Genomic DNA, 72089 nt, shown 5'->3' with positions numbered 1-72089 from the left:
TCATGAAAGAAATTGAGGAAGACACAAAGAAATGGAAAAAAGTTCCATGCTCATGGATTGGAAGAACAAATATTGTGAAGATGTCAATGCTACCTAGAGCAATCTACACATTCAATGCAATCCCCATCAAAATGCCATCCACTTTTTTCAAAGAAATGGAAAAAATAATCCTGAAATTTGTATGGAACCAGGAAAGACCCCACATAGCCAGAGGAATGTTGAAAAAAAAAAAGCAAAGCCGACGGCATTACAATTCCAGACTTCAAGCTCTATTACAAAGCTGTCATCATCAAGACAGCATGGTACTGGCACAAAAACTGACACATAGATCAATGGAACAGAATAAAGAGCCCAGAAATGGACCCTCAACTCTATGGTCAACTAATCTTCGACAAAGCAGGAAAGAATGTCCAATGGAACAAAGACAGTCTCTTCAACAAATGGTGTTGGGAAAATTGGATAGCCATATGCAGAAGAATGAAACTGGACCATTTCCTTACACCACACACAAAAATAGACTCCAAATGGTTGAAAGACCTCAATGTGAGACAGGAGTCCCTCAAAATCCTAGAGGAGAACACAGGCAGCAACCTCTTCGACCTCAGCCACAGCAACTTCTTCCTAGAAACATCGCCAAAGGCAAGGGAAGCAAGGGCAAAAATGAACTATTGGGACTTCATCAAGATAAAAAGCTTTTGCACAGCAAAGGAAACAGTCAACAAAACCAAAAGACAACCGACAGAATGGGAGAAGATATTTGCAAATGACATATCAGATAAAGGGCTAGTATCCAAAATCTATAAAGAACTCATCAAACTCAACACCCAAAGAACAAAGAATCCAATCAAGAAATGGGCAGAAGACATGAACAGACATTTTTCCAAAGAAGACATCCAAATGGCCAACAGACACATGAAAAAGTGCTCAACATCGCTCAGATCAGGGAAATCCAAATTAAAACCTCAATGAGATACCACCTCACACCAGTCAGAATGGCTAAAATTAACAAGTCAGGAAACGACAGATGTTGGCGGGGATGCGGAGAAAGGGGAACCCTCCTACACTGTTGGTGGGAATGCAAGCTGGTGCAGCCACTCTGGAAAACTGTATGGAGTTTCCTCAAAAAGTTGAAAATAGAGCTACCCTATGATCCAGCAATTGCACTACTGGGTATTTACCCCAAAGATACAAAAGTAGGGATCCGAAGGGGTACGTGCACCCCAATGTTTATAGCAGCAATGTCCACAATAGCCAAACTGTGGAAAGAGCCAAGATGTCCATCGACAGATGAATGGATAAAGAAGAAGTGGTATATATATACAATGGAATATTATGTAGCCATCAAAAGGAATGAGATCTTGCCATTTGCAACGACGTGGATGGAACTGGAGGGTATTATGTTGAGTGAAATAAGTCAAACAGAGAAAGACATGTATCATATGATCTCACTGATATGAGGAATTCTTAATCGCAGGAAACAAACTGAGTGTTGTTGGAGTGGGGGGTGGGGTGGGAGGGATGGGATGACTGGGTGATAGACACTGGGGAGGGTATGTGCTCTGGTAAGTGCTGTGAATTGTGCAAGACTGTTGAATCTCACATCTGTACCTCTGAAACAAATAATGCAATATATGTTAAGAAAAAAAAAAGAAGGTAGCGGGAGGGGAAGAATGAAGCAGGGGAAATCGGAGGGGTGGACGAACCATGAGAGATGATGGACTCTGAAAAACAAATTGAGGGTTCTAGAGGGGACGGGGGTGGGAGGATGGGTTAGCCGGGTGGTGGGTATTGAGGAGGGCACATTCTGCATGGAGCACTGGGTGTTATGCACAAACAATGAATCATGGAACACTTCATCTAGAACTAATGATGTAATGTATGGGGATTAACATAAGAATAAAAAAAAAAAAAGAAAAACTTCAAACCAACAGCTATAGATGGTTAAAATTTTCCACCTCCTCCCCAAGCCTACTCTTCACAGGAAATCACTGTTAATATTTTGATGTCCATACCCCCAGACTGTCTATAACATATAAATTCTCTCTGCCTTCCTCCTTCCCTCCCTTCTTCTCTCCCTCCATTTCATCCCTCCCCTCGCTTTCTATCTCCTCCCCCCTCCATCCCTCTTCTTTTTCTTCTTCCTCCCTCCCTCTCTCCTTCCCTCTCCTTGTTAAAGCCAAGAACCCACACAATCCAAATTCAAGGAAGAGACTCCGAAAGGAACAAATTTCAGTAACAAAAACCTAATATCACATTCTTTTATTTCTCAAATATAGTGAACAGGACATATGCTTCATAGCAATATTTCTTAAAATTCCCCCCTTTATTTAAAAGATTTATTTATTTGAGAGACAGAGAGTGGGGGCAGGATCAGAGGGAGAGAATCTGCAAGCAGACTCCCCACTGAGCATGGAGCCAGACACTGGGCTCAATCTCAGCATCCGTGTGATCAAGACCTAAGCCAAAACCAAGAGTCTGCCAAGGAACCAACTGAGCCACTCAGGCGCCCCCAAAATCCCCTTCTTCCATCAATTTCCAGTACAAATGAAGGGGCTTCATCCAACTTCTGGGAAAAATCCTCTGAAATATCTCTTCCCTCATTCCCAGATTACACTCTTTTTCTATTTTACCTCATTCCTTCTCCCACTTCTACATCACTAACACAACAAGTACTGACAGCTTAAACCGCTGTTGGAGCACTAGAGAGAAGAAAAAATGTGAGAAAGCAGAAGCCACCAAAAGGTGGGGAGGACGCTGAGAACAATATTTGCCATAATAAAATTATATGCATATGTGTACACAGATACAAATTATAATCCTATTTTACAAACATCCTGCATTATGATTTTCAGTTTACTCAACTATAAATTCAAAGTACTTAACTGTACCCTAGACAGATAGATACTTTATTTCAAGTCACTGGACAGGTCAAAAGACTCAGAGGTGTGAATTGGATAAAATAGCTAGGTATGTTATTGAGAATAGTAACTAGATTGCTGATTAATGACTATCAATCCAGAGAGTGTTCTCTAGTGACTTGTTGTAAAATTCTATTCTTGTCTCTGCCCTGTTCAACATTTTTATTGATAATTTAGATAATGACATAACAATCATGCTTCTGAAAATTGTTTGACACAAGTATAAGGAATTGCTAATGCAATGAGTGACATAATCAGGATTCAAACTATTCTTCATAAGTTTAATTAAAAACCAACAAGAAAAAATGTAAAAGTAAAATATAAAGTTTGAAACAGAATAAAACCTAATAACTTAAGTGTAAGATGAAAAAGACTAACAGCAATTCCAATAAAATGACCAAAAAAGTACATGCCCAAAAGTACAACATTAAGTAGTAATAACTCATGAAATCTAAAATAGCTAACAGACTTCTTCATTTGCATTAACAGGAAGTTAACATCCAGATCAAAGGTGGTCACCATACTCAATACCCACTGTAACCTGACAATGGTCAGCAACATTAATTGATTTAATTCTGGGCACCATACCTTAAGAAGGACATTGACAACAATGTACTGAAAGGACAACAAAAACAATGAGGTATACAAAGTCTACTTTACAAGGGGTGTAAGTTCATGTGAATTAAATAACTAAGAGTGATTTATCTATAGAGGCCATAATTAATCGTATAAAGGGCTGGCATGAGTAAGAGAGGACAAATAAAATATGTATCATCCAAAAGGAAAGAGTAGGATCAATATATTGAAATTAGTGAAAAGCTGTGCTTATTAGAAATAGCCATACACAAATTTTAACTGTATCAGCTTGTATATAAAGAGAGAATAGAGAAAAATGTATATTAATTTTATGGATAGCACATCTTTTATTTAATGTGTCTTTTTTGCTTTGTTATCTGAAAAGCAAAAGAAACATTTTATATCTTAATGTGTTATTGCCAAGATGTCTATTTTTGCAAACTCTGGTTGTTTAGAAACCCCCTGTCCAACACAAAGTCCAACAAGTCTAATGTGAGTAAGGTTAATGACATAGAAGAATTGTATCATTTAAACTAGTGGTTTTGAGCCAGGAGTGGTGGTACCATACCACATTTGGAAGAATATGAAGATGTTTTGGTTGTCACAATAATTAAGGATGCTATTGTTATTTAGAGGGTGGGACTATGAATGATAAACATCCTGGAAAGCATGTGAGGCTATCCTTGCAAATAAAAAAAAATTACTGCCCGAACTCCCAATAGTTGCCATGTTGAGAAACACATGTTTAGACCATTGTGTTCATGACATACTTTGAATACTAGAATTTTGGGCTGCATATTTAAAGGATTGCAATTTTATCCACATATTACAGTATTCTCCTGGATGACCTTCAGCACTATCTTAATGTTTGAATTGATGTGTTTACTGCCTTGATTTCCATCCCATAAACTCACCAGGCCAAAGGCTAATTTGTTCCAGTAAACATGAACTTTTCCTTGGTGCCAACTTAGTGATATATGCTACCTCTTATATGTTCCTTGTGCCTCACTCCTCACATCTTATAACGCTTACAGTTATAGGCTCAGTCTGTCAGACATTGCTAAAATAGTTTCTATTCTCTGTAATAGCCAGGACCCAATGAGCAAACTCCCCAGACCACATGTTGGGGGGATTTATAGCATGCATGCCACAGGAAACCAGTTGAGAAAAATCAAGGATATACAGACTATCAAATTTTAATTTTACAAATTTGCAAGTAACTTCCCCAAGTTCTTTCTTTTCATATGCTATGCCTTCCTTTCATATTTTTCACCAAAATGAATATAAAAGCTCATAAGAATGATAATTTATCAAGAGTCTTCAAATTAACACTTTGTTATTTACATCCTTTTTCAAATGAGGTATGCTCTGCTGTCAATAGTGATAGCCATCAACAGTTAGCTAGGCCTTCTATTTCCTCTTTATCCTGGTCCACCCAGAGCTAAAACAGCTTCTTTGCCCTAGGGTGCTAATCAAACTCTTTTTTAATAACAGATGGTTCAAAAGCTGTTAACATTTGAGAAATCCTTTTGTTCTTATCCCAGAAAATTTTGTGTATTCTCATTAAATGCAAAGGGAAGAAATGGAAGAAAACACAAGAGAGAGAATGTGGACAAAACTATTCTTCAGAGAACTTTCTAGCTTAACCTATGAGCCATGAAATTAGTGATGTGCTAAATAAGCTGGAAATTTGACAATTTAAAGATCCTCACAATATAGGGTGGGCTGCTTCCTTGCCCATGTATATAAAGAAATAAATAAATTATGGACATAAACTGCAATTTATGTAAACACACAAATAGAATCCCTAAGACAGGGGTTGGTAAACAGGCCCACAGGCCAAATCCAGCCTGCCACCCATTTTTGTATGGCCCAGGAATTAAGAATAGTTTTTACATTTTTGAATGTTGAATGACTGAATAAAAACAAAAGAGGAATGATATTTTATGGTATGTAAAAGTTAATTGAAATTTAAGTTTCATTGTCGATAATTATTTATTAGAACATCACCACCCCATTCATTTATGAACTGCATATACCTGCTTTCACACGGCAATGGCAGAGTTGAGTAATTGCAACAGAGACCATATGGCCCACAAAGCCTAAAATATTTACTATATGGCCATGGCCTTTTAGAGAAAAAGTAAAGGATGAAGAGCGTCAGAAAAAGTTTAACCATGCAAAGGGATGCTCAGTAAATACTTTTGAAAGCAGTGGTGGTGGAAAAGAAGCATTGGAGCTGCACCCCACTTCTCGTTCAATGGCCAATAACTCAATCTTTTAAGTTTAGATAGCTCAATCACGAAATGGAAATGAGAATATTTAACTCACCTTTTTAAAAATAAACTAGGTAATTGAAGTATAAAACACATAATATACAAACTACAAGAGTCAGCTCAATGAACAATCACAAAGTAAACACACATTTACAACCTCTATGAATATCAAAACATAGACTATCACAGGACCCTCAAAATCCCCCCTTCTAAAGTACAATGCTCCTCTTCCCAAAAAGAAACCACTATTGCTGATTTCTAACACTATGAATTTGTTTTGCCTATTTCTTATCTTTATTTAAAGTAGATCAGACAGTGTATATCCTTTTGTGTCCAGCTTCTCCTGCTCAGTGTTGCATCTGTGAGTTTTATCCACATCACTATAGGTAGCAGTACTGCCTTCATTGCATGTCTATATTGTAAGTCATTGTATGAAAATACTATATTCATTCTACTGTTGATAAGCCCTTGATTGTTTCCATGTTTTGGCCATTGCAAATAATGCTGCTATGAACATTGAGGGGGAGGGGAGAAAGAGAGGGAGAGAGAGATTCTTAAGCAGGCTCCACGCTCAGCACAGCGCCCATAACAGGACTCCGTCTCAAGACCCATGAGATCATGACATGAGCCGAAATCAAGAGTCGGATGCTTAACTGACTGAGCTACCCAGGCGCCCCCGCTATGACCATTTTTATGTCTTTTGTGCACATATGTATGGATTTTTGTGTGGTATATACACAAGTTTCTATGATATATTTACTTATACCCCAAACTGGTCCAAAAAGTACTAAAGACAGCCTTAATAATTGCTATAGTCAGGTTGGAAGTATTATTAGTAGCTAGAGCTTAAACCCCACTTAAGGAAGAATTGTCTGCTAGAAATGAAAGGTAATAAGACTCTGGAAGTATAAGTTGGAGAGAAACAATGAGACCAAAAAAACCACTCTGCATTTTTTTAAATGAAGAAATGCATAGGTAAGAAAAAGTATAAGAGAAGAGGAAATAATTTATGGAAATAAAGGGATAAGACAACATGGCAGAAGGCCGCAGTCTATAGATATAACTGGTGTATGAGAAGTCACCAAAGAACTTTGAAGAAGAGGAATTTTAAAGATTTAATATTAAGCTGCATGAACCGTACTGTGTAAACCATCTCCATTTACTCCCACCTGAAAACTCTGCCGCTCATGCAAATGCCTTTATGAGTAAATTGGTCAAATTGTTTTTCCATGAACAGCAAAGAAAGAGGGAGTTACTACACATCTAGAGTAATACAGCACAGCAAATTTAAGAACATAGCTAGAATATAGCATAGCAAAATTAAGAAATAAGCAAATGTGTTGGGTGTCTGAAATGATTACTGTGTCTTATTTGTTATGGACTATGGAAGCAAACAAAGATAAATAAGATACGTCCCACCTTGAAGTCCTACATAATTGGCAATCTATAAAAATTAAGCAAATTATTTTTTATAAATTATATGGCTTTATTATTTTATTAAATAAAATAAATAGATTTTATTTATTTATTTGACAGAGAGAGAGAGCACAAGCAGGGGGAGCAGTGGGCAGAGGGACAGGGAGAAGCAGACCCCCAGCTGAGCAGAGAGCCCTGGGGATTCAACCCCAGGACCCAGGGATCTTGACCAGAACTGAAGACGCTTAACCAACTGAGCCACTCAGGCTCCCCTATATGGCTTTCTTTTTTTTTTTTTTTTTTTTTAAATCTGTTATCTTTTTTGTTTTGTTTTGTTTTTTTAAGATTTTTATTATTTATTTGACAGAGCACAAGCAGAGGGAGAGAGCGAGAGAGAAGCAGGCTCCCTGCTGAGCAAGGAGCCCGATGCGGGACTCGATCCCAGGACCCTGGGATCATGACCCAGGCGGAAGGCAGCCGCGTAACCAACTGAGCCACCCAGGTGTCCCCTATATGGCTTTCTTTAAACATATATATAAAAAAAAACCTCTCCTTTTCTAAGCAAAACATTTATAACTGTGTTACCTAGAGCATGAAGAGTCCCTCTTCCACATTCATAGAAAACCTATCTTAAATATTAATTCAGGGCGTTCGAAATTTTAACACAAAGATTAGGATAATCATTACAAAACTGCTAAACATTAGACCAATTTTTAACTTTTCATTTTGAAATAATTGTAAACTCACAATAAATTGTAAAAACAAAAGGTAGAGGGAAGTAGATGAAGGTACCCTTCATCTAGTTTCCCCCAATGATAACATCTTTCATATTTATAGCACAATACCAAAGCCAGGAAAACCACATTGGCACAATCTACAGAACTTATTCAGATTTCACTGGTTTTTTATGTACTCATAGCTGTGTGCAGTTCTATGCTATTTTATCACCTGTGTAGATTTCTGTGACCACCACCACCATCAAGACACAGAACTGTTGCATCACCGCAAGGCTTCCCCCCCACCTCTTTATAACAACTCCCCCTCTGCTCCCACCTCCCATCCCTAAGCCCTGGCAACCACCAATCTATTTTATGTCTCCATAATCTTATTTCATTCACCTCCCCAAAGAAAGTCTGTCTAAGCACATTTCTGAATTCAGAAAGTGGAATTAAAACAAGGATATTTAGATGTCACAATAAAGGATATTCTTAGTTTGTCCGTATGGCCTAACTGACACATTTTTAACTTTAATTTTTTTATCTAAATATAAAGTTTTGAGGATCTTCAGTCTCCTCCCAAAACAAGAACCTTAACATGTTTCAACTACCCTTTGAATACTACTCCTCTCTCATACCCTCATTATTTACTAGGGTTTTGTCTTTTCTTAAAAAATATACCCTAAAAACCAAGTTCTTTTTTACAATCAGTAATTGGTTAAATTTATCAGAATATTTGCCACTTCCTGAATTTATCACTGTTTCTTCCATTCCACTTCTTCCCCACCCCCCACCCCACTCAGCCGTAACACATGCTTTGATAGCTTTCTCAATGAACATCTAAGTCCTCTTATTATTTCTATGTTTGCAAATGTCAATATAATTCTACCCTCATTCCTGTAACAAGTTTGCTAGACATAAAATTCTAGATGACAGTTATTTCACCCCAGCATTTTGAGGATAATTAGTATATTTGCCTTCTGTTATATGCTTCTACTGGTGGGAAATTTGCTGTCTAATGTCAATCCTCTTAGGTAATTTTTTTTTTCCTTTCTGGAAGCTTTTAAAATTTTTCTTTTTATTCTTGATGTTCCCAATTTCACAAATCTGTGACTAGGTGTGAAGTTACTTTTAATTATTCTACTTGCTCTTTGCAATACGCTTTCAATCTCAGGAATTTTGAAAATTCCTCAGATTTTGAAAATCCCTCAGTCATTTGAATATTGAATATTGCCTCTTATTTCCTCTATTCACTTCTTTTTGAATTACTGTTAGATTTAAGTGCAAATGTTGGAGGCTCTCTAGCTATCCTCGTTTCTTTTAATCAATCAAAGTCATTTTGTCTATCTGGGCTGCATTCTGAGCAAATTCCTGAGTATTATCTTGCAATTTGCTAATTCTCTCTTTGATTTTGACCTGTCTAGGAGGAAGTCATCTTCCATCTACAGCTTTTGTTGGATGTGTTTCCAAAAATGAATTTTCCACATTTTGGAATTTGGAGTTTTGGGGGTTTTTTTCTATTTGAAAGTACTTGAGGGCACCTGGGTGGCTCAGTCAGTTAAGTGTCTGCCTTTGGCTCAGGTCATGATCCCAGGGTCCTGGAATCGAGCCCTGCTTGGGCTCCCTGCTCAGTGGGGATCCTGCTTCTCCCTCTCCCCCTACTCGTGTTCTTGCTCGTTCTGCTCTCTCTCTCTCTCAAGTAAATAAATTAATTAAAAAAAAATAAAGTACTTGATAACTCTCTCTTTCCTCTGCTCCCCTCTCTTTAGCCCAATATTTTGACAGTCCAGAACCAAATCTCCTATTAGCAGCTCCAAGTTCCTCCCTGCCAGTAAAACTGAGCATACTGCAAATCAATTTGCTACACCAGAAGGAAGCATGGCTCAAGAGTGGTCCAAACACTATATCCAGAAACCTCCATAGACTCAAGCTTTGCATAAGCCACAGCCCCAGGCAGTCACTGGTAGTAAGCCTCCAGTCTCCCCAGCTAAATAGAGAAGTCCTGTTGTTGCCCCTGGATTCAAACCAAATCTGACTTCATTGTTTTTGTTTTGTTTTGTTTTTTGCCCTTACCCCTTTACCTCATGGGATCCAAACACCCAGCAGATCCTTGGCTTCAACTTTTACCACTTTATACTGCTATATCATTTCTGAATTACAGAAATTCTAATTTTAATTTTCTTCTCTTATATTGTATCCAGCATTAATAATAGCTTGGATGCAGAGATTAGAGTGCGGTCATGAAATACTCAAAAGAGGGAATTTATAATCCCTATTCTTTCTATTTTATATTTATTAAATAATATTTCTTATAGAATAAGGGAACTATTTTCATTACTATATGAGACAAAATCCAACTTCATTAATTTAATTGATACTTAAAGAAATAAAACTATGTACATAATACTTCAAAAGCAAAAACATTATGCTTGAGAGACATAAAATCAAAAACATGTAAATGATCACTTAACTCTTGTTATCTAGTGGTTAAAAAAACTCCTAAAACACAACAGCTTAGTTAAAATAAAAATGATAACCAAACATAACAAAGATTCAGAAAGAATCTTCGGACAGACTTGATGGTCTGTAGCAGGAAAAAAAGGTAGGAGTGAAAGGAAATCTAATTAAAGGTACATTTGTATTTCAACATTTACCATTAAATACTCCAAATTTTAAATAGGTGAGTGAGTGAGTTTGTGTGTCTATCTGTATGTCTGTATGGAGAGGAAACAGGTCTACAGGGAATGGAAATGTAGCTGGAATTTCAAATCTTTTGGTCTAAGCCATTATTAAATGTGAGTAAAACAAAAAATGCAAAATTAGAGCAAAATATTTTTATCTGTTTTGTTCAAAGATGCATCCTAAATTCCTAGTTCCTGGCACAAAGAGATACTCAAAACTAATTGTTGATCAATCAATAGTATGTGGTTGACATAGTGTATCTTGATTTCATCAACCTAAGTAACAAGGCTCTTGTTACTTAGGGAACAATTAAAGAAATAAGACTGATTAACATAACATAATAAAATAAAATTAAAAAAAATAATACTGAATAACAAGTACAATTAGGTAAACTAATCATTATTTCATGATCTTTCTCAATGTTCATTTATTAGTGAATTGAAGTGATATGAATTGAAATGAAAATAAAATAACAGCTTCAGACAATCTAATTCCAGGACAGACAGGAAGAATGCCAACTATAGTCATCCATGTGGAAAAGCTGATATGATCCATCTAGAGGCACCTTCTCTAACAGGGGGTCATTAGCTACATGAGTTGCCTTCTATTTTAACAGGCGGCTCCTTACATAATCCAGGGAAACCAGTCAAAATTCTATTTTCCCTTTCCCTTTTACTTCACCTGGAGACCTCCTCTGGGTTGTCTGGCAACCCAAATGGATTTCACTGATGTGAACCCAGAGCTCAATGCCTCCAAAAGCAATGTGTACATAGTAAGCTATACTCAGGTAGCAGGCAGAGGAGGTGAAATGTCATCTTTGTCTCCATCTTTCCTAGCTCTCCCCATAAACCACGAAGTCATTCTAGCTAACTTTCTCCCCAGTATCAATCATGCTAGGTCAAAGTACATAATCTGATCAAAAGAACAAAGACTGGTAAGAATTACAATTTGGACAAGCTAGAAATATTTTCATTTTATTTTACTATTTATTCAATTACTAAGCAAAGGAGATCAAGCACATTTAGAGATGCAGGTGAATTCTGCTTTCATGCTTCTCACAAAGTCAAGACCAGATTTAGTGAAGGATCCATATCCATATACCCAAGGATGCCAGAACTACTAACTTTCTGGTTTCATTCTCTTTTAGACAGGAAACATCAGTCCACCACACTAGTTTTTGGAAGCAGGGCGGGAGAGGACTGCATCGGAAAGCAATCTTTTCTCTTTGGGAGTCCTTGAGGAATCTCTTACCTATGGTTCATCTGATATAAGTGATGATTCCCCCGTGTTACTTAGTCATAACTGACTCCTGCCTCGGCCACTGATTCCCCATGTTTCACTCTCCTCCGGGGTCCCCTCACTCCAGGAGGGTCTTTGGAAGAAGCCCCACTCAAGGAGGACCAATCCAGCTTCCTTTCAGTTAGTGTACATCTAGCCCATAAGAAATAACACAAGAACTAATGGCCAGGTTTAGGATTGATAACTTCATTTTGTAAGTTTCCTTTTAAAAGTTGTTTTATTTTTATTAAAATAGCATGTGCACATATTTTACAAATCAAGTAGTGCTAAAAAGCTTAAAACAAAAACGGCAGTTCCCTTATGCCCTCTACCCTTTATCTACTACTCACTCTCACTCCTCAGAGACATCCACTTTCAAATCTCTTAACTTGTAATGTGGGCACTGAGCATGTTTCCAGCTAATAGATGCACAAATTTTTACAGGATTAGGTTGTTATCATTGGGTTGGTTGGTTGTTTCAGTCTGAAGAAGCCAAAGTTGGCAGTAAGATAAAGCGATTAGCTATTTTTTAGGGGTTCCCTGGGATTTGCTTGTACTTTCAGTTAACTCTCCAACAGTTTCTCATAAGATGACAGGTTATCTCACAAAGAGATCAAATTACAAACCTATTAAGAAAAAACTGAAAAACAAGAGTACGTTCTGGCAAAAAGCTCAATGTTTGACTGTGGCAAGTGCTACTATTAGGTTTTCAAATAAACGCATTCCGTGATTATTCTGGGTACCAAGAAAATTAATGTTGTTCCCATGCATATATTTGCAAATGTATTTCAAAATAACTTTCAAAAACTAATGTAGTCATGCTTACAATACTTAAGAGAAACATACATAACAGTACGGTTAAACCAGGGTGTTTTACTGGTGAGCAAATCTTACACTTCACCAAATTAAATAAATATTTTATTTTAAAAGGTCAGTGTATCCTCTGGTACGAAGACATACACATTAAAGATTGTAAAAGTCAAAGAAGCAAAAAAAAAATACATGAAAATCGTAATCAAAACAATCATTCTTACCCACCATGCAAATGTAAAAGTATGTGCCCCACATGGTCATTTGTTCTGCTGATTACATATGCAATGCCCTTTGTGGATCCTGGAATGAAATGATGTGGTTCTCAATATTACTGGTATACATATATTCCAGAGATTACACTTCAGAGACAGCTCTAGGCCTGAAAAAAATTATGTTATTAGGTCCCATTCTAGTTACAGTATATCAATTAAACATTTTCAAGAAGACAGTTACTTCATGCATATTTTCAGCTACTTCTCTCAGTACAGAAAGAAGATGAAATTTGATAGGTGATAAGGAATATTCACTCAACAACTTTAGATAATTTTTTTAGAGTGATTCTTCTTTTTGTTATTTTATAGCCTTTTTTCTGAAATAGAGACTAATTCCTGAAGCAGGGTCCTGGAGAAGACTGAAGAGGACAAATTCAGGGAGTAAACAGAAGAATCTGCCTCAGTCTCTCAGAGGTGACAAACACCTCATTCTCTGGAAATGTGTGAAAATAGAATTCGTGGGATATGGGTCAATTGGAGCATAGTCTGTAAGGGTAGGAGAGCTGGGAGGTGAGACATCTTGCCTGGTTTCTCAGTAAGGATGAGGGTGGGACCCACGCATGAGGAGGGTGAGGGAGGTTTGGAACCGTCACTGAGGGAAAGAGGAAGGATGCTCATCAAGGACAAGGGAGGAAAAGTCAGCCAGCCCATGAAATTTTTATTACTGAGGCCTAGAAGTAGCAGCTTTAAGTGCAAGGCTTGCTTCCTGGCCAGAAAGAAGAGAATGGATTTTGGTGGACTACCGTATCCGTCTCGGCAGCACTGAGACTACCTGAGGTATCCTCTACAAGCTGCATGGCTTTGCCCACACCCCCTCACTCATTCCTCTTCTATCTGACACACATCCAAACTCAATTTTAAAAGTTCCTCTTTTTATGAAGACATTATAGACTTACTGAAGCTGACAGGAATCCTAGAAATTCTCTCAGCCAATTTCCTCATTTTGTGGATGAGAAAATGGTAAATCACATAGATAAACGATTTTCTGGTGTTGTGGCATAGCCTATAAACGGTGGAGTTGGACTGACCCAGGTCACTGCTGCTTCCACACAAATCCCATGTAACCATGATTAAAAGGAAAAGGATACTATGTTTGTGATCATTACAAATAGTTATAGCAAAATTAAAGAAAAGACTTGTGCTTTGGAAATTAAACATTATATCTAGTAAAGAAAAAAGTATTCTTGTTGAAGATAATAGTATGGTACAAATATATATTGTAATTAATTTTATATGAAATGCATAAAATAAATGAGGACAGGGGAATAATTTGAATTGATGCATATTTCTAGTATCAGGAGCTTCTCTGAGTCCTAAAATGTGCGCCACATTCAAGAACTGCAAAACACTCAAGGCTATGCCATGCTTTTGGAAGATGTACAGTGCCCTCTGCAGCTTCAGCAGAAATAAACACAGTTTGGGCGGGGGGCGGGGGGAGGAACAGTAATTTAAACATCAACATGGAAGTGTGTGCAATTAACACGCCTCAAAAATTCACCTTACCTTCCAAAACTGAATGAAAATATATATGTAAAGATCACATTTTTAGCAAAGGGCACCACAGCATGTACAGCAGGTATTTTTGTAAAAAGATACGCAATATACGAAAAGAAATATATGTGCACATCTATAGATTAATTTGAGGATAACACTCTAGGAAATGGCAAAATTGCCTTTGGGATGACAATGGCACCCTGGGGATCAGATGTGCCAAGAAGGTTTATTTTTCACTGTGATTCTTCATGTACTACTTAAATGTTTTCATCATGTGCATGTATTAAACTTCCAGGTAAGAAAAAAATTAATCAATAAATGTTCTAAGTACCTTTTAGAAAGGATATGCATCCAAATCTTAAGCCACTCTCTCCAGAAGTTCTATAACTTCACACAAGTTGTTCAATCTGTTAAAAAACAAATAAACAAACAAAAAGATCCAAAATAAAGTTATTTATGCCAAGCCTCACATCACCAAACTGAGACTTAATTACTGTTTCAGCTCTCCCAGAAATGGACTCCGTCAATCAGGAATCACCCAATCTGCACGAGTTCGGTAATATACTTGATAAACCCCTCCTATCCCTAAAGGAAAGAAACTTTTTAATAACTGACCTGCTTTTTTTTTGCCTAGTATGACTTTCTTATTCTCACTCCTTTCTGCCTATAAAAGTCTCATTTTGTACACCTCCTTGGGGCTCCTTTCTGTTACATTGGATGCTGCCCAATTCGAATCAATTTTTGCTCAAATAAACTTAAAATTTTTAATATGCCTCAGTTTATCTTTTAACAAATCTCTTTGCCTTCCCTGAACACTCAAATTAAAACATAGCTTCCTTCACTGTTTTATCTTGTTAGATACAGCCTAGCATCTTCACAATTTAAAGTAGTCTATACTAGTTAACCAAAACCAATCCTGGAGTTTGTATCTATTAATTAATTAATTTCTTAAAGTTGAGAGAAACAATATTCATTAATTAACATATTAATGATTATGAAATAGTATACAATGAAAGGTAGGTCTATTTTCTAACACACTCCTCCCCTCCAAGATTAGTTGTCCTCTGTGCAGCTTTCCAGAAATTATGTTAATAAGTACTTATGAAGTGATTGAATAAGCAATTTTTATTTTATTTTATTATGTTAATCACCATACATTACATCATTAGTTTTTGATGTAGTGATCCATGATTCATTGTTTGCGTATAACACCCAGTGCTCCATTCAGTACGTGCCCTCTTTAATACCCATCACCAGGCTAACCCATCCCCCTACCCCCATCCCCTCTAGAACCCTCAGTTTGTTTCTCAGAGTCCATAGTCTCTCATGGTTCGTCTCCCCCTCCGATTTCCCCCCCTTCATTTTTCCCTTCCTGCTATCTTCCTTTTTTTAATATATAATGTATTAGTTTCAGAGGTACAGGTCTATGATTCAACAGTCCTACACAATTCACAACACACACCATAGCACATACCTTCCCCAATGTCTATCACCCAGCCACCCCCATCCCTCCCACCTCCCACCCCTCCAGCAACCCTCAGTTTATTTCTTGAGATTAATAATTCCTCATATCAGTGAGATCATATCATACATGACTTTCTCTGTTTGACTTATTTCGCTTACCATAATACCCTCCAGTTCCATCCACGCCATTGGAAATGTCAAGATTTCGTTCCTTTTGATGGCTGCATAATATTCCATTGTATATATATACCACTTCTTCTTTATCCATTCATCTGTCGATGGACATCTTGGCTCTTTCCATAGTTTGGCTAATGTGGACATTCCTGCTATAAACATCAGGGTGCACATACCCCTTCAGATCCCTACATTTGTATCTTTAGGGTAAATACCCAGTAGTGCAATTGCTGGGTCATAGAGCAGCTCTATTTTCAACTTTTTGAGGAACCTCCATACTGTTTTCCAGAGTGGCTGCACCAGCTTGCATTCCCACCAACAGTGTAGGAGGGTTCCCCTTTCTCCATATCCCCACCAACATCTGTTGTTTCCTGACTTGTTAATTTTAGCCATTCTGACTGGTGTGAGGTGGTATCTCATTGAGGTTTTGATTGGGATTTCTGTGATGCCGAGCGATGTTGAGCACTTTTTCATGTGTCTGTTGGCCATTTGGATGTCTTCTTTGAAAAAATGTCTGTTCATGTCTTCTGCCCATTTCTTGATTGGATCATTTGTTCTTTGGCTGTGGGTTTGATGAGTTCTTCATAGATTTTGGATACTAGCCTTTTATCTGATATATTTGCAAATATCTTCTCCCATTCTGTCAGTTATCTTTTGGTTTTGTTGACTGTTTCTTTGCTTTGCAAAAGCTTTTTATCTTGATGAAATCCCAATACTTCATTTTTGCCCTTGCTTCCCTTGCCTTTGGTGATGTTTCTAGGAAGAAGTTGCTGCGGCTGAGGTTGAAGAGGTTGCTGCCTGTGTTATCCCCAAGGTTTTTGATGGATTCTTGTCTCACATTTAGGTCTTTCAACCATTTTGAGTCTATTTTTGTGTGTGGTGTAAGGAAATGGTCCAGTTTCATTCTTCTGCATGTGGCTGTCCAATTTTCCCAACACCATTTGTTGAAGAGACTGTCTTTTTTCCACTGGACATTCCTTCCTGCTTTGTCGAAGGTAAGTTGACTATAGAGTTGAGAGTCCATTTCTGGGCTCTATGTTCTGTTCCATTGATCTATGTGTCTGTTTTTGTGCCAGTACCATACTGTCTTGATGATTACAGCTTTGTAATAGAGCTTGAAGTCCGGAATTGTGATGCCACCAGCTTTGCTTTTCTTTTTTAACATTCCTCTGGCTATTCGGGGTCTTTTCTGGTTCCATACAAATTTTAGGATTATTTGTTCCAATTCTTTGAAAAAAGTGGATGGCATTTTGATAGGGATTGCTTTCAATGTGTAGATTGCTCTAGGTAGCATTGACATCTTCACAATATTTGTTCTTCCAATCCATGAGTATGGAATGTTTTTCCATTTCTTTGTGTCTTCCTCATTTTCTTTCATGAGTATATAGAAGTTTTCTGAATACAGATTCTTTGACTCTTTGGTTAGATTTATTCCTAGGTATCTTAGGGCTTTGGGTGCAATTGTAAATGGGAGTGACTCCTTAATTTCTCTTTCTTCTGTCTTGATGGTGTATAGGAATGCCACTGATTTCTGTGCATTGATATTATATCCTGCCACTTTCCTGAATTCCTGTATGAGTTCTAGCAGTTTTGGGGTGGAGTCTTTTGGGTTTTCCACATAAAGTATCATATCATCTGCAAAGAGTGAGAGTTCGACTTCTTCTTTGCCAATTCAGATGCCTTTTATTTCTTTTTGTTGTCTGATTGCTGTGGCTAGGACTTCCAAAACTATGTTGAATAGCAGTGGTGATAGTGGACGTCCCTGCCGTGTTTCTGACCTTAGGGGGAAAGCTCTCAGTTTTTCCCCATTGAGAATGATATTAACTGTGGGTTTTTCATAGATGGCTTTTATGAGATTGAGGTATGTACCCTTTATTCCTATACTCTGAAGAGCTTTGATCAAGAAAGGATGCTGTACTTTGTCAAATGCTTTTTCTGCATCTATTGAGAGGATCATATGATTCTTGTTCTTTCTTTTATTAATGTATTGCATCATATTGATTGATTTGCGGATGTTGAACCAACCTTGCAGCCCAAGGATAAACCCCACTTGGTCTTGGTGCATAATCCTTTTAATGTACTGTTGGATCCTATTGGCTAGTATTTTGGTGAGAATTTTTGCCTCCATGTTCATCAAGGATATTGGTCTGTAATTCTCCTTTTTGATGGGGTCTTTGTCTGGTTTTGGGATCAAGGTAATGCTGGCCTCATAAAACAAGTTTGGAAGTTTTCCTTCCATTTCTATTTTTTGGAACAGTTTCAGAAAAATAGGTATTAATTCTTCTTGAAATGTTTGGTAGAATTCCCCTGGGAAGCCATCTGACCCTGGGCTTTTGTTTATTGGGAGATTTTTGATGACTGCTTCAATTTCCTTAGTGGTTATAGGTCTGTTCAGGTTTTCTATTTCTTCCTGGTTCAGTTTTGGTAGTTGATACATCTCTAGGAATGCATCCATTTCTTCCAGATTATCTAATTTGCTGGCATATAGGTGCTCATAATATGTTCTTGTAATTGTTTGTATTTCTTTGGTATTGGTTGTTATCTCTCCTCTTTCATTCATGATTTTATTTATCTGGGTCATTTCTCTTTTCTTTTTGATAACTCTGGCCAGGGGTTTATCAATCTTGTTAATTCTTTCAAAGAACCAGCTCCTAGTTTCATTGATTTGTTCTACTGTTCTTTTGGTTTGTATTTCATTGATTTCTGCTCTGATCTTTATTATTTCTCTTCTCCTGCTGAGTTTAGGCTTTATTTGCTGTTCTTTCTCCAGCTCCTTTAGGTGTAGGGTTAGGTTGTGTATTTGAGACCTTTCTTGTTTCTTGAGAAAGGCTTGTACTGCTATATACTTTCCTCTCAGGACCACCTTTGCTGCATCCCAAAGATTTTGAACAGTTGTGTTTTCATTTTCATTTGTTTCTATGAATTTTTTTAATTCTTCTTTAATTTCCTGGTTGACCCATTCATTCTTCAGTAGGATGCTCTTTAGCCTCCATGTATTTGAGTTCTTTCCGACTTTCCTCTTGTGATTGAGTTCTAGATTCAAAGCATTGTGGTCTGAAAATAGGCAGGGAATGATCCCAATCTTTTGGTACAGGTTGAGACCTGATTTGTGACCTAGGATGTGATCTATTCTGGAGAATGTTCCATGGGCACTAGAGAAGAATGTGTATTCTGTTGCTTTGGGATGGAATGTTCTGAATGTATCTGTGAAGTCTATTTGGTCCAGTGTGTCATTTAAAGTCTTTATTTCCTTGTTGATCTTTTGCTTAGTGATCTGTCCATTTCAGTGAGGGGGACGTTAAAGTCCCCCACTATTACTGTATTGTTTTCAATGTGTTTCTTTGCTTTTGTTATTAATTGGCTTATATAATTGGCTGCTGCCATGTTAGGGGCATAGATATTTATAATTATTATATCTTCTTGTCAGATAGACCCTCTAAGTAGGATATAGTGTCCTTCCTCATCTCTTATTACAGTCTTTGGTTTAAAATCTAATTTGTCTGTTATAAGAATTGCCACCCCACCTTTCTTTTGGTGTCCATTAGCATGGTAAATGGTTTTTCACCCCCTCACTTTCAATCTGGGGGTGTCTTTGGGTCTAAAATGAGTCTCTTGCCAACAGCGTATCGATGGGTCTTGGTTTTTAATCCAATCTGATAGCCTGTGTCTTTTGATTGAGGCATTTAGCCCATTTACATTCAGGGTAACTATTGAAAGATACGAATTTAGTGCCATTGTAAGGCCTGTAAGGTGACTGTTACTGTATATTGTCTGTGTTCCTTTCTGGTCTATGTTATTTTTAGACTCTCTTTGCTTAGAGGACCTCTTTCAATATTTCTTGTAGGGCTGGTTTCCTGTTTGCAAATTCCTTTAGTTTTTGTTTGTCCTGGAAGCTTTTTATCTCTCCTTCTGTTTTCAATGACAGCCTAGACTGGGTACAGTATTCTTAGTTGCATATTTTTCTCATTTAGTGCTCTGAATATATCATGCCAGTCCTTTCTGGCCTGCCAGGTTTCTGTGGATAGGTCTGTTGCCAATCTAATGTTTCTACCATTGTAGGTTACAGATCTCTTCTCCTGAGCTGCTTTCAGGATTTTCTTTTTGTCTCTGAGACTTGTAAGTTTTACTATTAGATGTCGGGGTGTTGACCTATTTTTATTGATTTTGAGAGGGGTTCTCTGTGCCTCCTGGATTTTGATGCCTGTTTCCTTCCCTAAATTAGGGAAGTTCTCTGCTATAATTTGCTCCAGTAAACCTTCTGCCCCTCTCTTTCTTCTTCTTCTGGGATCCCAATTATTCTAATGTTGTTTTGTCTTATGGTATCACTTATCTCTCGAATTCTGCCCTTGTGATCCAGTAGTTGTTTATCTCTCTTTTTCTCAGCTTCTTTATTTTCAATCATTTGGTCTTCTATATCACTAATTTTTTCATCTGCCTCATTTATCCTAGCAGTTAGAGCCTCCATTTTTGATTGCGTCTCATTAATAGTCTTTTTTATTTCAACTTGGTTAGATTTTAGTTCTTTTATTTCTCCAGAAAGGGTTTCTCTAATAACTTCCATGTTTTTTTTCAAGCCCAGCTAGTATCTTTTAAGTCATCATTCTGAACTCTAGATCTGACATCTTACTAATGTCTGTATTGATTAGGTCCCTGGCAGTCGGTACTGCCTCTTGTTCTTTTTGTTGAGGTGATTTTTTCCATCTTGTCATTTTGTCCAGAGGAGAATAGATGAATGAGGGAACAAAATGCTAACAGGGTAACAATGTCCCCAGAAAATATATACTAAACAAATCAGAAAAGACCTGAAACCGGGGGGAAAGAAAGGGAAAGAAAGAAGAAAAAGAAAAAGATAAGAACAAACAAACAAAAACAAAGAAAATAGAATATGATCAAATAAGATCAGGCTGGTGCATAGATCAGTGCCACACACTAGATTTTGAGTGAATTTTGATCTGTTAGAAGAAAGTGCTTCCCAAAATTTTAAAGAAAAACTTATATATGTACAAAAATAAGGGTTAATACGATGAAGGGATGGAATACGACTGTAAAGATGAAAATTATAAAAGATTTTATAAAAGGAATTGATAAAATAAGAAGCTGGTTGAAAAAAGAAAGAAGAGGATTTAAAAAAAAAAAAGGAGAGAATGTGGTCAGGCAGGAGACTAGAACAAAGCCATACACTAGAATTAGGGTATATTTTGATCTGTTAGAAGAAACTGTATCCCAAAGTTTTAAAGAGCAAACAACTTATATATATATATACCAAAAATAAGGGTAACTACTATGAAGGGATAGAATATGACTCTAAAAATGAAAAATAAAAAAGATTTTTTTAAAAAAGGGATTGATAAGATGTTGGTTGAAAAAGGGAAAAAGAAAAATTCAAAAAAAAAGCAGTTAAAGAAAAAAATCAACTTTGAAAGACTAAAGAATCATGGGAAAAAAGCCATGAATTCTATGTGCAGTATTCGCCTAGCGCTGGAGTTCTGCCATTCTCATTGATCGGTAAACTTGGTCTTGGCTGGCTGTTCTTGCTGATCTTCTGGGGGAGGGGCCTGTTGCCGTGGTTCCCAAATGTCTTTGCCAGAGGCGGACTGCCCTGCCCCTGCCTGGTCCGGGCTAAGTAATCTGCTGGGGTTTGCTCTCGGGAGCTTTTGTTCCTTGCAAGCTTTCCATACAGCTTTGGAGGATGAGAGTGAAAATGAGGCCTCCCAACCTCCGCCCCAGAGGAGCCGAGAATTTGGGGCCCCTCTCCTCAGTGTGCCCCCAGAGAAAAGCAGTCAATCACTCCTGTCTCCCCAGTCTCTGGCCACACTCTGTGCTCACCCAGCCTGTGACCAAGTGTTTCTGTCTCTGGCACCTGACCCCATCTGGAGTCTCCAAACCCAGCAGATCCTGTGGTGTGCTCCCACGCCACTCCTCCCAGGGGAGGCAGGGGAGTCTCCCCGGATCTGCCGCTTGTTGGGTCCCTGCTGGAGGAGCAGTGGCCCGACTGTGCTGCAGATCATGGTTTATGGCAACCCTGAGCTGAAAGCCCGCGCCTCGGCTCTGTCTCTGCAGTCGGCTTCCCCGCTCTGATACCTGGGAGCTCTGCCACACTCTGGCACCCCCGGTCTTCCTGTGACTCCGAGGGTCCTGAGATCACACTGTCCCAGCGAGGGTTCCACCCCTTGCTTAGCCACTGGAGCAACGTCCCTCAGCAGAGCCAACTTCTAGAAGTTCTGATTTTGTGCCCTGCTACTCTATCACTTGCCAGAAGCGGCCAACGGAGGCCCCGTCCCCCTACATCTATCCTCCCAAATATCGCCTCAGATTCACTTCTCCACACGACCTACCTTCCAGAAAGTGGTCACTTTTCTGTTCAGAGAGTTGTTGCTATTCTTTCCTTAGATCTTCTGTTGAGTTCGTAGGTGTTCAGAATGGTTTGATCCCTATCCAGCTGAATTCCTGCGACCAGACGAAATCCAGGTCTCCTACTCCTCCGCCATCTTGCTCCTCCCCCTCAGAGTGCCCACTTTAAATCCTGCTTGATGTTTCTCTCTCTAGAAATGCAGTTTCTCTAGTGTGTCTCAACACAAATTTTAAACAATGATTAGTAAACCTATCTCATATAAAGGACACAATTCTTTTTCTTTATTTAATAATAAGATATGTTAGATATTGTTCATGGTAGCTGAAATACTTTCTAGGCTGGGTTCATTTCTGAAATGTCCCTTGGGTATTCTCACATACCTTGTCTCAGCCTGCTTTGTCTTTGTGTACATTCCTATGTTTAGGAGCACAGATACGAGATTCTGAACTATAGTATCTGACAAACTAGTCCCAATGACTATCTGTTCCTTACCTTAAGTTCTCCTGTAGTTAGCCGTGTGTTTGCCATTGTCAGAAACTCATGCATACTGCCAACAGTAAGAGAATAGTTAAAGTATGGTTTGTCCAAACCCACTCTAGAGAATTGAGCAACTACTAAAAATTATAAGTTGAAGATTATGTAACAGCATGGGAAAATGCATGTGATCCAAATGGAAAAGAGCAAAACTGAATTCTGTATATATTAATCTTAATTACTGTGTTCAAGAAAATTTTTTCAAGAACAGACTCTGAAAGGAAATAGTCTAGAATTCTAGTAGTGGGTTGTGTGAAGCTGGTGACATTGGATGGTTTTTTTCTCTATTTTTCAATTTTTTTCTAATGTAATTGTAGATTATTATTAAAACTTTTTTTAAAGCTTTATTTGAGAGAGAGAGCAGGGGGAGGGGCAGAAGGAGAGGAAAAGAGAATCTCAAGCTGACTCCCCACTGAACACAGTGCCTGACACAGAGCTAGATCTCACAACCCTGAGATCATAACCCAAGCCAAAATCAAGAGTCAGATGCTTAACTATTATTATCCCTATTATTAAAACTTTTTAAAACATATATAGCCGCTATGGAGCTGTATTTGCTGGATGTGTATGGTTACATAGTGATACCCTAATTTCATACCAATGATTCTAATGTTAGTCTCTGTCTCAGTTTCTTAAGGAGTACACATGTTAGGGTACCTTTGCTTAAGACTTGTTTATGGATAAATGAATTTATATAACATGCTTTTCTTAAGCAGTATATAAAAAGTATATATTTTTAAAAGGTGGATTATACTACTATAATATGAAATCTATTTTTATCAAAGTTATTTTACCCTCTCGTATGATAAAACTCCAACCTTTTGTGAATATGACTGCTTCTGAAAGTAATGATTTGTTGGGAGTGGGGGATAGAGAATCATTTCCAGCTTTTGATGGAAAGAAACTGATGGAGTTCAAGGTGGCTTATTCTTTCATAAAATTAGGTTGACCCATCATCATACATGAAGATAATTGTTAATTAGCTACAGCTGTCCAGGTAGTTCTTATCCATGAACAAGAGTATGCTGAAGGGCACAAACTCTGGAGCCAGACCTCTTGGCTTCAAAACCTGAGTGACCTTGGGCAAGTGACCTATCATCCTCTCTCAGATTCAGTTTCCTCATCTGTCAAATGGAAATAATACTAGTACCTATCTCATAAGGTTAGAGTGACGATTAAATGTGTCAATATATGAAAATAGTGCCTGGTAAATAATAAGTAATGTAAGTTTTGGCAATTTTTATTATTATTAAAATTGTTATTAACTGAGAAATTCTTCTTTAATCTATTTATATTTTAGATGGTTGACACAGATAAAAAACAGAATTTGAAAGCCAAAAATACTCAAACACTGATTGCGAATGTTGAAGATAATGAGCTAACTGAGCAACAGAGAAAGATATTTTCTTTAATACAGGAGAAAAATGAACTGCAACAAATGTTAGAGAGTATCACAGCAGAAAAGGAACAATTACAGACTGACCTAAGGGAAAATATTGAAATGGTAGGATTTAGCACTGTATACTTAGCAGGATGTTTTTGTCTTCTATGTTCTGGATTTTTACAACTATACTGAGGCATAATTTACATGTGAGAAATGTATCTGTTGCAAGTGTATAGTCTGATGACTTTTGACAAACATCTCTACTTGTGTACCCTCCACCCCAGTCAAGATATAGAACATTTGCCTCACCCTACAGAGTTCTCTTGTGCCTTGACCCAGTCAGTTCTAATCTCACTCTCTACTCCATATAATCACTGTCCTAATGGTTTTTAAGCATAGGTCACTTTGTCTCTTCTAGAACTCCATACAAATAGAATCATACAGCATGTACTCTTTTGTACCTTACTTTTTTACATTCCTCTTTATTGCTGGGTAGTGTTCCATGTATGAATAGGCCACAAGTTGTTTTGCCTTTCTCCTGTTGATGGAAACTTGAGTTCTCTCCAGTGTTTGGCGATTTTGAGTGAAGCTGCTGTAAACATTCTTACACAAAACTTTTTATGAACATTTTTTTTTTTAATTTCTCTGGGATATCTAAATGGAATAGCAGGGTCATAGCAAATTACTAGACTGATTTCCAAAGTAGTTGTACCATTTTACATTCCCATAAGCAAATTAAGAGAATTCTGATGGCTCCACATCCTCACCAATGCCTCCTATTATTGGTGTTTTCCATTTTACCATCCTATTGGGTATGTACCTCATTGTTTTCATTTGCCTTTCCTTAATGATTAAGGATATTGATCATCTTTTCATATGCTTATTGGCCATTGCATATCTTTCTATAAATCATCTGTTCTCTCAGTGATGTGTTGCAGATTTTAGTGTACAGGTTTTGTCCATATTTTGTTAAGTTTGTTCCTAAATGTTTCTCTTTTATTTATTGTTATAATTTTTAAACTTCATTTTTAATTATTTGTTGTTAATGTTTGCCATATTGTCAAATCAACTTTAGTCTTTGTTACTGTATTTGGAACAATATAATATGTATAGATTGAAATTCACATTTTTAGACGTTTGCTGTGGATTTCAGGAGAACCTGACCTTTTGTGTAATTTTCCATATTTCTTGGGATTGTCTGTTTAGTCAAAAGAGCTAAGTTTAAATAAGAATACAGATAAAAGTCATAGTCTGTTCTTGGTCTCATATTTGCAATGTTTTTATGGTCATGATACTTGAGAATGTCACTGTTTAAGCTTATAACTAGGGTTCGCCCAAGTCATGCTAGCAAAGGATGGCTGCCATTTTGAGCTTGCTGTTAACTGGTGCCCTAAATCATAACCATTCTAGCATATGAAAAGCCCATAACTGTAGTCTTGTCATCAATCCATGAAAGCTTAGAAACAGTCTCCTTTGGCTTAAGGGTAGAAAATGGGCAAACCTCTCAAGACAGAATACCAAATCCAGCTCTAATTTTCATGATAGGAATATAAGTGGAGCAATAAAAAAACAGCATAAAAAGCAGATGCTTGGCATCTATATGATTAAATTAAAGACTTTTTTTTTTAAGGTAGTCTTTTCCAATAGAATTTGCCATGATTTCTTCATTTTTAGGCTGAAGTAAATGCTGATTTTTACCTGATTTTATAAATGTAAGAAAATACTGATTTTAATCTCAACTTTTTTTTAATTCTAGACTATTGAAAACCAAGAAGAATTACGAATTCTTGGAGATGAACTCAAAAAGCAACAAGGGATCATCGTACAAGAAAAGAACCACACCATAAAGAAAGAGGAAGAGCTTTCTAGGACCTATGAGAAATTAGCAGAAGTTGAAGAAAAGCTAAAGGAAAAGGTGAATTTTTAAAGTTACCTTCCTAGCCATATTATATTTCCTGACTAAACTTTTTTTTTTAATACATTTTGATTGCTGTAGAGCTAAGTTCTAGAAATAGCATGTATCTCCCAAATGAACACATTTTAATGCTAATTATTTATGTGGACAGTTTCAACTCATACCTATATCTTAACCAACACTCGTTGTGAGGATTATATTACCCTAATCTTTAGATGAGAGAGAAGGCTTTGATTCATCTAAATTATCATGTAATATATTCATTCATCAGATACTTATTGGGAACTCCCCATAGCCCAGATGCTCTTCTGGGTCTTGAGATCCATTAGTCAATAACACAAAGATCCTGCCTTTATAAAGATATAGTAGTGATTCTTTAAAATGTAAGGTTTATGACTGTTACCATCTCTTAGACATTTACAGTTTCCTGACTCATTTCTTTTATGGAAGTAAGGTGTTGTTGTAATATTTGTATAAGAGCCAAGATTCTTGTAATAATTGTATTACCCAAGTAATTCTAAAATGTACCCACTGAGGTCTTTCTATTTACTCTAAGGACAGTGCCACATGCATTATAAATAATATATTGTGATTTCCATTGCGCTTCTGTGAAATGTTTTTCTCTTAATATATAATCTCTTAATTCTCCTCCCTTTCACTATAACCTAATTAAATTTACTAAAACCTGATGTCTGTTTCATACTCATCCTAAAGAAGTGAAATTAATAGGCTTATGTAAAAGTTAACACCTTAGTATTGAGCACTGGGTATTATATAAGATTGATGAATCACTGACCTCTACCTCTGAAACTAATAATACATTATTTGTTAATAAACTGAATTGAAAAAAATAAAGAGATAGACTTATACATATTTATTAACTTTAAAAAAAGTTAATATCTCACTAAAAATAACAACTCAGGAAACAACACATGTTGGCAAGGATGCAGAGAAAGGGGAACCCTCTTACACTGTTGGTGGAAATGCAAATTGGTGCAGCCACTCTGGAAAACAGTATGGAGGTTCCTGAAAAAGTTAAAAATAGAGCTACCCTACAACCTGGCAATAAAACTACTGGGTATTTATCCAAAGGATACCAACAGTGATTCGAAGGGGCACATTCACTCCAGTGTGTATAGCAGCAATGTGCACAATAGCCACAATATGGGAAGAGCCCAGATGTCTACCGACAGATGAATGGATGGAGAAGATGTGGTATATATATATTTACAATGAAATATGACTCGGCCATCAAAAAAAATGAAATCTTACCATTTGCAATGATGTGGATGGAGCTAGAAGTTATTATGCTAAGCGAAACAAGTCAGAGAAAGACAAATACCATATGATTATACTCACAGGTGGAATTTAAGAAACAAAACAGATGAACATAAGGGAAGGAAAGGAAAAATAAGACGAAAACAGGGAGGGAGGCAAAACATAAGAAATTCTTAACTATAGGAAACAAACAGGTTGCTGGAGGGGAGGTGGGTAGAGGGATGGGGTAACTGGGTGATGGGCATTGGGGAGGGCACTTGAAGTAATGAGCCCTGGGTGTTATATGCAACGGATAAATCACTAAATTCTACCTCTGAAACTAATAATACACTATATGTTAATTAAATTGAATTTAAATAAGTTTAATTTAAAAAAAAGTTAATGCCTCAGTGTTTTTTGGGCCACCCCATAAGGACCTTATTAGAAGTAAAAATAGAGTATCCAAAAGTTTTTAAGAGATGAGGAATTATAGTTATTTGGCAACTATACCTTTAAATTTAATTAGTCTCTTTTCAAGTTTTTCTTATTTTCACTTTTCCTCCTTGATTAACCTACTGACACTGTATTAGTTTCCTAGACCCTCTGTATCAAATTACCATAAACTTGGTGGCTAAAGAACAACAGAAATTTATTGTCAGATTTCTGGATTGTAGAGGTCCAAAATCAAGTTGCTGGCAATACCATACTCCTCTGAAGGCTCTAGGGAAGAATCTTGTGTCTAATAACTATCCTTGGCTCCCAGCTCTGCTTGGTGTCCTAGGCTTATAGCTCTATCACTCTTATCTCTGCCTCCAACTTCACAGGACTTTCTCTGTGTCGCTGTGTGTCCTTTTTTGCCTCTTATAAGGACACTCTCATTGCATTTAGGGCCCACCCTAATCCAATAGGATTTCTTCTCAATCCTTAATTAATTACATGTGCAAAAACCATACTTCCAAGTAAGGTCATATTCTGAAGTTCTGAATCGACTTGAATTTTGGGTAGGACACTATTCAACCTACTACAGTCACTATGCTTAGAAGGATACTTTACTTCTAAAGCTCTTGTCTGTTTACATTGGGAGTGTAGGCAGGGCTGTGATAATGATTATTTCCGTTCAGCAAAGTACATTTTACATGAGATTTTAATAGTATATAGGCAAAATGGTAATTAAAAATTTTATTTCTTAAGAACCAACAACTACAGGAAAAACAGCTACAACTTCTTAGTGTACAAGAAGAAATGAATGAGATGCAGGAAAAGATGAATGAAATAGAGAATTTGAAGAATGAATTAAGGAACCAAGAATTAACATTAGAACGTATAGAAATGGAGAGGCTAGAGTTGGCTCAGAAGCTCCATGAAAGTTATGAGGAAATGAAATCCATAACCAAAGAAAGAAATGATCTAAAGGAATTACAGGAATCATTTGAAATAGAGAGAGAGAAGCTTAAAGGATACATAAAAGAAATCGAAGTTAGAGTAAGTTATTACCCTTTTCTTTCATCTATTAAATGTTTCTTTAAAACAGAGCCAATTGGAAAAGGGGGAGGCAATGTTAGGATGATGTGGTTATAATATTCTTTAAATTCCACTTGCTAATAAAGGGTCTAGAAACAAAAGAAGAACTAAAAATTACTCGCGTTCATCTTAAAGAACAAGAAGAAACTATTGATGAACTAAGAAAAAACATTTCTGAGAAGACAGCTCAAATAATAAATATTCAGAAGGACTTAGAAAAATCCAATATTGAATTACAAGAAAAGGTTTGTCTCCTCTCTCCTTTGTCCCTTCTTCTTTTCTTTTTTATTTCAGGGAAAGATGAGTAATAAGTAGTGACTGTGTTAACAGTTCATTCATTTATTGGATACTATTTGTTGAGTCTGTAATGTGGCAGGCAGAGTCCTGGGTTATGAAATAAAATGGGAACAAGGTGAACAAAATTTATATGATCATAGAGCTTACTCTAGTGGAAAGAGGTAACTGGTAAATAAGCAAACAAATGAATAAGATAATTTGAGATAATGGCAAGTGCTATAGAGAAAATGAAACATTGGGATAACTGAACCAACCTGTGTTAAAGGCCACTGTGCAAGCCATTGAAACTAGATATGATTAAGACATTGTTCTCTCCCCCCGAGTATGGGCATATAAAATAATCCCTCAATTCCAGTAGGAAAAATGCAGAAATATGATATGCAAAGTTACATGGAACCACTAATGACCATAGGAAAGGGGAATCAATCTGTAAACATAAAAAAATTGAGACGTAGCATTGGCGCTCATCTGAGAATTAGGGACCATTCGTTTATTGAGATATAATCTGCTCAATGATGATTTTTCTCCTGTGGCATTTGGGAACTAGTATAGAAATGAAGAAGTGTGCAACTGACTAAATTAACAGTGTGTTAGTCAAGTATAAGAATTGATTCACTTTGGATGTAAGCTGGAGCAAAAGACAATTATGGCAGAATATGACCGGCAGAATATGACCAGCAGAAAAGTCATGAATAGCTTTGGTAGGAATCAAGAGAAAATGAATAAATTGGAGTTCATGATCCACAGTAGGCTGTGGGTTCAGGATCACTTTTATTTCTGTGGATAATATCCTCATCTTTTCCCTTTAAAAAATTATGATAATACAGCAGCAACTCTTTCTGCCCATGGGTCCTGTCCCCATGCTTTAATAAAATCACCTTTTGGCACACAAAAAAAATTTATGGTAATAATCTCCAGATAGTAACCTTGGTATTTTATGCATATCACAAGATCCCAGTGCTTCATGAGGAACAGGAGCTAGTGCCTAATGTGAAAGAAGTCAGTGATACTCAGGGAACAATGGATGAAGTGGAGCTATTGGAAAAGCAATCCAAAACCAAGGATTCAGTGACACTGGCACGCATAGAAATAGAAAGGTTCGAGTTGACTGAAAAACTTCCAGAAAGTCATAAAGAAACAAAATCTCTAACTGAGGAAAGAAACAAGCTTCAGACAATACAGGAAGCAGTTCAGGTTGGACAAGACCAGCTGCAAGAAGACATTAGAGAAACGTCGGCTGAAGTAAGTTTCATCCTTTCCTTCCATTTAATAAGTGTTTTATAAGAAGTCTTTGGAAAAGGAAGCACTTGTGTTGTAGTTATAATGTTACTATCATGTTTTCTTTAAATGTCTCTTAATTATGAAGTGATTGGAAACAGAACTAAAAATATAAATACTAAAAACTGTTGAAATTGAGAGAAATGCTTCAGAGAAGACAGTGGTCTTCTTAAATATTTAAAAATGATTTAGAAAAAGCAATGCTAAAGTACAGGAAAGGATAAAGCCAGAAAAACCATTTTCTTTCCTTCTTTAAATCTATTCCTATAGCATCTCATAAGGCACTTCCTCAGTACCTGAGACTGAAATCTGAGAATCACCTTTCCCAGTATCCTTTCCTCCCACTCACTCTATAATCCAAGCACCAAACCTTGTTGATTTTAAGAGGGGTGTGTGTGTGTGCGTGCACACGCGTGTATGTGTGTGTGAAATCTTCCATCTTTTCTCCCCACATTGCCAACACCTTAATCCAAGCCACCGTTATTTCTGTTCCTGGCTTTCTGTGGTAGCCTCCTTATGGGTCTCCCCATATTCATTCCTCTACTTCTGTAATTCATTCCCCATTCTGAACCCAAGTAATCTTTTCTTCTTAAAACCCTTTAATAGTTTATTGCTACTCTTGAACTAAAGACTGGAATCCCTCACAGGGCCTCTGAGGCCCTGCGTCCCGTTCCTTGCTGGTCTCCAGCCTTATTTCTGCTCACTCTTAGCCCTGCTCATGATGTTCCAGCATTGTGCTTCATCTCATGACTTTCAGATGTTCTGGTCTTCCTGCCTGCATCATTTCCATATGCCCTTGCCTAACTAGTGTTCTCATCCTTCAGTTCTCAACTGAAGCTTTCCATCCCCCAGGAAGCCCTTCCTAACCACTCAGGGTAAGTTAGGTTTGCCACATACCCTGAAGGAACCCAGAACCTCTGTTTGGTAAGATTTGGCATAATGTCTATCTTTCCCTCTAAAGTGCAAGTCTCAGGAGGGCAAAGATCATGTAAGTCTCATTTACTATTGTATCTCCAGCCTCTAATAGGATAGTAACAACACAATGAACCCTCAGGAAATAAATGTTCAATACCTGAGTAATGACGAGTGGGAGATTGGAAAGAGTGCTCTGTAATGAGCCACTGAATCCTGACTTAATCGTTTTAGAAAATGTCCTGATTTCTTTTCCCCTAGAATAATATAAAGGATCTTTGGCTGTCAACTCTATTGTTTTAGGATTCTCTTAAGATCCAGGAGCCTCAAGATCAACAAGATCAGACCTTCAATGTGAAAGAAAAGGACGATGAGGCTGAGGAAATCCTGAGCAAGCTGGAGCAACTGCAGGAGCCGCTCGAAGCCGGAGAGGCAGCACTGCCACGAGTGGGCATGGAAAGGCTCAAGATGTCCGAGAGGCTGCGAGAAGTTCCTCAGTCTGAAACTCACCAACTCAAAGAGAACTTGAGAGAAATGACAGCTAAGGTAGGTTTCATCCTTTCCCCGTGTGCTTTCTTTATTATTATTTTATAAGCAGATATTTTTGTAAAAATTAAATCTTCGGGAAAAGGAGTTAGAGTATAATGGTTATAATGTTTCTATAAATTTCTCAACAATTTCCTCTAATAATTAAAGCACCTGGAAACCGAAGAGGAACTGAAAGTTGCTCGTGGTCACCTGAAAGAACAGGAGGAAACTATTGATAAGCTGAGAGTGAATCTTTCAGAGAGGGAAACTGAACTCTCCAGCCTTCGAAAGGAATTAGAAACAACCAATGATGAATTACAGAAAAAGGTAAATTGGGGGTGAAGGACATGTAGGAGAAAACCTGAGGGAGCGGGGTGCCTGGGTGGCTCAGTCGGTTAAGCGTCTGCCTTCGGCTCAGGTCATGATCCCAGGGTCCTGGGATCAAGCCCCACATCGGGCTCCCTGCTTGGTGGGAAGCCTGCTTCTCCCTCTCCCACTACCCCCTGCTTGTGTTGTCTCTCTCCCTGTCTCTCTCTGTGTCAAAAAAATAAATAAAATCTTAAAAAAAAAAAAAAAAAACCTGAGGGAGCTAGCTAACTGAACTACAGAAACTAATTTTGCATACTAGATTGTTATGCAGAACATCCTGGGTGTTTTTCCTTTAAAAACAAAAACAGATCAGTTGGTTAAGCATCTGCCTTCAGCTCAGGTCATGATCTCAGTGTCCTGGGATCAAGCTCCGCACTCAGCGGGAAGCCTGCTTCTCCCTCTCCCTCTACCCTTCCCCCCCCCCCCCCATCCTCTTGCTATCTCTTTCTCTCTGTCAAATAAAATCTCTAAAAAAAAAAACCAAAAAACAAAACAAAAAAACAGATCTATATATATATACACACATACACATATATAAACACACACATTTTACGTGTATGTATATTTTGGCTGTTAACTTATTATTATTTTAAGATCCAAGAGCGTCATGAGAAACACGAACAATTTATTAGCACCAAAGAAATCATTGAGACTCAGGAAAAAATGAGTGAACTGGAGCAATTAAAGGAGCAACTCAAAGTGAAAGATTCATCATTACAAAATATAGAAAGTGAGAGGCTCAAGTTGACCGAGAAACTTCAGGAAAGTCAAGACAAAATAAAAATGATAATGAAGGAAAGAGATGAGCTGAAAAGGGTGCAGGAAGTTCTTCAAATGGAGAGAGACCAACTCAAAGAAAACATTAAAGAAACTGTAGCTGAAGTAAGTTTCCTTCTTCTAATTTTTTTTAGCTACAAAAATAATGTTAAAGTAGTTAAATTCACTGTTGTTTTATTAATTTTTATCCAATCAGAAAGGGACTGAAAATCAAACAGGAACTAAAAACTACTTATGTTCTTTTGAAGGAGCACCAACAAACCATTAGTACAAGGAATATTTCAAAGAAGACAGACCAAGAAGCAAATATTGAGAGAGATGTAGAAAACTCAGATGCTGAATCACAAGAAAAGGTAGGTCTTATTTTGTTAAGTTGGAAAATGACATCTGATTATTGTGTTGCTCATTTCCCTGTGGAAGAAAATAGTATGTACATTAGATAAAATGTAAAGATGACTGACTTAATTTAGAAACAATTCCTCTTTTTCCTACAAATTTCTGCCTTTGTCCTAACTTGTTTTATTTTTTCTCAGATTCAAGAACTTCAGGAAGAAGAATATCAGCTTCTTAAGATGAAAGCTGTCAGTGAGACTCAGGAAAAAATATGTGAAATGGAATACTTCAGGAACCAGTTTGAGGCCCAAAAGTCAACTTTGAAAAATAAAGAAATGGAGAATGTGAGGTTAACTCAGAGACTTCACAAAAACCCTGAAGAAATGAGATCTGTTACAAAAGAAAGAGATGATCTTAGGAGTGTAGAGGAGACTCTCAAAGTACAGAGAGACCAGCTCGAGGAAAACCTGAAAGAAACTGTAATTAGAGTGAATTACCCTCTTTCCCCCATCTAGTAAACATGACATTGTGTCCTAAAAGAACCATGGGCTATCAATAGGATTGGTGGGAGTGTAAAATTGCTCCAACCTTGAGGAAGTTTGGAGGGGGAATATTTGGTACTATCTTTCAAATATTTCAATAAGTTTATTCATTGAGCCCAAAAGTCCAGTCTTAGCTATACATCCTGTACACATTAACACAATTGTGCAAAGCAAACAAAAAAATAGGGAAAATGCTAAATGTCCATTAGCAGGGGACTGGTTAATTAAGTGCTGCACATTCAGACCATAGAATACTAGGCCACCAGTAAAGAAGGATGTAGTGCCATGGTGCTGATTTGGAAGTATCCTATTAGGAAAGGGGGTAAGTTGTGGAGTAACATATCTAGCATGCATTGACATTTAAGACAAACTTAGAGGATGAGGTCTAACGGGGGCGGAGGCATAATTACCTCTTACCCTCTCTCTGCCTTTCTACACACAGTTTGAATTTTGTCACTCTGAATATATCATTTTCCTTTTTCTAATTATAAATAGGAGCTGGAAAAACAAGAGCAACTAAGAATTGCTTACATGCATGTGAAAGAACACCAGGAAACTATTGATAAACTCAAGGGCCTTGTTTCTGAGAAGACAGATGAAATATCAAATATGCAAATGGATTTAGAAAACTCAAATGCTACCTTAAAAGCACAGGTATTTTTTTTTTATTTGCGAGTTTGAATTAGGTCTTTTGTGTAATGAAACAGGATATGAATTAGCCTGAAATTGAAGACAAAGATTTGCCTACTTAATTTTGAAAGTATTATTTAGCATTTTTTTTCAATATTTATCTATATCTTAATTTGTTGTATGATTATCTCAAGATCCAAGAACATCAGGAGAAAGAACATCAACTTCTGAAGGTAAAAAATGATCTCAGAGAAAGTATGTATCAAACAGAGCAACTGAAGAAGCAATTAGAGGCCCAGAATTCAACCCTGGAAAGTGTAGAAACTGAGAAGTTAAAGTTGAGTCAGAAACTTCATGAAAACCTTGAAGAAATAAAATGTGTTACTGAGGAAAGAGATGGCCTCAGAAGCGCAGAGGGAACCCTTAGGATGGAGAGAGACCAGCTCAGGAAAAGCCTCAGAGAAAAAGAAGCTAAAGTAAGTCACTCTTCCTATACTAGTGAGTAAACGTGATGTTTTCCTCACAGCAGTGAGCCATTCTTTGACATAAGTGGCAGTGTTGGTGTGAGTGAACTGATACAGACTTTCAGGCAGGTAATTTGATATTGTTCTAAAAATGTCAAATTCTGTAACCAGTATTTTTTTTGTAGACTTCATCCAACATGTATATTTATATACGTACACAAACACACATACACCACAAGGTTGTTCATTGTAACAATTTGTAATAAAAAGTGGGAAACAATCTAAATGTCCATGAGAAGGAAACTGGGTAAATATGAGTGATATATCAGAATACTATACAACACATAGAAAGAAAGAGAAAGAAAGAAAAAGAAAGAGAGAGAAAGGAAAGAAAGAAAGAAGAGAGAGAAAGGAGAGAAAGAGAAAGAAAAGAAGAAATAGATTTGAATGTCCTAATTTGGAAGCCCAAATCACTCTTAGAAGAAAAAGCAAGCTGTAGAATAGTATATGGATCATGTGTTTGCCTCTCAACAGTAGGAGTAGGTTGTGGGGAGGTGAGGACAGGGAAAGGGAGGCAGGGAAAGCTTATAACTTCCTAACAACAAAGATGTAGAATAAGAAGTAATAGTTTTATTATTTATCCTAAGGAAATAAATCACTTTCAGAAAAAAAAAATACTAGTTAATATTAAGCTGTGTCACCATTCTTAAAATTTCTCTAATGATAAAGGAGCTGGAAAAACAAGAGGAACTAAGAATTGCTTACATGCATGTGAAAGAGCACCAGGAAACTATTGATAAACTCAGAGGCCTTGTTTCTGAGAAGACAGATGAAATATCAAATATGCAGATGGATTTAGAAAATTCAAATGCTAAATTACAAGAAAAGGTATGGAGAATATGCTTGGTTTGGATATTTGATTTATTTGTGTGTAAGCTCCCTTGGGGATGTAAAATGGTTTAGCCACATTGGAAAACATCTTGGCAGTTTTACTAGTGCTGAACATACACCTGCCTGTGGCTCAGCATTTCTGTTCCTTGAGTATGTACCTAAGAGGAAAAAATGCATACTTCCACATAAAGTTATGTACAAGAATGCTCATAACAGTTCTATAATCATAACAGCAAAAAATGGAAAACAAGTAAAATGTCTATCTATAGGAGAATGGATAAATACATTGTGATTTATAAGTTCAAAAACAGGCAAGACTCATCTAGGATGAAAAAGTTCGGAATAGTGTTTAGCTCTAGGAGGTGGGGCATACAGGAACATTGGGGTGCTAGACATGTTTTAAATTTTAGTCTGGGTTATAATTATATAGATGTATACCTACATCAAGAATAATTAAGCTATACACTTAAGATTAATGTACTTATATATGTTATACCCCAAAAGAAAATAAATTTTGTGTGAAATTTTGCAGAATATTAATGAGCAACATAGGAAGACTGTTGTCTTAATCAATTTAGAAACTATCCTTCCCTTAAAAACTGTCTTATTCCTGGGCGCCTGGGTGGCTCAGTTGGTTAAGCGACTGCCTTTGGCTCAGGTCATGATCCTGGAGTCCCGGGATCGAGTCCCGCATCGGGCTCCCTGCTCGGCGGGGAGTCTGCTTCTCCCTCTAACCCTCCTCCCTCTCATGCTCTCTGTCTCTCATTCTCTCTCTCTCTCAAATAAATAAATAAAATCTTTAAAAAAAAAAAAAAAAACTGTCTTATTCCTAACACGTTATTTTATTATTATCTTAAGATTCAACAACTTAAGGCAAATGAACATCAGCTTTTTAAGTTAAAAGAAGATGTCAGTGAGTCACAGAAAAAAATGTCTGAAATAGAGCGATTGAAGAAACAATTCAAGGCCCAAAGTTTAACTCTGGATAAAATAGAAATGGAGAATTTAAATTTGGCTCAGAAGCTTCATGAAAACCTTGAAGAAATGAAATCTGTAATGAAAGAAAGAGATAATCTGAAATTGGAGAGAGACCAGCTCCAGGCAAACCTACAGGAAACCAAAGCTAGAGTGAGTTGTGCTCTTTCTACCTATCCAGTAAATGTGTTGTTAATACCAGAAGCTTCCTTCTTATAATACTGTTGGTGAAAATGTAAATGTCACAACCTTTTAGGGAGACAGTTTGACACTGTTTTATTAAAGATTTGTCAGCATATATATCTGCTACAGCGATTCCACCTGTAGTAATTTATCCTACCAATACATTCACACATTTGGACAGAAATACAGCTGCATTCACTGCAACATTGTTACTGCTGACAAAAATCTAGAAGTAATCCAAGTGTCTACCAATAAGGCACTGGCTAAGTAGGGTACATCTGTATAATGGATTTCTAAGCTCGAGAATGGGCCCTTTTTATGTGTTACTGATTTAGAATAATCCCCAAGTGGTATGAGAGGGAGGAAAGCAGCGGCAGAGATCACCAAGCAGCCCAACGAGGATGGGGGAGGCTAGGGACAGGGACTTTAGTTTATATCCTTCTGTACGGTTCTAATCTGGGGGCAGTGTGCTGGTTGTTTTGAACTATGAACATGCGCTTTTTAAGATTTTGTTAAGCTGGTTCATCATTAAGGAAAGGTAATGTGCCTTGATATCATGACATTTCTCAATTTCTTCTAATAAAGGATTCGGAGACACAACAGGAACTAAAAATTGCTCACATGCATTTGAAAGAACACCAAGAAACTATTGATAAATTCAGAGAGAGAGTTTCAGAAAAGACAGCTCAGATTTCAAATATTCAAAAGGATTTAAATAAATCTAAAGATGAATTACAGAAAAAGGTATGTGTTGTTTTGTTCTTTGGGGAGTAACTGTCCAAAATCATTTGTGGAATGAGAAAAAATATGGATACAGATATATATAGATAGAGATATAGATGTACGTATATAGCCAGTAGACACTGTTTTCCTTCCTTGGAGGAATTCTGTTTGCATTCTAACTTGTTTTATAATTATCTCAAGATACAAGAACTTCAGAAAAAAGAGCTTCGACTTCTTAAAATGAAAGAAGATGTCAATAAAACTCATAAAAATATAAACAAAATGGAACAATTGAAGCAGCAGTTTGAGGCCCAAAATTTATCTATGCAAACTGTGGAAATGGATAACTTACACTTGACTAAGAAACTTCATAAAAGCCTTGAAGAAATAAGAATTTTAGCTAAAGAAAGAGATGAGCTAAGAAAGATAAAAGAGTCTCTCAAAATGGAAAGAGACCAATTCAGGGAAACCTTAAGAGAAATGATAGCTAGAGTGAGTTCAGAATCTTCCCTTATTTAGTAACTGTCTATAAGAATCAAGCTTTTTTGGAAAGGGGAATAATTTGGTTTTGTTGTTGTGGGGTTTTTGGGTTTGCTTGGTTTCTTTTGTTTTGCGGGGAGGGGGTTTGTGGGGTTGGTTTTTTTTTTTTTCTCTTTTTGGAAATTTCTACAAACAGTAAAGGATGATGGGAAAAGTATTACTATAATTTTTCACACAAATAGAAGATACAGTTTTAAAAGAAGCCAAAATATTTTTCAGAAAATAACATTTTAATTATTTATTTTTAAGAAAAGATTTGTTACATAAAGCAGACCATTTTCTTTCATGTAATTTTTAAAAGGCTTTTTTAAACCAGGAAATGGCATTATCCTCGTAGAAAAACATCTGAAGGACTAGATTTCTCTGCGTCCCCATGACGGAGTTTTAGGCCTGCTCTCTTCTCAGCGGCCAGACACACAGGGGAAGGAACTTCAGGCAGTGTAACTGTCTTTACATGTTCAGAATCACGTCTTAAAAAACCCAGTTGTACCCTCTAGAAAATAACATAAAATTCAGACAAATAAGAAATTGTATAAAATCTAGAAAAATCTTTTTTTTATTCTCATAATTCAACAAGAGTAGAAGACTGAATCATTTGCATTATCAATAGAAACATGTACACTTGGGAACCATCCTTATGTGGACCCTAATGAAATTCATAAAGAAATTTAATTCATTCAACAAATATTTATTAGTCATTCTTCTAAGTACTGTAGTGAATAAATGGGAGAAAACGTTTTGTTTTATACTTCTAATCAAAAAGTACAAAATGTAACAGGATACACATTTTGTGTTCCAAGGTGCTGGGAAGAGTATGAATAGAGATATTTCAGGTGGTTTTGCTAGTGTACTATTTGGCAGCAATTCAGAGACTAATTCTGACTCGGAAACTTAGAATCGTAAGAATCAGATGTAAATCTAATATCTAGTTTTCAACTCTGACAGTTATAAGAATAAATCCCATCTCAAAAAATATGTGGTTCTTCCACATTTTTTCTCAATGAGTTGAGGCCATTCACTACAATACTTAATGGTACTGTTAATCATTTTCTGGCCATTTTTAACTTCGTTTTTGAGTTACAAGCTTATAATTCCATTATTGAAATGATGTGAAAAAATGTAATTGGAAAAGCGTATGGACATTATATGTGAACGTAGTTATAGTTGAAGCCTTGTTTATTTCTTTGTACCAACATAGGACCAACAGAACCATAAAGGGGTACTAAAATACGAAAAACAGTCACAATGTAATGAAAGACACCACCTCACAGAAAGCCTGAGAGAAAAGTGCTCTAGGATAAAAGTAAGTGCCCTATGTTAAAATTACAAATGAATATTGGTACTCCTCCAAAGGCCTAAATGGAATCCAAGGAACGTCTGTGGAATGAATAAATAGATAATGCTCAATGTTTTTTTAAATTCTATTAATCTAGTATAGGTGTGCATGTGTGTCCATATGTACATACATAAACACACAAAACAGTGGGGGGGTTGTGATTTTAAGGCCCCACTGGAAAGGTGGGATTTGAGTAAATACCTGAAAGAGGTAAAGGATTAAGCCATATAGCTGGCTGAGGGAAGAACAGGATGAGAAGAAAAAATAGCGAGTACAAAGCTCCTGAGGCAGAAGACTGCCTGGTGGGTTCCAGGAGCATCAAGAAGGGGGAAAGCTAATAAGAAATCAGGTCAGAGAGCTCATAGGGAAGACGCAAGCTGTGGGGCCTTAAAAGATCTTTGGGTTTTAGTCTGAGTGAAATGGAGATCTATTGGAGGGTTTTGACCATGAGAGAGACATGATCTGACTTACATTTTAAAGGGATGACTCTGATTGTTGTGTTGAAAATGGACAGAGTGGAAGCAGGAAGAACATTTGAGAGACTAAGTTCAATAATCCAGGCCAAGATGATGGTGGCTCAGCCTAAAGAAGTATCAGTGGAAACAGTGGGAAATATTTGGATTCTGAATATATGCTGAGGGAAAAGGCCAGCACGATTAATTGTCACTGCTCTCCAAATGCAAGATCCCTAAAGACTTTTTGTGTGTGTTTTTATGTCACTTAGCACATTCCTATCAGAATATGTTTTAAAAGTACAAATGAGTGACTACACAGTGCTGTTCCATATCATAATGTGATTCATACTAAGACCAAAGGCAAGAATCCCCTTTCCAACATCCCAGATGAATGAATAGCTAGCTTTTCCTTAAGTTTTTAAAAAGGAAGCTCATTATTGTCAGCAGCCCCTTGTTCTATTATTTAGCACCCTGAATTAAACATGTTATTTCTTATATGACTAGCAATTTGAACTACTGTGTTCCTCCACCTGTACTTTGACCGGTGTGTCCCCTGTGTGGCCTCTAGTCATTTGAGCTCAGAGGCCAGGCTTACTGAGTGTCTGCCAAATGCACTAATATACCGGATGCTTTGCTTATTGCCCCATTTACAAATGAGGCTTGAAGAGGAAGTTTAATAGGTGCCCAAGGTCACATGGCTGGTAGAATCAGGATTTGAAATCGGGTATAAGTTTAAAACTTGTATATGGAAACATTTTTACAAATATAATTTTATTTCCCTTAAGCCATAATGTCTGTATATATTTTACAGATTACATAGATAGAGATATACTATAATATTTACTTTCCCCTAGAAAACTTTGTGTCAGTCATCATTGTGTAGTTGGGAAAATGGCTCAATGATTTCCCTAGTCAGGAAGTAGCAGATATAGAACCTGAACTCTAACTCTGATAAAAAGTTAGAAAACTCAGATTCTAGGCAGATAAATAGAAATGTGTAAAGAGGCTTCACCAAGCTGGCAAATAGCTAGCTTGATTCTTCGTCACTTGTTTGACCTGCAAACTCACATTGCCTACTGTAAACATGAGCCAGCATTCAGTCTTGAACTATAACACGTACTAGATTGAATTCCCTCATATTTATCCTCACTCTTTGTAGATGGTCATTTAATTCATGAATGCTCAGAAAAGTAAAAGAAAATGTATCAAAGTGATAACCGTGGTTGTTTCTGGTTTTCTTTGTTACATTTGTTTAAATTTTTAAAATTTTCACAGTAATTAAATATTATTTCTATAATCCAAAATCAACAATAAGAGTTTCCTTTTTTTAAAAAACATAAAGATCTTAATTTGTTTCTGTAATACAGAAAATGTTAAAGCATAAATTTGGTTACAATTTTAGGGCAAGGATCATAGGGGAAGAGAGGAAAAAATGAAAGAAGATGAACCAGAGAGGGAGACAAACCATAAGAGACTCCTAATGATAGGGAACAAACTGAGGGTTGCTGGAGGGGAGGGGGTGGAAGGATGGGGTAACTGGATGATGGACAATGGAGAAGGTATGTGTTGTAATGAGCACTGGGTATTATATAAGACTGATGAATCACAGACCTGTACCCCTGAAACAAATAATACATTATATGTTAATTAATTGAATTTACATTTAAAAGTAAAATAAATTTAAAAATTAAAAGAAAAAAACAATTCTAGGTCAAGGACTATTTGTTATTAAATCAGGATGAATTGTTAAACTGAATGATTTCTAATTTTCCTTAGGAGCTTCTGAAGAGATACTCAGAGATGTATAATCATTATGAGTGCTTAAATAGACTATCCCTTGACTTGGAGAAAGAAGTTGAAACCCAAAAAGACCTTTCAGTTAGAGTAAAAGCAAACCTCTCACTTCCATATCCACAAATCAAACAAATTCAAAAACTTCTCACTGCAAACCAAAGATGTTCAATGGAATTCCACAGAGTCATGAAGAAACTTCAGGTACTACCTTTTTTAGTAATATCTTTGTAAATATTGCTATAAATTTTAGTTTTAACATCAGTACATTTAAGTCCTACTTTGGGAGTTAGCATATTTGCTATTTAGTATATTTACTGCTGAATTAAAGACTATGTGCATCTCAGAATAGTAAGTGCAGGATCCACTGTGCCTCTAGGACCTGTTCATTCAACAAAACTTGAGCTCTGCCTGTGAGCCTAGATACCATCATGGGGTGCTTGAGAGACAGATAGGAATAATATCTCAGAAATCTCCTAGTCTAGCACATGAGGCAAACATATAAGCAGCTAGTAAGTGTAGTGACAGAAGCACGTGCAGGTTGTATGACAAACCAGATAAAGAATTACAGAAAATGGGATCACAGTAGAAGCTGGACTCAAGCAATAATGCTCAGAGTTCATTTTGCAGGTGATGGGGAGCCACGGGGCCGTTATTTTTAAGTGGTAGCAGTAGCATGATCAGATTACCATTTTAGCTACTTCACCATAGAAAAGCAATGAGTTTGTGGCAGAGAGAAGAGACAAGAGGCAGTTATAGTGGTCCAGGTTAGATATTACAGGTGACCGTACTACTAGAAAAGGATTCATAGGCACGGGGAGGATAAAAGAAATTAAATATTCAGCAGCTTAAAATAGTAGGTTCACATGATTGATAGTGAGGTAAGGAGGGAGATGCTTAGATTGAGTGCCAGAATTTGGGCGTAGCCAGGTTTGTGGAGAGTGGTACCATTAACTGACAAAAAAGAAAGAGGAGCAAGGCAGGCAAGGCAGGAGAAGCAATCAGGTGTTTAGTTTGAGATGTTTTGAGGTAGAAATACCCATGATGGAGCATTCAAGAAGAAAAACAAGTAGGCACTTATATGAGTCTGGCGTTTGTCTGGGGACAAGTCAAGACTAAAGATAAAGGTTTGGAATTCATCAGCATATACATGCTAGATAATACATGTGTGAGTAAGGTCACCCAGAAAGCATAATAGAAAAATAAGAGCCTTAGGATAAGATAAGAACTCTGGAAAAGATAAATTTTCAAGAGGCCGTAGCAGAAAAGAGAGCAACAAATGGGTTTGAGGTTGGAAATGGCAAAGAGACAGGAGAAAATCAAGCAAAAGTGCTATTGCTCAAGTCAGTGGAGGACAGCATGTCAAAGATGAAATGGTCAAGAGTGGCAGATACTTCAGACAGCCAGAATATGAATTGAAGAGATGCCCTCAATTCGTTGATAATAGAGCTTATTGTTGACCTTTGTCAGAGCAGTTTTAATTGAGTGGTTAGGGAAGAGCCAGATTATAAGAGGTTAAGGAGTGGTGGGAGATTGAGGAAGTAGGGAGTTGGTGTCTGTCTTTTCTAGGTAGATTGCCTCTCAGGCCCTGATATTCTGACTGGCAATCAGATATCCAGAATTTATCCAGGAGGTCCATGGAACATATGGCATTCAAATTATTGTCACTTTGATGCCAAACATCTAACTACATGTGAGAAGTAAATCTTGAGGCTGGTATACCCACACTGGTTACCCAACGAAGGTAGGCAGGAGAGGGATGTTGAAAATGAACCTCAGGCATCTAGCTGGGATACCTGCATGATTGGTGACACAGTTAACCAAAAAGTGAGCAGAAGAGAAAGGTGAGTTTATAGGGAAAGAGATTATGTTCCATTTTAACAGTGAATCAGAGGTAATTGTAAGACATCCATGAGGTGTAGCCAGTAGGGAATCCGAAATAAGGAACTTGAAGTCTGGAAGTTACTCTCCCAAGATACTGAGAGGAAAAAATTGGGGATAGAGAGAGGCTCTTTCCTTCTTCCTCATTTACCAGAGGATATAGATAAACAAGATATGCCATCCCACCTCTTTGTCTTAAGGGTTTAAAATTTCCTCTAAATGTGATAAAAGGTTCATTTCCCAATTTGTTTAATGTTTTTCTACAAGTATGTGTTAAGCCATGTTACAAAGATAAAGGAAGAACAACATGAATCCATCAATAAATTTGAAGTAGTTTTTATTGATGAAGTGGAAAAGCAAAATGAACTGCTAATTAAAATACAGCAGCTTCAACAAGATTATGATGTACCATCCAGAGAATTCACGGACCTCAAATTGAGCAAGAATATGGATCTACATATTGAGGTATAGTTTATTTTAAATGGTTTAATTAGATTTTAAGCCTTTTTCTTATATAGAGTAGGTACTTTTGCATGTGCTGAGAGCCATTTTCATTTTCCAGAAATTAAAAATAGGTTGCAGGGTGACCGCTGGCCAGATGTGAAGAGTGCCACGTAATGGACTAGCCAGCAGCTTTTCAGGACTCCACAGATACAGAAAAGTAGATTTAGTCCCAATAAGTGGGAATTCATAGAACCCCAGAATAAGTTTCCGAATGCTTTCTAAAACGTCCTAGATCTGCAGCTGGGAGTCAGGAACAATGTTATTACAACAACTCCTCATGGAGTGTCTTGCTCTCACCCAGCAGTGTGAGGCTGGCATCCACTTCCCAACATGCATGTAAGGCCTGGGTGCACAGAAAAGCTACATGCAGCAGCACTGCGTATGTGTGATTAGTAGTCACAGATAGTTTTGGTGGTTTTTAATTCTAACAGGCAGAATTTGTAGACATTCCTTACATAGCTTATACTGCCAGGTTTTTATTATTCAAATAACTAGAACAAAGTTTTGAATTAGAATTATATTTCTAATACAACTAAAATAAATTAGAATAGTGTTTATTTCAAAATACTCAAAATATTAAGAATGAGAGTTTAGTAAGGTGTTTCCCCCTTATGTATGATATTTAGATAAAAACTCAATGTTCAGGCGATTGAATACTTATTTTTCAAACAGGAAATTCTCAAAGATCTTTCAGAAAATGACTTCCACTGCATAAAGACTGAATTTCAGCAAGTGCTAAGTGATAGGAAAGAAATGACCCAGTTTTTGGAAGAATGGTTGAATACTCATTTTGATATAGAAAATCTTAAAAGTGGCATCCAGAAAGAAAATGATAAGATTTGTCAAGTGAATAACTTCTATAATAACAAAATAATTGTAAGTAGTGATTTTTGTGTGTGTGCTACCTCATTCTTCTTGTTGTTTGCTCTAATTTTTCTACCTTTTTCTTAAAAAAAAGACTTAGAGCAACTTAATCTTAGATATGCGTCTTTGTTTGTATATACTTTATTTTTTTGTTTGAAAAAAATTGGGGGAAAATTTTGGGTAAAACATGTTCTTCCTCTAACATGTTATGTGTGCTTCCTTAAGATAATTAAAAATAGGGCTCCTGGGTGGCTCAGTTGGTTAAGCGACTGCCTTTGGCTCAGGTCATGATCCTGGAATCCCGGGATTGAGTTCCGCGTCGGGCTCCCTGCTCGGCAGGGAGTCTGCTTCTCCCTCTGACCCTCCCCTCTCTCATGCTCTCTCTATCTCATTCTCTCAAATAAATGAATAAAATCTTTTAAAAAAAAAAAAAAGATAATTAAAAATATTCACTTACACTTGTAAAGAAGATAAAATCTTGGGGTGTAATAATCAATTTCCCCTTAGGGAATCTTGAATGCTCTTTCCTTTCTCACTTCTCCCTGCTTCTGGAGGATTTGAGCCTTTCCCCCAAGTAGCCTCAGACAGAGTGAGACGAGCCTGTCAGGGCTACAGGCAGCAGCTGTGGCCATGCCATACACAAACCTGTCCAGCGACCTCACTGAGATGTGCTTTTCTTCTTGGTGGTATCACTGCTTATGCACCCATCCTTCAACTCTGAGGTTCAGAGATGTGGTGTATAGCATTGTTCCCAAAGTGACTGGCTCCATTGTACAGATTCACAAGAACCAACATGGCTTAAGACAAGCTTGTTAATTTGTTTTACTTTCCACTGATCAGAATATTCATTCTGCTCTCTGAAGTAATCCCTGTCTCATATACCTAGTAAAATATACAGTAGTCAGAAAGTTGCTTGTTGTATATGCAGCTGGAGCAAAGGGAGCTAGATTAATAATAGAGCTTCTAGCAAACATCAAGACAGTATGGTCCTGGCACAAAAACAGACACATAGATCAATGGAACAGAATAGAGAGCCCAGAAATGGACCCTCAACTCTATGGTCAACTAATCTTCGACAAAGCAGGAAAGAATGTCCAGTGGAAAAAAAGACAGTCTGTTCAACAAATGGTGTTGGGAAATTTGGACAGCCACATGCAGAATGAAACTGAACCATTTCCTTATACCACACACAAAATAGACTCAAAATGGATGAAAGACCTAAATGTGAGACAGGAACCCATCAATATCCTTGAGGAGAACACAGGCAGCAAGCTCTTCGACTTCAGCCACAGCAACTTCTTCCTAGAAACATCGCCAAAGGCAAGGGAAGCAAGGGCAAAAATGAACTATTGGGACTTCATCAAGATAAAAAGCTTTTGCACAGCAAAGGAAACAGTCAACAAAACCAAAAGACAACCAACAGAATGGGAGAAGGTATTTGCAAATGACATATCAGATAAAGGGCTAGTATCCAATCAGGGAAATCCAAATCAAAACCTCAATGAGATACCACCTCACACCAGTCAGAATGGCTAAAATTAACAAGTCAGGAAACAACAGATGTTGGTGGAGATGCAGAGAAAGGGGAACGCTCCTACGCTGTTAGTGGGAATGCAAGCTGGTGCAGCCACTCTGGAAAACAGTATGGAGTTCCTCAAAAAGTTGAAAATAGAGCTACCCTACGACCCAGCAATTGCACTACTGGGTATTTACCCCAAAGATACAAATGTAGGGATCCGAAGGGGTATGTGCACCCCAATGTTTATAGCAGCAATGTCCACAATAGCCAAACTATGGAAAGAGCCTAGATGTCCATCAACAAATGAATGGATAAAGAAGATGTGGTACACACACACACACACACACACACACACACACACACTGGAATATTATGCAGCCATCAAAAATGAAATCTTGCCATTTGCAACGACATGGATGGAACTGTAGGGTATTATGCTGAGTGAAATAAGTCAATCAGAGAAAAACAAGTATCATATGACCTCACTGATATGAGGATTTTGAGAAACAAGACAGGATCATAGGGGATGGGAGGGAAAAATGAAACAAGATGAAACCAGAGAGGGAGACAAACCATAAGAGACTCTTAATCTCAGGAAATAAACTGAGGGTTGCTGGAGTGGTGGGTGTGAGAGGGATGGGGTGGCTGGGTGATGGACATTGGGGAGGGTATGTGCTATGGTCAGCACTGTGAATTGTGTAAGACTGATGAATCACAGACCTGTACCCCTGAAACAAATAATACATTATATGTTAATTAAAAAAAAAGCTTCTAAAATTGGTTTCATATTTCATATGTTTGGGTAGGTCCTTTTTGACACTTTAATTTCATCTGAAAACTATACTTAAATCACACTGAAATATAGATAATATTTTTTAAAATATATTTTCCTGTGGATATTCCCATTTGCTGAATACCTCAAGCTAGCAAAATAGTAAATGAGCTGCTTCAAAAAAAAAAAAAAGTCCACAATCAACAGAGGAAAATCATAAAAACCAACATTTGAATAAGACAATCCCCATAAAATTCAGTGTTTTTCTTGTAATATTGAGGACCTACTTGTGAGTAGAAAGTAGGGATTTCTACTGTGTGGATGAGCAGAGATATATGGCTTCTTCCAGCACCTTGAAAATAGGAATTGATAACTTTATACGGTATGAGGTCAGTAGTGCAGAACCAAGGAGAGCCCAGAATGCCAGCAATAACACAACTAATTTAGCATCCAAGTCTGATAGAAGTGCCTTAAAGATATAGGTAAAACCAATAAGGCATTAATGATGAAAGCAAAAAGTACATCCCTTAAGAATTAGGAAGTAAAAAGATAATATGAATAATTTCAGAGTTAGCCTTCAGTGTAAAGGAGGATAGTGATTGAGTGTTATTCCCTGCACAGAAATATAAGATTTTCAGATTAATTACCAAAAGTCAGTGAATTCTTTTCCCTATAAACACTGAGGTTTGAAATGAAACAGGAAAATAGATTGCTGTTAAGTTTACTGGATTTGCTCTGCCATTATGTGTCAGTTAATGTTTGTATATGACATTATAAATGTTATAACATACGTAGTGACTTTAACCTGCACAGTTCTGCAGATTTCCGCTTCGTATGTTAGCACTGATCCAATAAAGTGAGATTTATCATCTTGCAAATCAATACAAATCCTCTCCAGTCCTTATTCTTCTTTTAGTCTCATCATTAACATCCAGCATCTTCTGAAATTTCAGGAACTGATGCCAACCACAAAGAATGTTCACATTCTTTTAAATTACTGTTCTAGGATGTCCTAAATAATGAATTTCAGCATATGCCTTGTCCTAGAATTCTAGTAGTTTTCATAGTATTTTTCATATGTAATTCATTTTAGAGTTATAATGGTGTTTTACTATTCAATAGGCTATAATGAATGAATCTACAGAGTTTGAGGAAAGAAATGCTACCATAGCCAGAGAATGGGAACGTGACCTGAAATCAGTGAAAGAGAAAAATGAACAACTATTTAAAAACTACCAAACTTTGAAGATCTCCCTGACATCTGGTATCCTTGTTGATTCTGCTACAGAAAACAATAAGAACCTTCATGTTACATCAAGAGCCACAAAACTAACGACAGAGGTATGTGATTTCTTAGATGTTTTTTAATTTGCAAATTGATCAGTTAAAGATGCATTTTATATAACATTTAGAGCAAAATTATAGTATCTAATGTATTAGAGAACATGGACCATGTTTGTAGGTGTGATGGGCTTTTTTAAATTTAGTTCTACTGTGGCTATCACTCAAATAACTACAGAACTATATATATTATATGAGATCTTCCCTTTAAATTATAAAAGAGAAGTAACTCATAGCTTAATTTGATTAAGAGATACATATACTGTGTAAAGTGCTATTACTGTACATTATAAATTTCTTCAATCGTAACTTTTTATTGAACGATAATCTGTGTCTATTTATAGAACTAGCTTAGAGGGAAAGGGCAATTCAGATTTTCTCTAATTATCATCAAAGTCTTTAATATTGGTTAATGTTATATCAAAATTAAAATGGAAGAGGCTAAAAATATAACAAATATCTTTATGCATATTAACCTGTATCCAAGAATCAATATGTTATTTGAATGATTCAGTTATTTTATTAACTAGCCTTACTTGGGAATTGTGAAGCAAATATGCTATTTTATTTTGTTAGCTCACAAAATGACTTAGTGAAGAACCCAAGAGTAAATTACAATTTATCATTTTTACCAAAATAAATACTTAAAACATCAACCACTAGTTTAATAATCAATTACCAATGGAAACTAGAAGATCACTAGTACAGTTTATTGATTTGCTAATCCCTACAGACCTCAATAGCTGATGGAGACAAAAATAGCAGAAATACTAAACCCATCTACCGAAGCAATAAAGAAGCAGAAGGAAATTCCATCTTTAGTAATCCCAGGAAATACCCTATCAGATAATTATTGTATGCTCTTACTCTGGTAATTATGACAAATTAGAGTAGCATAGAACAGTTTGGTAATGATACAGAAATAGACAAATAGAGCAGTGGACCAGAGTAGAGTTCCCCAGTACACCCAAGGAGGAGAAATCAGTATTTGGTAATGGTAACTGCCTACTTGGTGGGGAAAAGATGATTTACTTAATGTTTGATTCCAGACAACCAGCTAGCCACTGAGAAAAAATAAATCTGGGTTTCTGCCTCACTCACTTAAACAAAAATAAATTCTGGATGGGGCCAAGAAGAAACAGACATTTTCTAGGAAAACCTGTATATGTGTGTGTGGGTGAATAATCTTATAAATATGGACAAATTCAGGTATTTAAATTCAGGTATTTTTTTACTTGCAAAAAACTGGAAATAACCTAGATGTTCATCAGTGGTTGATGGGTTAACTAATTTATAGTACCTCTAAGAAACAGGATGTATGTATCCATGAAAACAAAAAGGTGGAGAGATCTGTATGTGTTGATAATGGAAAGATCTGGAAAATATATTGCCAGGTTAAAAAAAAAAAAACTGTATATTCAGTATGTTCCTACTGTATGTATGACTGACTGTTTTTATAACTGTGTATTCACAAATGCTCAGATAGGCATAGAAAATTTCTGGAGGGATACACTTGAAAGAGTTCAGTAGTTGCTACAGGGTCAGCTGGGGTTCTGAGACAGGGAAACTTACCCTTTATTATATGCCTTCGAATTTTTCCACATACCTGTATTTAAAAACTAGTTAATAAAAGTAAAGGGAAAGATAGATTATATGCATTATTTAAAGAGTCTGTTAACAAGTGTATTTCCTTTAAGTGGTGTTAATTTAAAATGTGAGTGCCGTTTAATATGCTTAGCACCATACTAACCAGTAAATAAAATAACACTAAACCTTATAATATAAAATTTGGGTCTTTTTTAATCCAAAAATCATCAGCTTCTAAATAAAGAAAATAGCACATATGTAAATTAAGTGACATTTGGTTTCTCTTCTTACTTTGTTAATGCAATCTGAAACATTAATACCTATATATGATCATCTTTGTCTTACATGTATATACTGTGATTCTGCCTGCCTGGCACACCTCATATATGTGTGCTTTTTCTAACAGAAAATTCAGGAGCTGGAAACTTCACTACGTGAAGCCCAAGAAAGCGCTAAGCACAAGGAAAGCAAGATTATAAAGATGCAGAAAGAACTTGAGATGACTAATGACATAATAGCAAAACTTCAAGCACAAGTTAATGAATCAAATAAATGCCTTGAAAAAACAAAAGAAATGATCCAAGTACTTCAGGTAATTTAAAGAACTCATTTTATAATAAGAGGGTTTTTTTTTTTTTCTTTTACCGTTGAATTTGGCAGATAATTTGGTTGGAACTCCGATCTTTTACTTGAACTTCCTGTTACTTATGTAATGTCTGAAGTTCAGTCCTCAAGCTTAATAAAGCAAGTGGAAATTTAGAAATGAAATGCAAAAGTGTATTTTCATGTAAAATAATGATTATTTACTATATTCCTAGAAAAATTATTTTTTAAAAGGTATATAAATATTCTGTATAGTTTAAAATGTGTATTTTTCAGGAAAAAAGCTTATGTAAGTATTTGCTCTGTATTAGATAAGTACATTTTAAAATTCTTTTTTTTATTTAATCCCATTATTGAGCCCCACCTAGTAGCCTCTGGGCTGAATCTGACCTGTTTACTTTAGGAAGAACAGTAATTTGTCTTTGACCTGAATGCCATTACACACATCACACCTTCATTCATCACATCCTTACCACTCCTTTTTGTCTTAGCTCCAGCCCTTCTCACACTTCTTTTGCTTGAGTCTGACCCTAATAGTCACTTAAGTTTTCTATCTCTTCATCTCAGTTAGAATTTGGAACAAGTCAAGAATGTCTGCTCCTTTCATCATTTTAACATTGTTCTAAAAGTTCTGGTTCATTCAATAAGACATGAAACAGAGAGGCAATAAAAAACAATCTCAATTTTGTTAAATGTAAAGCTAAAAACCAAGAAAATCAATTGTAAAGCTTTAGAATTTTTGAGAGTAATTATTTTATATATCGAATCACATTTTTATTTGATCAAGATAGATTTGTTGAGTATCTGGTATGTGATGGTCATTGCTCTAGATGTCATGTGTACAGCCATGGAAAGAAATAAATGCCCCTCCTTTCCTCCAAGGAGCTTACATTCTGGTTCAGGAAGAGAGAAAATAAGCAAGTATATATGTGTGTCAGATGGTAAAAAGTATGGTGGGAAAAAATTAAGCTAGACAAGGGTTGTGTGGGTACCTGGTGAAAGTGGGAGCATGAGGGAATCAGATAGGATCTTATAAAGGGGAGCTGAGGAGAGCCACACCACTAAGATGACTTGGGGGAATGGGTGAGCTTTGTGGTAGGGGAAGGGCCTTCCAGGCAAAGGAAAGCACAAATAGTGTAGGTATGTTTAAGAAACAAGAAAGCCAGTGTCTCCTGAGCAGAGTGAGCAAGGAGATAGAGTTGGGAAATAAGGTGAAAAGTAGCAGAGAGTCAACTCATAAAGGGTCTGACAGTCCATTATAAAAACTGTGGTTTTTATTTTGAGTGAGATGTGAAGTCATCAGAGGATTTTGGCAAAAGGATAAAATGGTCCGATTTAATTTTTTTAAAGGCTGCTCTTTGAAAATAGAATCCAGGAGGGTGTGTTTGTTAATGTGACATACCAACTGCTACAACAAAGGGACCCAAACTGCAGCAACTCAAACAAGAGGGAGTATCTCATATAAAAGTGTGAGTTCCAGGTTGGCAGGTGGCTCCATTCTGCATGAGCGTTCAAAGGCTCACTTCCCTCCCATCCTGTTTCTCCACCACCCCCTCGGGTGCTGTTTTCATCTGCATGGTTAAAGCCAAGTTATAAACTGTCCATGCCCAGGTTCACAGGAAAGGGACAGATGGAGAAGCGAAAATCATCTTAAAATCTCTACTCTTAAAGACTCTGGCCCAGAAGTGGCGCACATCCCTTCCTCTCGTATTTCTTGGAGTCAGAGATGATTCCGGAGTTTTGGGCTTGAACAACTAGAAGGATGGACTTGCCATTTATAGAGATGGGAAAGACTCTCAGAAGAGCAAGTTTTTGAAACTATGGGAGCTGAATCAAAACTAAGTTTTGGACATGTTGAATTTGAAATAGCTATTGGGGACCCCCATCTTGAGATATGACTGAAGCAGTTGTATGTATACGTAAGTCTAAGAGAGATCTAGACTTAAGGTATAAATTTGGGGAATTGTCGGCACATAAAAGTCATGAGACTGGATGAAGACATGAGCATAATGGGGAAGAGATAAGGAGTAACCAAAAGATACCAAGATGGAGCAGCCAGTAAGTTGGCGGGAAGGAGGTACAACATAGAGTGCAGACAGCGGTTACAATTTCTTCACAAAAGTGAAGAAAGTGTTTCAAGATAGGAAGTAAGCAACAAATTTCTCCACATTCTGTGTAAATTGATCCAGGCATCTATGGAAAGATAAATATCTTTCCTGCATACCAGAAATAACTTTCTGGGTTATGGCATTATATAACACCTATAGGGAAAGAAAGCAAAATACAGATTCATAAAATCTTTTTACCGTTTGAGGTTTTTTTTATTTGCTTTTCGGTATTATATAAACATTCTATAAAATGCAGCAATGTATTTAACTCAAGACTTGGCATAAGAAAAAACTTTTAACCTATTCACCACTATTTGAAAACATCTTGGATATAGCTGTCCAATATAATAACGTCAGGTTTTGTTAATTGAATAGAGAAGAAAGTAATTTGAACAAATGAATCATTAACAATTTTGTTTAAATCTTGATACATTTCCTCTGTTATATCATTACAAATTGTTTCTATAAAGTAGCAGTGAATAGATCAAAAATTTAAACTGCAGTAGAACTTTATGGACATCCTGCATGAGGAGAAAAAAAGGATCTTATTTATAATGGCCACAAAATCTAAAATAAGATGATTGAATGACTAACCTTAACAAAAAATGAGGGCAACATATATGAAAAGAAAAATAAAACTTTAAAAAGAAATATAGGATAACATGTGGTTTATAAGAAATACACCATTTCCTAGGTGGAACCTAAATATAATCCTAACTTTTTCCCAAATTAATTCCTAAATTTCATGTAATTCAAATCAGAATTTCAAAGGAATTCTTTTTCAGGGAGAGCCACTAAAGTTTCTTAACTGAATCTGTCTAAGAATGCAGATGATAAGTGGGTGATGTTAACCAAGAAATTTATGTTTGCAGTCTTTTCAGTTTATTAGTAAAACTAAGACCGTCAGCATTTCTTGAGTGCAGCTTTGGTCACATACCATATATTTGAAATAGGAAATTCTGTTATTTTTCATTTCTAATTCAGTATTTTCAGTTTTGATTTCTTTTACATAAGAATGTTTTAAACAATGTTATATATGACTAATTTATTTCATTATATTGTGGCAAAAAAATAATCTCTGCATTTCTAGAATATATTGAAACTTTCTTTTTAGTGTCATAAATGGATACCTTTTTTTTTTAGAGTTCTTTGAACTTTTAAAATAATATATAGACAAATAGATCAATGGAAGAGAATAGAGAACTTAGAAATAGACCCACACAAATGCAGTCAACCGATCCTTGACAGAAGAACAAAGGCAGTTCAGTGGAGAAGGATAGTCTTATCAACTAATGATGCTGAGACAAGTGGACTTCCACAAACAGAAAACAAATCTTGACACAGACCTTCTCTATTCCACAAAAATTAACTCAGTTGATCAAAAATCTAAATGTAGGGCGCCTGGGTGGCTCAGTTGGTTGAGCGACTGCCTTCAGCTCAGGTCATGATCCTGGAGTCCCGGGATCGAGTCCCACATCGGGCTCCCCTGCTCGGCGGGGAGTCTGCTTCTCCCTCTGGCCCTCTTCCCTCTCATGCTCTCTGTCTCTCATTCTCTCTCTCAAATAAATAAAATCTTAAAAAAAAAAAAAAAAGATACTTTAAAAAAAAAAAATCTAAATGTAAAACATAAAACTAGAAAACCCTCAGAAGATAAGATATAGAAAATCTAGGTGACCATGGGTTTGGTGGTGACTTTCTAGATACAATACCAAAAGCACGATCCATGAAAGAAAAAATTGGTAAGTTGGACTCCGTTTAAATTCAAAATATCTGCTCTGTGAAAGACAGTTAAGAAAATAAAAAGACAAGTCACAGACTGGAGGAAAAAATTTTGCAAAACACATATCTGATAAAGAACTGTTGTCCCAAATATACAAAGAACTCTTAAAGCTCAATGATTTAAAAAAAAAAAAAAAAAGCCAATTAAAAAATAGGCAACGGTTCAGAGCAGACACCCCACCTAAGAAGATATACGTGTGACAAATAAGCATATGAAAAGATTCTCAGCATCATATGTCATTAGAGAAGTACGAAATACCACTACACACCTATGATATCTCAAAACGCCACAATGGCCAAAATCCCAATCACCACACTAAATGCTGATGAAGAGGTAGAGCAATAGGAGTTCATTGCTGGTAGGACTGCAAATGGGACAGCCAGTTTGAAAGAGAGTTTGGCAGTTTCTTACAAAACTGCCAACACTCCAGCCAGTCACGTGCTCAGGGAGTCCCCAACATCAGCATCTGACTCAGAAGGTAGGGTACTGAACTGGTGCTGTGACTAAGCAAACAGTGGGCTCCTCTAAGAATGGGCTTATCTTACCCAGTCATCCATCTCCTCAAGCTGAGCATCTATCATTTTTGGAGGTTTTGCATCTTTTTAGTCTTCGCTAGCCATAGTGTGCGTGTAAACGTTTCTGTGGGAGTTGGGTTGGGAAAGCCTGGAGGACTAAAGAGAGCTCTCTAGGTTCCTATTTAGACGGGTTTTATTTTTTGTTCAGTATCTAATTCTCCATTGTATGGTTGTGGTACAGCGATACAAAGAAACAAGTGATTTATTCAACAATAATAAGAAATGAGTTATCGAGCAGCAAAGACATGGATGAACCTTAAATGCACACTGTTAATTAAAAGAAGCCCATCTGAAAAATGATTCCAACTATATGGCATTCTGGAAAAGGCAAAACCAGAGAGACAGTAAAAAGATCAATGATTGTCAATGGTCCAGAAGGGGTAAGGGAGGGAAGAATGAATAGGTGGAACGGGATTTTTAAGACAATGAATCTATTCTGTATGATATTGTAATTATGAACTGTGTCATTGTACATTTGTCAAAACCCCTAGAATGTACAATACAAACAATAGACCCTAATGAAGTCTGAAATGTATCAATATTGGCCCATCATTTGTAACAAATATACCACACTAAAATGTGATGTTAACAATAGTGGAAATAGGGTGGGGAGGGAGATGGAGCACGACAAGGGTATATAGGAACTCTGTACTCTCTGCTCAGTCTTTCTATAAACCTAAAGTTGCTCTAAAAAGTAAGTCTATTTATAAAAAAGGGTTTAAATGTATGTAAGTGTGTATTTACATATGATTTTTTTTTTCTCTGAGTAGAAAGTAGTTATATTTTCAGCACCGGATTGACCATCTTTGAGTACAAATATGCCAGGAACACTTTATAATACTTTGAATTCAGTTCTAGTTTGATATTTATATTCCCATTCTGACATCTTTTTGTTTCATTTTCCTGATTTACCTTTGTCTACCCATTATTTTCAACCTTTCTATTTCATTTTGTTTATATCATTTTTAATTGGGAAAAAATTTGTTTTAGGAAATGAAGGGGTGCCTGGGTTGCACAATAGGTTAAGCGTCTGCCTTCAACTCAGGTCATGATCCCAGGGGTCCCGAGATCAAGCCCCACATCAGGCTCCCTGCTCAGTGAGGAGTGTGCTTCTCTCTCTCCCTCTGCCTCTCACCCTGCTCATGCTCTCTCGCTCTCTCTCTCAAATAAAATTAAGAAAAAAAAAAATGAAGGTCATGTATTCTCAATTACATATTAGCTTCCAGTAGTTTCATGTATACTTCACAGCAAATATCTACTTGTTTATTTTAGGGTTAAATTTCGTTCCTTTTCTGCTTTTCATATATTTGCAGTCTGCTGTTTTAAAATGTTCCTACCAAGGGCGCCTGGGTGGCTCAGTTGGTTAAGCGACTGCCTTCGGCTCAGGTCATGATCCTGGAGTCCCTGGATCAAGTCCCGCATCGGGCTCCCTGCTCGGCGGGGAGTCTGCTTCTCCCTCTGACCCTCCCCCCTCTCATGTGCTTTCTCTCTCTCATTCTCTCTGTCTCAAATAAATAAATAAAATCTTAAAAAATATATATATATACTTTTGAAAAATAAAAATAAAAATAAATAAATAAATAAAATGTTCCTACCAAATCAAGGTAGTTAACAGCTCTTTAAAACTGCTCTGAAATTATTTTATTTTTCTTTTCTCTAAAAAATTTAGGACAAAGTTGCTTTAGGAGCTAAGCCCTATAAAGAAGAAATTGAAGATCTCAAAACGAAGCTGGTGAAAATAGACCTAGAGAAGATGAAAAATGCCAAAGAGTTTGAAAAAGAGTATGTCTTTGCCTTAACTGAACATGACTTTAATAGTTTACGTTTCGGGGTGCCTGGGTGGCTCAGTCATTTAAGCAGCTGCCTTCGGCTCAGGTCATGATCTCGGGGTCCTGGGATCGAGCCCCGCATCAGGCTCCTTGCTCAGTGGGGAGCCTGCTTCTCCCTCTCCCTCTGCCTGCCGCTTCCCCTGCTTGTGCTCTCTCTCTCTCATTCTTTCTCTCTGACAAATAAATAAATAAAATCTTTAAAAAAAAAAAAATAGCTTAATTTTCCCTTCTAAATTTTTTGCATTGGTTAACTTTTTAAAATATATGGAAATATTGTTACTGTTTTTTAAAATAAATACATCCACAGATTTTAAACTTGCTAAATTATCATTACATCTGCAAAGTTTTTAAAAATCAGCATAGTTATGGTCAATTATTAACACACTGTGTCTTGATGCTTCTTGCTGTCTTACATAAACAGCTTAAAAGTGGCCTTTTTATGCTTGAAAATGAATGTTAAGAACCTGTATATATGTGCATCTGTCTGTGTTTAGCACTTCAACTAAGATTTTGTTGGTTCTCTTAATTTAATTTGTTCTTCCTATTGTGTTTTTGTGTAAAATTGTATTTCCTCTTAAATTACGGTACCTAATACCCAAAAGCATGACTTCTTTTTATTTATATATACTGTACATAATGCATGTCTAAAGTTCTTTATGATATAGCATAATGAAAGAATATTAAACAGAGACAGCGAATTAGAAATATAATATTGACTCACCTCACATATAGGCTGTTTAATCTCTGTGGTCTTTGCATTCATAATCACCAAGGATAGGTTTGTATTAGATGATTTCTTAAGATTCCTTCTGACTCCTAATGCTTTTTGGTCTTCCTGTAAATATTTAACGATGCCTAATTTGCCCAAAAAGTAGCACTCTGAAGCTTCATGCATTCTAACCAGCCTTCCATTGATAAGACTGTTGGTTTTAGTGAAACTTATACCTATCAAGTTCTTCATTATAAAAAAGCAGTTTTAGGGGCACCTGGGTGACACAGTCAGTTAAGCGTCCCAACTCTTGGTTTTGGCTCAGGTCATGATCTCAGGGTCCTGAGACCAAGTTCCGCGTTCAGCTCAGCAGAGTTTGTTTGAGTTTCTCTCTCCCTCTCTCTCTCTGGCCCTGCCTCCTGCACTCTCTGCGTGTGTCTCTCTCTCAAATAAATAAATCAATCTTTTTTAAAAAAGGCAATTTTACGTATCAAATAGAATCAGCAGATACTTTCAGAGTCTCTAAAGACAGAAAGTCTCATGATTTATCACTGCTGATTAACACTTAAGCCAACAATTCCTAAAATGTCACTTTCTGCTGGGGAACAATGAGCAGAATTTTACCTTTGTATCACATTAGACTAGAGCTACACCCAGGGTTTGCTTCCCTGACAAGGTAGAAATGGATAGGAGTTCTTTTTACTTTTATGCTCTGGTAATTGTATCTGATTAATAGCTACTGGGCTTCCAGAAATTTAAAAAGAATTTAAAAAAATTACTCCTGCAACCAAACAGAATACTTCCAATTTAAGGGTGTTATAGCTATAAAATATTTGATACTGGGGGGTATCTACTGCCACTTACAGGTTTTATGTCAGTGTGATCTATCTTACTAGAAAATTCTTGATAACAGTTCTGTTTATTCTTCCATTATAATTAGTTGCAAAGCTTTTACATGTTTCTATTGCTGTTCTTATTAGAATTACTTCTACAAAAGCCACTGTAGAATATCAAAAAGAAGTTATAAGGGTACTGAGAGAAAATCTTAGAAGAAATCAACAAGCCCAAGATACCTCAAGTAAGTAGAAAATGCTGATATTTCCAGATCCTTTCCATTTTATTTCTCAATACATGTAGACATTTTGAAGACTATGATATATGTGGTGGTCAAGAATAAACCTGTTAACCACTAATTTAGAAAAAACTATTTTTGAAATGAATTTATTGAGATCATATTTATCCTGTGACATCTCCTTAGTTTCCTGTAATCTCAACTATTTATCCATTATAGATTCTTAAAAAATAAGAATTTTACCTTTGCATTATCAGATCTTTACATATGAGAGAAGATATCTTCAGTACTATAAAAGAATGCTGTAACTATCAAGGTAGAAGTACCCTTCCCAGTAAAAATACAAACACATTGTAGTAGATTTTAACCATATGCGCAGTAAAAATACAATCAGCACGCAGTAGAAATAAGGAAATAATATCCTACATGTTCTTAGTACTGAAAATAGAGTTGATGCTTACTTGCAAACTCTTTCAAATTTATCTTACAGTTTTCAAATCTAATGATCAAATTTCTGCTTATGCATTCCTCAACCTGTTCCTTTTTCCATATTACTGTCTCTTCTGTTTCATTTGAAAAGAGAGGATGCTGAACAGTACTTGGGACAGCTTTGTGTAGTAAACAAGCAGTGAACTAAGGCCAGGTCCCCCTCACTTCATGGCTATATGAAATCATGGGAATAATACCCGACCTCCTAGCTTATATATATATATATGTATTGTAAGCATCAAACTGAAAGTTGTGTGTGGAAGCACACTGAAAATTCTAAATGTCAAACCAACATAAGGTAAGATTTGTGTGTATTATTATCCACTCATTAAAAAACAAAAATGAGATAGTGTTAAAGTTGTCTCATACATGTTTGGCCCGAACTTCTCTAGTGTCTGTTGCAGAAGTGCATCCTTACCTGAAACACTTCCAGGGATAAAACTGGAAATGAGCATGCTTTGTTGTCACAGAAAGGTCAGGACAATTACTCTCAATGTGTGGCTTTCAGGTACATACTGTATCTGAACTCAGAGTAATTCAAAAGAAAATGGACACTGAGTATCTTCCCCCCACACAGCGTACCTTTTGTAAAGTATCAGTTACTCAGTGGATTATTCTACTTTATAAACGCCTCACATCTTTATGCAATTTTACAAAACAGTTCCTTACCTTGGCTTCACACATACAGTGTAGAATACTTAATAAAATATGCTTTAGTATCATTCTGAGTTTTATTTAGTTACCAGGTACGTGTTGAGGACTTACAGCGAGCGCACTGAATGACTGGTGGTGGACCCCACACACACATTCTGTGCTGGAAGAAGCCCTCCCGTGCGTCCCCTGATGCAGAGGAGAGAGCAGTGAAGGACAACACTAACCGGGGGGGTTGCGGCTGCCGCCGTCGTAGTGGGAGAGTCCAACCAGCAGCGCCGAGCTGGTGGAGTTGGTGGCTGGAGAGAAGCGGGAGGACCCTAGAGACGATTAGAAGTGTTGATCAAGTAGGCTTGGGAAGGGAGGTAGAAGGAGGAAGGAAGGATGGCTTCTGGGACATGGTGATTGAGATGTTCTGGTTTCTGCAGTGACTTATGGCTCTTCGTCGTGTTTCTTTATTTTGAACTTTGGAGATAACGAAAATCATCAGCTGTTTGTGTCTTTGCCTCCCTCCCAGTTGTATCAGAGTGTACGGACTCGCAGCCTTCAAATAAACCCTTAACTTGTGGGGGTGGTAGTGGCATCGTACAAAGCACAAAAGCTCTTATTTTGAAAAGTGAATATATACGGCTAGAGAAGGAAAACTCCAAGTTAAAGGAACAAAATGAACAGCTAACAAGGCAAAAGAGTGAACTCTTAAGGTAAGATCTGCTTACGTGATATCGAAATCATGCTTCTGGCTATTACATGTGGGGAGCTTGGTGTATACACCTCCATACCTGTTTTTTGCAGTTGGCAACCCTTCACGCATACGGGGAAAGTGATTTTTAGAATATATGTAATAAATGTTTTTTTTAAAAGGATAAGACTGTAGTACCGCCATTCCAGATGTTTGCTATCTATCAATTGACCCATTTTTAACGAAGCCAAGAAATAGGAAGTGAACAAAAATCTTTGAGGGGTAGTTTAAACAGACCACAAGTCTGCATACCCAAGTCAAAGGAGAATTCCTTAAGTCCATTATTGTAGTCTATTTGCTTTTACTTTATAAACAGTTCTAACAAATTTAATATTTGGCTTCTATCGAAGATTAGAATCTTGTGCCAAGCACTTTAATGATACAATAGAAGAAAAATAGGCATTAAACAAATAACTATACAAACAACTAATTTTTTGCAACAAGTGCTATTAAACAGCAATAACAAAAAAAACACGAATAGGACCTTATCTAGGTGTGGGGAGGAGTGATGATGAAGAAACTGAAACAAGAGTAGCTGTGGAAAAGGGCAGGGGTTAGGCCAGATGAAAGGAGAGACTGGTAAGCCTTTTAGGCAGAGGGTGACGTGTACACAGGCTTTCGGTCAGGAAGAATAACCAGTTGGTGGAACTGAAAGACGTACAGTGTGGCCAGAGCACAGAGAACGAATCTACTGTGTGAATAAATTCAGGAGTTGTGCAGACTTACCGTCTCTCTCTCTTTTTTTTTTTCCTCCTATATTCAAGCAATAATCGTCATCTTTCCAACGAGGTCAAAACATGGAAGGAGAGAATCCTTAAAAGAGAGACTCACAGAGAAGTTAGTTGTGAGAATTCTCCTCAGTCTCCTAAAGTGACTAGAACAGCTTCCAAAAAGAGGCCGCATACGCCTTCTCAATGCAAGGAACGGAATTTACCAGATCCTGTGCCAAGGGAATCACCGAAGTCTTGGTTTTTTGACAGCCGATCAAAGTCTTTACCAACACCTCCTCCAGTTCGCTATTTTGATAACTCCGGTTTAGGCCTTTGCCCCGGTACGTAAATATACTGGTTCTTTGGAAATCGGGGGAATAACTGTCAGAACTTATCTTTAATTTGTGGCCCCAAAGGACAAGGTTAGACAAGATATAGTTGAGCAGGCTACAGTGCACAGACTTCATTTGGCATTTCTGTTGTGAGAAATTTTCTCCAAAGCACAGCACTAAAGTCCATCATTTTTTATCCCAAGTTAAGTCTTTATTCTGCCTCTTAAACCTTCAACTTTTCCTTAAGATCGATAAGCAACCCTCTTAAAAACATGAAGAGGCTACCCTATAAACAAAACTTTCACTGAAGAAGCCTTTCTTATCAATGCACTGGGCCAGTATTTCCAATAGCATTATATTCATTTTACACAAGCCAGATCATAGACTTGTTTCATTTACTTATTAATTCATTCAGTCAGCAAAAAATTTTGGTCTCTATGTGTCAGAGATGAGACCCTGATGGTACATTGATAACCAAAACCAGACATGGTCCCTACCCTACAGAAGCTTACAGTCTATGAGGAGATACACAGAGTAATCAAGTAGTCAAAAAAAAAAGGTAAAATTCTAGAATGTAAGAGGCTGTGAGGCATATAACAGGTTTTTTGTTTCAGGAATATTAAGGAAGTCTTCCTTGAAGAAGGAAGCTGAGATCTAAGAGTTTGATGTGAGTCAGCTTAACAAAGAGGGGCAGGAGAAGTATCTCAGGCAGATAGAACAGTGAGGACGGACCGTCAGCAGGGGAAGGGCTGGAAGGAAGCTGGTCAGAGCACCGTGAGCACGAGCTGCTATGGATGGAGGGAGTGAGGCCAAAGAGAAGAGCCAGGTGTGGGGAATTTGTACATTGTATACAGGAACTTTTACTTTATCCTGAAAGCATACAGAGGAAGGCTTTGAAAGATTTTAAACCACATGATGGGTGAGATCATAATGAGTTATAAATTTTGAACACACCACCTTAGCTATATGGTAACCAACAAATAATCGGGGCAAGAGTTGATGGCAATTGTCCAAGCAAGGGGTGATAGTAGCAGGGATGTGAGCAGGTAAAGAGATGGAGAGAAGTGGACGGACCAGACCAGCGAGATGTGGGAGTAAAATCAGCAGGGCAAGGCTCCTGTCTGGTCGGAGGGAGGCAGTGTCAGGGGTCACCCCCAGCTCGGCCCGGGTGCCGGACACAGAGGTGTGGAGCATTGGCAGAGAGGCTCTGGAATACGGCGCTTCTTGTAGGTCTCACCACACAGTGCGGATCACGTGTCCATGTAACAGCGCATTTGCCTGCCAGAAATGCCCTTAGTCGTAGAAGTCTAAAGCAACAAAATTGTATACTAAGAGAGGCAGCTGCCAAATCATTTTTGGCCCAAGCGAAGGTAGCCAGGGTTTGTGGAAGTGGACGGACCAGACCAGCGAGATGTGTGACATTAGAAGAAATCAGTCCATTCTCATCAACCGCACATCAAAATTGGGTCAAGCCAGCAGTCTGGAAGTGCTCTTAGGGATACAGGAAGGCACCAAACAATTCGAAAAAATTTCTCAACTGTTCACTTTATGGAATAGTATTTAACAAACATTTAAGGACCTTTCATTAGCTAGCACTTACATGGAATTTTTGCTGTATATACATACACACTATTTTAAAAGAGTCTTTTGAAAAACTGAGAAACTTCTTTTAAGATTTTATTTGTTTATTTGAGAGAGAGAGCATGCGCACAAGCAGGTGGAGGGGCAGAGGGAGAGGGAGAAGCAACTCCCTGCTGAGCAGGGAGCCCGTGCGGGACTCGATCCCAGGACCCTGGGATCATGACCTGAGCCGAAGGCAGACGCTTTACGACTTAGCCACCCAGGGGCCCCAAAGATTTTATTTATTTAATTGACAGAGAGACACAGCGAGAGAGGGAACACAAGCAGGGGGAGTGGGAGATGGAGAAGCAGGCTTCCCGCGGAGCAGGGAGCCCAATGCAGGGCTCAATCCCAGAACCCTGAGATCATGACCTGAGCCAAAGACAGACGCTTAACTGACTGAGCCACCCAGGCGCCCCAAAAAACTGAGAAACTTTTAATCACCTTTCAATTTTATCTGATCCTGCCAGAGACACATGCATGATATAAATTAATTCAACCACAAATAGAAATGCTTAAGTGTTTTTATCAATATATGGATCACTCTGGTACTATTTTTAAATAAAAGAGTAGGCTGGAAGAATATATGAATCAAAAACTGACAAATTCAGGGGTGCCTGGGTGCCTCAGTCAGTTGAGCATCCACCTTCAGCTCAGGTCATGACCCCGGGGTCCTGGCATCGAGCTCCCTCCCTTATGGGGCTCTGCTGCTGAGTGGGGAGCCTGCTTCTCCCTTTCCCTCTGCTGCTTACCCTGCTTCCCCTGCTTGTGCGCTTCCTTGCTCTCTTTCTCTCTCTCTCAAATAAAATCTTAAAAAAAAAAAAAAACTGACCAATTCAGAATTAATAGACCCAGCCAGAATTAATAAAGTACTAGTCAAAAAGAATTTTAATGTTAGTTTTTAATTTGAATTATAAACGATAACTTAAATTTTCTCAACAACTTGAGATAATTGCAAAGACCGGGTATGTGAGATTTACTTTAATGAATATAATAATTTGAAAATGAATATTGTTTATAAACATAAATGCAGTTGAAGTGCTTTCTAAGAAGGACAAAACAGTCTCCAAAATATATACTACTTATTTAGCACATCATTTTTTTCCCTAAAATTAGGGCAAAGGAAAATTAGACTCAATCTGTGTTTGATTCACTTTGAATCTCAAACTGATGAATTTCAAGTGACACTTTATTATTTCTTGGTTTTATATACAAAATGGCTTCTCTAACAGTTGATTTTTTGAGAAAATGGGGAATAAACTTCTCCACCTCTGATGAAATGAAATACACCTTTTTAATGACCAAACATGGGAGGTTAATGACCGTATTGTCATTTTTCATTCTTCATATCTCTGTCTTAACATCGTTTCCATTTCCAGTTGTATTCAAATTGTGTGTGTGTGTGTGTGTGTGTTTTAATAAGATTACCTTTGGGGGTTTTTGCTTGTTGTTTTTCCTCAGAAGAACAAACTGCTGGAGCAGAGAGCGTGAAGCCTCAGCCAGCTCCTTGGCACGCCTCCTCAGGAAAAGATGCGCCCGAGTGCAGGACACAGTAGACTCCGCTCCTGTCACTTTTCCGGGGGCCCAGCATTCCCTGTTTGGAAATGGCTGCATTTATTACTTCAAGTGCCTATCCCTGGCAGTGTTGTCACAGTCCAACTTAATTTCAATTCAGTTTTCATTTTGCCACTAGAATTGGAAGAGGAAGGAATAGGAGATTAATGCGTTCCAGTAATTTAGAATGGTGATAGCAATGTCTTCTTGAATGTGGTAATACTTTACAAGTTGAATTGTTTTATTTATTTATATATTTTGTAAAGAATAAAATTATTGAAGGAATTTTCCAGTCTTTCCATGTATACATAAAATGTATTCATTTTTATTAATGTAATGTTATCCACCTATGGCTTAGATACTCCCCAGGCATTATGCATACATTAAAGCATCATTTAATTAACAAAATTATAAACTCCTTTTTAAGTACCTTGAACATTCGATAAATGTTTAATTAGTGGTTCTGAATCACAATTCTATGTGACAGTAATTAATGGTTTCTTGGTGGGTGGTACTCAGCGTATATTTGGCTCTACTTGTTTGTTGACTTACAGAATTTTGCTATGAGAATGTATACATGCTTTCTGGATTTAAGTTGCTAAGTTTAGCAAAGTGCTATGACCTCTTCATTTTCTAGGCTAATCTTTCTTTTGCTATAATAAATACAAAAATTCTCTCTCGCTTTTCTGTTACCCACCAACCCCCATACAAGCACTCTAAATTGGTTGGTTTGTTATCAGACTTTGTACTCTACTACATTTTACTACCAGCTGGAAGAACTTCATGGACCATTTATTCTATCCTTTTATTTCAGACATGAGGAAACAGCACCAGAGTTTCTATCAAAGTAGAAGAAGTCTTCTAAACCCAGAGTCCCCACAGATACATAAGACATCTATGGATGGGCTTCATGCAGTCTGTAAAACCTCTGAAACTTTATGTTAATTTGTTAATTTTGTCATTTTTCTAGGATACTTGGATCCATACTTTTATCATATTCTTAAAGGGATCTTTGGGTGATGTTTCTTTTTTTTTAAGATTTTATTTATTTGTCAGAGAGCGAGAGAGCACAAGCAGGGGTGGGGGGAAGCAGGCATAGGGAGAAGCTGGCTCCCACTAAAAAAGGAGCCCAATGCGGGGCTTGATCCCAGGAGCCTAGGATCATGACCTGAGCCAAAGGCAGATGCTTAACAGACTGAGCCACCCCGGCATCCCTGGGTGATGTTTCTTTTGTGTGTGTGTGCACCTTCTGATTTTTTGCTGAGTTTTATCCATTTGAAAAAGCAGCCACCTCTTCTGGTCTACAGACTGCTTCATACAGAGAAAGATTTTTACCTGTCAGCCTAGTTAGAGATCCTGGGGATCTCTGAAATCTTTTTTAGGGGGATGTGACCTCTGGGCTGTGGGTATAATTTGCCAATTAGAGAAGTTTACCAATTTCTTTTCTAGGAGCTGGATCTCTTGCTCCCTCTGGTGTCTGTCTTCACTACAGCATGTTCTTGCAAATAAGAAGCCACCCCGCTGTCCTTTGTTCTCATTGGCCCCCAGGCATCCAAAGTATATCAGCTCTCCATTAGCACCCCAGGTAGGCAAGACAAATATCAGTCTTGGACAGCCCTCCAAAAAGTTGGAATACCAAGAACATGCTCCACTCTTCTCCCTCTCTCCCAACTATGCTGAACCACTCCGGCCTCCGTCTGGGGCACTGCAGGCCCTCCAGTGTCAATTAATGCCGGTTCCATCAGCACTCCAAGTCAGGCAAGACAGAACCCAGTCCTTTGGGCTTCCATAGAAAAAGTCAGAACTTTGGGTTAGTTTTCCACTCTTCTCTTTCCCCCTACTCCCCTGGGGAAACGAGGAGCCAGAGGCTGAGCTGTGCTGACTTGGGCAAGGGGTGCGGTGGGTGGAGCCACGGGTAAAGGGAAATGACTCTTCTTGCCCACTTCAGTGCAGCTGTTCTCAGCTCTCCCCTTACCTAGGGTCCTGCGACTTCTTAACTGACTTAAGTTCTCATAAAGGTATTTTAGTCTGTATATTGTTTTAAATCAGTGTTTCTGTGGGAGGAAAAGAGGTGGGACTTTCTACTCCCCCATGTTGTCGACATCTCCCTCAGAAATGTTGCTTCACTCTTAATGATCTGGGGTTTCAATATCATGATAAATGGCTGTGAAGAGACAATGATGAAAGTCAACAATGAAACATGCAAAAATGGTAAAAAGCAGTAATATGGTCAGACAACACTAAAATGGTCTGAAAAGTAAAGTCAAAGTAGACAAATAGATTATTGTTCATAGGAAATATTTTCTGGAGAGCCTGGCAAAATTATATCCAGGAAACCTATTGAGAGCCTACCATTCATACTCAGCAAATATTTAATGGCTGTTTACTGTGTGCCAATCACTGATCTAGGCACCAAAAGTTACTGCCTTTGTGAAATTTATGTTTGGTTGAAAAACAAATATAATATGTGCTGACTGCAATATAAGGGTGAAAAAGATATAGTCCCTAGCCTCGAAGAAATCTACTCCATGGAAAATATAGATGGGTGAGCAAATTTTTGCAACCCCACGTTACTTAGGCTGTCAGAGTCGGCATTACTGTTGGAAATCGGGACAAAGGAAGGCTGAAGAAAGCTGCACCAAGGAAGTAGTGTTAGACTTGGCCTTGATTAGAGAATCCTCATATCCATCAAAAATGTATTCTAAAATCCTCAAAAGTTGGGCACCTGGGTGGCTCAGATGGTTAAGCGTCTGCCTTCGGCTCAGGTCATGATCCCAGGGTCCTGGGATCGAGTCCCGCATCGGGCTCCCTGCTCCTTGGGAGTCTGCTTCTCTTTCTCTCTCTCTCTCTGTCTCTGAAGAATAAATAAATAAAATCTTTAAAAAAAAAAATCCTCAAAAGTTAAAGACATTGTTACTAAAGCAAGGAGCACAGCTGGGTGTCATTAGAGATCATTAGACTCCGTTAGAAGCTACCCTGGGCAATGAGGGACAGTCTTACCAAAGACTTTATGTGTGTGTGTTTATATATGCAGAAATTAGAGATTTTTTTCATCCATTTTTGCCATCTACTGTAATTGAATTTTAATAATCATTCACATTTATTAAATGTAATCAATGTGCTGGTAGTTGTGAATGCCTAGTCCTTTCTCCTCACATGCATGAGGCAGGTGCTATGGTTACCTTCTTTACAGATAAGAAAACTGGGGCTTGGAGAGTTAAATGATTTACTCAGCTAGCAAACGACATGGGACTTATCTTCATCTTTCTGACTGCACAGTCTTTGTTCTGAACCACCATGACCATTGTGAATATACTTCGCTCCAAAGACAAAAACCTGGGGGAAAATGTGATCCAAAGAAGTTACTTTTTCTCGGCTAAGAATCTCAGGGCGGGGATGGGCGTGGTGCCTGGGTGGCTCAGTGGATTACCCATCTGCCTTCAGCTCAGGTCATGATCCAGGAGTTCTGGGATCAAGCCCCACGTCACCTCCCTGCTCAGTGCGGAGTCTGCTTCTCCCTCTCCCTCTGCCCCTTTGCACCCCCTCCCGCTGCTCGTGCTCTCTCACGCTCTCTCAAATAAATAAAGTCTTAAAAAAAAAAAAGAACCCAGAGCAGTTAGTTTAGTGCTGTGGCATAAAGTCTGTCTTCAGGGAATTCAGGTTCCTTCCCTTACCTGCTCTGTCCGTGACGGGTGCCTCTGACCTCATGCATTTGTTATGCGCCCCGGAGGCTGGCTTTTACAGTGCCCGACCTCCACTGATGCCAGGGAGTTGCACGGTTTTGTTTTGCTTTTTGCCATGTCCCAAGGCAGATCCACATTCCAGGCAAAAAGAAGGGAAAGCTTTTCAGAGTGGCCTTGCCTTTCTATCCAAAAGGAAATCCTCCTCAACTTGCATTTCACTGGCCAGCTCTAGCAGCAAAGGAGGCTAGGAATATGAGAGTTTTGTTTTCTGGCCTTTATAAAATAAAAGGCAGGAGAAAGTGAGGTAGGTGGATGTTGAATGAACCAACATAAATAGTACATGCACAAAATAATCTACACAATCACTCTGTTCAATTATACACCTGCTACAGTATGACTTACTAAGCCTGGCACACATGACCTGGTCCTAGACCTAGTCTATTATCTCTCTTCTCTTCGGCCAGACTTGTTTTGTTGCTCTTACCCAACATGTTCCCTTTCAAGCCTCCACACTATGAAGCTCAGAGTGCTACCCGGACCCTGCCCCTCAGTGTCCCCGAGATGCCTGCACTCTGCCACTAAATATGGACAAGTGTTAGAAGAGACAGAGTGTGACAAAACAACCATAACTACACCTTAAACACAAGGGAATTTTTATTTCTCTCCCTCAAAACAATCTTGGTGAAGGGGCAGGAAGGAAGCCTCCACTACCTTAAATGACCTAGGTCCTTCTATTTTATTGCCCTGCTCTGTTCTATGTGATGTTTCTGACTCATTAAATTTTTAGTATCTTAGAACAGCACATAGCAGGCACAAACAAACAACAAAGAAAGACCTGGATTAAAGTGAAGGAAATGATTTCACTATCCTAAGTAAGCTGTAAGGTGCTTTTCCCTTTTTCACCTTCTCCTTGGAGTTAGCCGTTCTACCTGAGCTCCACTAGATGGCAGCACATACACACATATAGTATATAAATGTGCGCCTCCTTTTCTTAAAACTGGAGGAAACTACAAATCCCGACATGCATTATTAAGCGCCTGACTTGCTTCTGTACAAAGGTTTCAAGTTTGTTGCTCGCCCAGGGATCTGGAGGACGACATCCACTTGCTGCTCTAAAGTAAGTTTTCCTAATATTTTTTAAATGACACTTCAGACTGGGAAAGGGGGAGGTTTAGATTTGCTTTGTTCTGCAAGGTACCTATTTCAAGATTAATCTTAGCAGTTAGATCAAGATAAGGGTGTGTTTTTAACAAGTTTGAAGTTTTGGTATATGTAAGTTTCTCAGTGTGGTTTTCACGTTGCATTTATTGAGAGTTGCCTCATTTTCCCATTTCAGGTCACGCTTGCCCTCATTTTCCCAAATAAATTCATTTTAGTTTGATAGTGTAGTTTATTGCAGCAGTGAGGCTTCGGCCCCAAAATTTGGCCCCAGAAAGACAAGGCCAGCGAGGAGGAGATTTCAGAGTGAGCGAAGCGGCTGCTCTGTGCTTGAGCAGTTGTTCAGTAAGCACCTCTGCGGTGTCAGCGATTCCTGGGGAAACCTTTGGTACGTGCCTCCGTGCCATGCAACGACGGGGGGCAAAATAATAGCTTTTTAATACACCATGCCCAAGATGGGGGGGGGGCGGTTATTGGAGTCTCTTACTTTCTAAAGCATATATATCTCTCAACTCTTTACGTGTTTAAAGTGAAAATGTATCACTCGTGTAAGAATAAAGAAAAAAAAAAAAAGCAAAACAAAACCGTGCAACTCCCTGGCATCAGTGGAGGTCGGGCACTGTAAAAGCTCAGCCTCCGGGGCGCATAACAAATGCAGACTTGCTCCGAGAACATCACTGGTGAAGCTGCAAGCAGGTCCCTGGAGCCGCTTGTTAGTGGGGCCCTCTGAGAAGCAAAACTCCAACACAGTTAAGCGTGCAAGCGTGTACTAGAGAAAATGCTGGTGCCAGAGGAAATGAGAGAACCGGCCGTCCGACCCCCCGAGGGAGGCCCCAGCCACCGCGGGGCTGGGAGCGAGGGCCGCCGGCAGGGCCGTGCGGTGGCCGGAGGGTCCGCAAGGTCTCTGTCTGTGTCCCGCAAAGTGGGACCGCCTTCGCGTGGGTGCGAACTCGCGCACGGCCTCGCCTAGCGCGGACCTAGAGGGCGCCCGCCCGAGACCGCAGGAACAGCGCGACCCACGAGGTCTTCTCTTGGACCTGCAATCCGAGGCCTAGGTTTGAGTTCACACCTCGGGACACGGCGCAGACCGCACGATCCCTTTGAAGGTAGTGCACTGGTGTCCAGGCGCAGCCTCCTGTCTGAACCGCTGCGCTCGTCCTGCTCCCGTCTCCATCCCCTCCCTCCCCGCAATTTCACCGGTGGCCCCTCAGGCCACAGCACACCCTCCCCAGGAAACCAGCCCCCGACCCCCGCCGGGACTGCTCCACAGTGGTCTTTCTGAAATACGTGTCTGCGTGTGTCACACTCTTTCCATCAGTCCTTTGGTGCCCATTGCCCACAGGATTAACTGGCCCCTCAGCATTCCGAGCTTAGATAAAGCCCCGAGGCTTGGTTACAGCAAAAAGCCAAGGTTGGCTGGGGAGAACAGAGATAGGTTCCAACAGAATGGACTAGATCATGTGAGTCCTCTAGGCAAGACTAGCTCGCTACCTGTACTTTATCAGGCAGGTAATTGAGCAGGGTGATTGTGTAGGTTATCTGTACATGTGCCATTTAAGTGGGCTCGCTACCCCCCCCCCCCCCCCCCCGCCCCAGCTTTTCTCTTTATAGAGGCTAGAAAACAAAACTCTCAAATTCCTAGCGCCTGCTGCTAGAGCTGGCCTCTGAAATGAAGATTGGAATTTCTGAGGAAGCCTTGCTTCTTCAAGAAAGTGAGGACACTCTGGAAGCCTTTTGGCTTTTATTTCCCACCACCACCTCCCAACCACCTTTTTCTTTTTTTCTTTTTCTTTTTTTTTTTTTTGCCTGGAATGGGGATGTGATGCCTTGGGACAAAGCAGCCATTGTGTGACTTGTGAAATCAGAGGCACCCATTAAGGACAGTGGGGTGAGAAAATGTACTCAGTTCCTTGAAGACGGCCTCAGTTGATCATCATTTGACT

General features: G+C 37.8%; 2 protein-coding genes across 4 annotated transcripts in view; both read left to right on the top strand.

Annotated features, from left to right (window-relative positions):
- The first annotated feature begins 23794 nt into the window (after positions 1–23794).
- Positions 23795–66378, top strand: LOC118026993 (centromere-associated protein E-like). The gene is made up of 27 exons (XM_035030131.1): positions 23795–23884; positions 24266–24469; positions 26106–26264; positions 28713–29003; positions 29129–29287; positions 30291–30581; positions 31833–32075; positions 32226–32384; positions 33021–33308; positions 33452–33556; positions 33737–34015; positions 34574–34732; positions 34903–35184; positions 35902–36060; positions 36922–37191; positions 37807–37965; positions 39683–39787; positions 42052–42270; positions 44215–44412; positions 45124–45327; positions 48729–48947; positions 50941–51126; positions 57270–57382; positions 59119–59216; positions 60868–61051; positions 61854–62140; positions 65213–66378. Exons 1-27 carry the CDS (start codon positions 23795–23797, stop codon positions 65305–65307), a joined length of 5205 nt encoding a protein of 1734 aa, XP_034886022.1. The 3' UTR covers positions 65308–66378.
- A 3624-nt stretch (positions 66379–70002) lies between these two features.
- Positions 70003–72089, top strand: part of BDH2 (3-hydroxybutyrate dehydrogenase 2) — a 20675-nt gene continuing 18588 nt past the window's right edge. The window contains exon 1 of one of the 3 annotated variants that reach the window (XM_035030204.1): positions 70003–70105. The gene's annotated coding sequence lies outside the window, so the exon portion shown is untranslated. Of the gene's footprint in view, positions 70106–71965 lie in introns of those variants that run through there. The other 2 variants (XM_035030207.1, XM_035030205.1) reach the window with 2 other exon arrangements.

This window comes from Mirounga leonina, unplaced genomic scaffold (genome assembly GCF_011800145.1).
Source record: "Mirounga leonina isolate KUSES-001 unplaced genomic scaffold, KU_Mleo_1.0 Mir_357, whole genome shotgun sequence".
Classification (NCBI taxonomy): Eukaryota; Metazoa; Chordata; class Mammalia; order Carnivora; family Phocidae; genus Mirounga; species Mirounga leonina.
The sequence above is the reverse complement of the archived record's forward strand: the minus strand, read 5'-3'. Positions and strand labels throughout refer to the sequence as shown.

Bases quoted from the DNA above. Each gene is read 5' to 3' on its own strand.
- LOC118026993 (XM_035030131.1), top strand. From the start codon at position 23,795: ATGACTGCTTCTGAAAGTAATGATTTGTTGGGAGTGGGGGATAGAGAA. The intron at 33,309-33,451 runs GTAAGTTTCCTT...GTTCTTTTGAAG, and splicing joins TTAAAGAAACTGTAGCTGAA to GAGCACCAACAAACCATTAG. The intron at 62,141-65,212 runs GTACGTAAATAT...GTTTTTCCTCAG, and splicing joins CGGTTTAGGCCTTTGCCCCG to AAGAACAAACTGCTGGAGCA.